The sequence below is a fragment of the Papio anubis genome, chromosome 11 (assembly GCF_008728515.1).
Source record: "Papio anubis isolate 15944 chromosome 11, Panubis1.0, whole genome shotgun sequence".
NCBI classification, from domain to species: Eukaryota; Metazoa; Chordata; class Mammalia; order Primates; family Cercopithecidae; genus Papio; species Papio anubis.
The window spans coordinates 58541510-58613598 of NC_044986.1; the positions used below are offsets into that span (position 1 = coordinate 58541510).

General features: G+C 39.8%; 1 protein-coding gene across 1 annotated transcript; it reads left to right on the top strand.

Annotated features, from left to right (window-relative positions):
- Window positions 1–26729: 26729 nt before the first annotated feature.
- On the top strand, window positions 26730–55360 carry LOC101022586 (protein ZNF365). Its single transcript, XM_003903910.5, has 5 exons — window positions 26730–27142; window positions 28863–29618; window positions 41349–41529; window positions 51656–51693; window positions 52440–55360. Exons 2-5 carry the CDS (start codon window positions 28876–28878, stop codon window positions 52699–52701), a joined length of 1224 nt encoding a protein of 407 aa, XP_003903959.1. The 5' UTR covers window positions 26730–27142; window positions 28863–28875; the 3' UTR covers window positions 52702–55360.
- Window positions 55361–72089: the final 16729 nt, after the last annotated feature.

The following is a 72089-nucleotide window of genomic DNA, read 5'->3' on the forward strand; positions in this document are numbered from 1 at the left end:
CACTTTAACTTGCCTCTCCCCAGTTTTCTTGTCATGGTCTTGAAGGCTAACAGCATTATAACTATATGATCAGCCACTGGGAGGGGCAGTACAAGTTTGGAGCTCCTCGAAGTCCCATCTCTAGAGAATTTTCACTATTTGGCTTGTAGAGCAGCTTGCTAAAAAATGCAATTTTCAGGGCTTGTCTTTCTTTGATCCCACTTGGAAAACAGCCCTACCTTCAGACATTTGTTATAAACAGTGGTATTAAAAAAAAAAAAATCTCAGCTGCCTAAGGCAGCATTACCAGCTGAAGCTAACAATAGGTTGGATAGGAGCTGAAAAGATAAAACCAGGGCATGAAATGTTCACAGGGGCCTTTGGCAATCAACTAGGAATCTAGTGAGTTATGCACATGTCAAAGGTTGTGAGCATGTCCAGGACTGTGTGCATTCTCAGAAAATATCTGAGAAGGTGCTAAGCTTTTACCTCCGGCTGATTTTGAGGCTCTGTGCTAGTAGGAAGTGACGTGTTAGGCAGAGTTGTAAACAATCTGCCAGAGCATTGAAGGCATGACTTAACATGGTGAGTGCATCAGCAAAGGCTGTAAGCCTTATTGGTTCAAGGGATTTAAGGAAATCACTGCCCAGTCATTAGCTGATCATTAAGCTAACTGCAGAGCCTTCAATGACTGCACATGGCAAAACATACAGACTTTATGTAATTGGTATGGGAAAAATCACTAAAGAAACAGTAACAACAATGATTATTATGGAAGGGAGGTATCTGACTTCAGGAATTGACACAAAATATTACTCAAAATGGCCAGTTTTTATTTTATTTATTTATTTATTTTTATTATACTTCAAGTTCTAGGGTACATGTGCACAACATACAGGTTTGTTACATATGTATACATGTGCCATGTTGGTGTGCTGCACCCATTAACTCATCATTTACATTGGTTATATCTCCTAATGCTATCCCTCCCCTCTCCCCCCGTCCCCACAATAGGCCCCAGTGTGTGATGTTTCCCTTCCTGTGTCCAAGTGATCTCATTGTTCAATTCCCACCTACAGGTGAGAACATGTGGTGTTTAGTTTTCTGTTCTGGCGATAGTTTGCTGAGAATGATGGTTTCCAGCTGCATCCATGTCCCTACAAAGGACACAAACTCATCCTTTTTTATGGCTGCATAGTATTCCATGGTGTATATGTGCTACATTTTCTTAATCCAGTCTGTCACTGATGGACATTTGGGTTGATTCCAAGTCTTTGCTATTGTGAATAGTGCTGCAATAAACATATGCATGCATATGTCTTTATAGCAGCATGATTTATAATCCCTTTGGGTATATATCCAGTAATGGGATGGCTGGGTCAAATGGTATTTCTAGCTCTAGATCCTTGAGGAATCACCACACTGTTTTCCACTACGGTTGAACTAGTTTACAGTCCCACCAACAGTGTAAAATTGTTCCTATTTCTCCACATCCTTTCCAGCACCTGTTGTTTCCTAACTTTTTAATGATTGAAAATGGCCAGTTTTTAAGAAAAAGTTATGAAAATAAACAGGAAAATTGACCCATATAGATGAAAAAATAGCCAATAGAAACTACCCTTTAGGAACTTAGATGTCAAACTTATTAGACATATATTTAAGTTATCTATTATGTATGCAAAGAAATAAATAAAATTATGTCTACAGAGTAAAGGAAAATAAGAGAATGATGCGTCACCAAATAGAAAATATTGGTAAAGGGTGAAATTTTACAAACAGAGCTAAGTAGAAATTCTGGAGTTAAAAAGTTCAATAACTGAAATGAAAACTTTACTAGAGGAACTCAAAAGCAGGTTTTAACTGGAAGAAGACAGAATCAGCTGACTTGAAGACAGGTCAGTTAAAATTCAGAAAACCAAAAGATTAAAACAGTATAGAAAACAAAGAGCCTCCAACCTCTTTGTTCTGTGGAACACCATCAAGCATACCAACACACACATAGTGGAAGTCCCAAATGTGGGGAGTGGTAGAGAGAATACTTGAAAAAATAACGGCAAAAAACTTCTCAAATTAAATTTAAAACATTAACTAGCATATAAATGATGCTCAACAAACTCCAAATAGGATAAATGCAAAAAATTCCATACCTAGACACATCATAGTCCATCTTCCAGAAGATAATGGCAAAGAGAGAACTTTAAAAGCAGCAAGAGAAAGTGAATCATCATGTAAGAACATTTTGAAAGGACCCCTCAGGGCTAAAGGGAGTGCTCAATGAAGAATGAATTTGGAATGGGAATCTAACTATAGAAGCTGGCATTCAATCCTCATTGAGGAAAATTGCCCACTGAATGGCAGAGAAGTTCACTGAGTTATCTGGATTAGAATTGGTCCACAATCCCTGGACAGAATCAAACAACGTTCCAGGATTCAGATGAGCAGAGGTTTGTGGACAGTCATGCATAGGGAGTTGGGATGCCACTTCTAGCATGAGTATTTAATTGCATTGTATACTTTGGAGGACTTCAGTGAGGTGGTCACCAGATTCAGGCCAGAGCTGCAAGGTCACTGAGGCACTATGTGCCCTCTCTTGCAGCAGGGACAGTGTGCCACGAAGATGTTTCCTCACATATGTTCAGTTGACAGAAATATACTTTGCACACATATATTTGCTGTACAAGAATAAGAAGAAACAAAACAGCAGCAAATTGGACCGGAAAGAGAAGCACCCTTTTAACTTGCAATATCCCTCCCGCATCTAGCACTGACAAAACTTAATATTACGCTCACTGTATAGGAGAAATAATTATAGAGAGTCCAATTCATTATAACAGAGCACATAGTGAAGAATAAATTTGTTTTCAAGAGGCAATAAATTGATAACTTGTAGCAATGATGAGATATTGTGGTTTGATTTTCTTTGTGTTCCTTCTCTTGGGTTTATTGTCTTCATTTAATCTGATCCAAGCTCACTCTGCAAACAGATCTTGGATCTGTGGATTTAAAATTTTTTTTGTCAAATGTGGAACAGTTTCAACCATTACTTTTTTTTCTTTTTTTGAAATGGAGTTTCACTCTTGTCTCCCAGGCTGGAGTGCAACGGCGCAATGTCGGCTCACTGCAACCTCCACCTCCTGGATTTGAGCAATTCTCCTGCCTCAGCCTCCTGAGTAGCTGGGATTACAGATGCCTGCCACCATGCCCAGCTAATTTTTGTATTTTCAGTAGAGACAGGGTTTCACCATGTTGTCCAGCCTTGTCTTGAACTTGTGACCTTAGGTAATCTACTGGCCTCGTCCTCCCAAAGTGCTGGTATTACAGGCATGAGCCACCGTGGCCACCCTCAACATTACTTTTTCAAGTGTCTCACTTCGTTTTCTCTTCTTCTTCTGGGATTCCAATTACATAAATGTTTGTCTGGTAGATACTGTTCCACAGATCACTGATACTCTGCTCATTCTTCTTCAATATTAATACTTTTCCCCCATCTATATATTTGTATATTTTCTATTGCTGTATCTTCAAGTTCACTGATCTCTTTTTTGCTGGAGTGCCTAATCAGCTAATAAGTTGAGTTTTTATTTTACATATGCATTTTTCAAGTCTAAAATTACATTTGGTTAATTTTTATAAATTCTGTTTCTCTCCTCATCAAGTTCATATTTTAAATCCTTGAGCATATACTTTTAAGGTCTTAAGTTTTTAATCTGCTAATCTTATCATCTCTTTTTTCCAAATCTGTTTCCACTGACTGAATATTCCTGTAGTTATACACATTTTTCTGTTTCTTTGTATGTCTAGAAAGTGTTAAATTACTGCTGGATATTGTGGTGTTAAATTGTCAAGTGTCTGGACTTCCTTGTCTTTCTTTAAAGTGTTGAATTTTATTTTGGCAGTTGGTTAAATTACTTGTACATCAGCTTGGTTGTTTTGATCTTTATTTAAAAATTGGTTAGAGTGGGCTGAGCAGCCTTTACTCTGGGGCTTATTTAGACCTACTACTAAGACGTGATCATTTTAGGGTCTACACTTATTTTGGTGTCTTTCCACTCTGGATAACTGGAGTGAAAATATCTTCCAGTCTCACCTGAGGCAGGAGGGTCACCTGAGTCCAGGAGTTCTTGGCTGTAGCGTTATGACAGTTGAGTTTCTGCACTAAGTTTGGCATCAGTATGGTGACCCCCCAGGAGTGGCGGACCACCTAGTTGCACAAGGTGAGATAAACCAGCCCAGGTTGGAAATGGAGTAGGTCAAAACTCCCAAGCTGATAAGTAGTGGGATGGCACCTGTGAATAGCCACTGCACTCCAGCCTGAGCAATATAGCAAGATCCCATCTCTAAAAATGAGGAAAAAAATAAAGAAGTAAATGCATAAGTTTAATAGCAATTGAAAAAACAGAATATGGGGATAGGGAACTCTAAGACAGGTCACTGGAAAATAACCACATTGAAGTAAACAGAGAAGAAAGAGTGGAGAAAATAGAGTAGACGTGAGAAATGCCCAAAAGGTCTAACACATACAAATGGAAATAGAATCTGTGATGGTGTATTAGCTATTATTGCTTCATAACATATCACTCCAAAATGTAACGGCTTAAGTTGACAACAATAATGTATTATCTCTCATGGTTTCTGTGGAAACTGCAGGAATTTAAAAGCAGCTTGATTGGGTTATGGTTCAGGCTATTTTATAGAGCTGCAGTTAGATGTTGACTGAGTCTGCAGTCATTTAACAGTCTGAATTCAGCTGGTGCTCAAAGATTCACCTCCAAGGTTCTTAAGTCACTTGGCTAGTGTACTAGTCCATTTTTATGCTGCTGATAAAGACATACCCAAGACTGGGCAATTTACAAAAGAAAGAGGTTTAATGGGATTTACAGTTCCATGTGGCTGTGGAAGCTGCCCAATCATGGCAGAAGGCAAGGAGGAGCAAGTTACATCTTACCTGGATGGTAGCAGGCAGAGAGAGGGAGCTTGTGCAGGGGAACTCCTCTTTTAAAACCCATCAGATCTGGATACTTATTCACTATCATGAGAACAGCATGGGAAAGACTTGCCCCCATGATTCAATTACCTCCCCCTGGGTCCCTCCCACAACATGTGGGAACTCAAGATGAGATTTGGGTGGGGACACAGTCAAATCATATCATTCTACCTTTGGCCCCTCCCAAATCTTACATCCTTGTCCTCACATTTCAAAACCAATCATGCCTTCCCAACAGTCCCCTAAAGTCTTAACTCATTTCAGCATTAACTCAAAAGTCCACAGTCCAAAGTCTCATCTGAGAAAAGCCAAGTCCCTTCCACCAATGAGCCTGTAAAATCAAAAGCAGGTTAGTTACTTTCTAGGTACAGTGGGCAGGGGGTGGGGGGTACAGGCATTAGCCATTCCAAATGGGAGAAATTGGGCAAAACAAAGGGGCTATGGGCCCCATGCAAGTCTGAAATCCAGCAGGGGAGTAAAATCTTAAAGTTCCAAAATGATCTCCTTTGACTCCATGTCTCACATTAGGGTCATGCTGATGCAAGAGGTGGTCTTGGGCAGCTCCGCTTCTGTGGCTTTGCAGGGTACGGCTTTCCTCCTGGCTGCTTTCACTGGCTGGTGTTGAGTGTCTGTGGCTTTTCCAGGCACATGGTGCAAGCTGTTGGTGGATCTACCATTCTGGGGTCTGGAAGGCCGTGGCCCTCTTCTCATAGCTCTACTAAGTGTGCCCGAGTAGGGACTCTGTGTGGAGGCTCCCGAGTAGGGACTCTGTGGGGAGGCTCCAACCCCACAATTCCCTTCCCTCCCTAGCAGAGGTTCTCCATGAGGGCCCTGCCCCTGCAGCACATTTCTGCCTGGGCATCCAGGCATTCCCATACATCCTCTGAAATCTAGGCAGAGGTTCCCAAACCTCAGTTCTTGACTTCTGTGCACTCACAGGCTCAACACCATGTGGAAGTTGCCAAGACTTGGGGCTTGCACCCTCTGAAGCCACAACCCAAGCTCTACATTGTTTCCTTTCAGCCATGACTGGGGTGACTGAGATGTAAGGCACCAAGTCCCTAAGCTGCACACAGGACGGGGACCCAGGGCCTGGCTCACAAAACCACATTTTCTTCCTAGTCCTCTGGGTCTGTAATGGGAAGAGCTGCTGTGAAGACTTCTGACATGTCTTGGAGACATTTTCTCCATTGTCTTGGAGATTAACATTAGGTTCCTAGTTACTTATGCACATTTCTGCAGCCAGTTGAATTTTACCTCAGAAAATGGGATTTTCTTTTCTATTGCATTGTCAGGCTGCAAATTTTCCAAACTTTTATACTCTGCTTCCCTTATAAAATTGAATGCCTTTAATAGCACCCAAGTCACCTCTTAAATGCTTTGCTGCTTAGAAATTTCTTCCACCAAATACCCTAAATCATCTCTCTCAAGTTCCAAGTTCCACAAATCTCTAGCACAGGGCCAAATACTGCCAGTCTCTTTGTTAAAATGTAACAAGAGTCACCTTAGGGGGAAAGACTTGCCTCTATGATTCAATTACCACCCACCGGGTCCCTCCCACAACACTTGGGAATTCGAGATGAGATTTGGGTGGGTACACAGCCCCCAAATCATATCAGCTAGCAAGTTAATGCTAGCTATTGGTCCCTGTCCATGTGGGTCTTGGGATAGGCTTCCTTATGTGTCCTCATGACATGGCAGCTAGCTTCCACCATAGAGAATGATCCAAGAAATTAAGAAAAATTTGCAATGCTTTTTATAATCTAAGAAGCCATACACAATCAAATCCAGTGTTCTATTGGCCGTGTGGATCAGCTTTGATTCCATGTGGGAGGGTGCTAACCAACAGCATGAATAACAAAGAGCAGTGTAGGCTGACTATGACACTCTGCTCTTTGATCCTCAATGATTCATATCCTTCCATCACACAAAATAAACTCACTCCCTCTTAAGTATCTCAAAAGACTTATCATATAATAGCATTACCCTAAGGCCCAGAGTCTCATCATCAACAGCATTACCCTGAAGCCCAGATGCAGTTGAAGCTCCTTGGTTGTTGTTCCTCAAGTGTAGCCTCTTAGAGTAGTTTCCCTTGATCTGAACAACTGTAAACAAAAGAGGCAAGTTTTATACTCCCAAATATCCAAATTACAATGGTAAGGCAGGCATAAGATAACCACTATGGACCCTTCCATTAAAAAAGGAGGAAATGAGAGGCAGACAGGACTCACTGGCACATAGAAATATTGAAATCGACCTGGGCACATGTTGCCAATTCATTTATTAAGACTCAAACCTATTACTGCCTAGAAATGATTCTCTATGGCACTTTAGGCCTACACTGTGGATTCTTAGTTCAGTTCCACCTCTAAATCATCTTTCCTATTCCACAAATGATAATACATATTTACAGCTGAGTAGTTTATCTCAGCCTTTTTCTTGACACTAGAAATTTGGGGTCTAAACACCTCTTGCCATTTTGTGCTGTCTTGATACCTTTTAGTTCATGTACTGTTCCCATTAGCACAACTTTTTAAAATTTTGTGGGTCTCCTATGGATCTTATTAGCATTTACTCCATTAGAGATGAGCCACACCCACAATGTCTTTACTGGAAGCCCGCCTGAACCTTAGGCTTCCTCTGGGGCTACTGAAGTAAACGTCTCCAAGATGCTTAGAAGCCTCAACATTTAACAAAGATCTGCAAAGAGCATCCTTCAAATTCTTATAGGACTTTTTATCTTACTAAACAGTTCCCTGAGACATCGCTTTAGGTTTCTTTACACTCTGAACAAAAGATTTTACAGTCATACCATCTGCTTCATCTTTAGATCATGTTTTTCCTGAGCGTGCCCTAGATTGATATATGCCTAAAAGTCATTTCTTAATTTTAGCATTGTTTTCCATCTGTAAATCTTGGAATAAGAAACAATTTTAATTTCAAACCCAACATGTTCTGCAATTTTAATTTCTTCACAGTTCTTCCTTTAGCTTTTCTTTCTGCTCTTCTATTTTACTATGAGCAGCAAGTAGAAGACAGGCAATACATTTAACACTCTGTGTTGATATCTTCTTAGCGAATTCTTCCAGTTCATTGAGCATATTTAAAATTTTCCATTTTACCCCACTCAACAATACAAATAAGCTTCCCATCAGTCAATAATACGTCCTCTTTTTTTCAGCTTGCAATAACATTTTCTTCACTTTTATTTAATTTCTCATCTTATATCCTCAATGAACAACATGCAGTTTCCATTAAATGTCCCAAATGACATTTAGGTTCCACTAATAACTTCCTCACAGTCTTTTCAGCTCTTCCCACCAAACTATCACCATATTTTTAGGTTTTTGTGATGTTGGCACCTCATTTTCAATTATCAAAATCTGTATTTATCTACTGTTGTGCAAAACAAAACAAAAAAGTCATCCCAAAGCATATTGGATCAAAACAACAAAAATAATTTTTTATTCTTATTGGTTTCTGTGGGTTAGGGATTCATTTTCAACATGGTTGGTATACTGTGGCTCAGGGTCTCACCTGAGATTGCAGCCAGATGTAGGCTAGAGCTACAGTCATCTGAAGACTTGACTGGGGCTGTGGATTTGGTTATAAAGGCTCTCTTACAAAGCTGGCAAGTTGGTGCTGGCTATTTTATCCTTTCTATAGTGGCCTCTGCATGAGGCTGTTTGAGTGTCCTCTCTATCTGGTGGCTCACTTCTCTCACAGTGAGAAATCCTAGAGAAAATGGGATGCTGCAACATCATTTATGATCTTCAGAAGTTAAACACCACCACTTCTGTAGAATCTATATTTACACAAGTCCACTCTAATTCAATGTGAAAGGAACTATACCAGGTTATGAGTACAAAGAGATGAGGATCAATGGGGACAATATTAGGGGATGGGAAATACAGATAAGGGTTTGTATGCAGAAATGTATTTGGACTTGTCAGCAGGGACAATACCTGTGAGGGAAAGAAGAAACCAGCATTAGGCAGAAGGAAAAGTTTAACAGTGACCCCAGCCAAACCCCTGGAGAACTCCAAAACTGCAAAAGCTTTTCAGATGTGTCCTGAATTAAGGACAAATTTTATATACCTACATCAAGCAGTCATTGAATGTGGATTCTCCCTGGAGAGTTGCCCCAACCTTGAGCAAGCCATTATATTAATCCAATGGTGGTTCTTAGGAAGGGAACAAGCTCTGGGCTATCAGAATGCAATATTCTTGGCAAGAGAAGGAGTAAGTACTGTATACTTGAAAGACAGTCTTTGTGGTATACCACAGCAACCTCTACACAATGAAAGTTAGAAGAAAATTGATGAAATCTTTGGAAACTAAAATAAAATGGTTACTAATTTCAAATTCCATATTCAGTAAAAAAATATCTTTTACCAATGACAGGAAAATATGCATATTTTCAGACAAACAAAATTAAGGGATATTTTGATATAAGGTCCTCACTAAAAGTAAATTAAATAAATATCTTCAACCAGAAAGAAAACATTCCCAAATAGAGAGACAAAAATGAAGGAAGGGAATAAAGAACACCAGAAAGAGGAACTAAATGGTAAATATAAATGATCATTAATTATATAAAACAATAGTCATATGTGATCTGAGGTTTAAATTATGTGTAGAACAATTTCACAAAAGTGGCAGATAGGTAATAGTAAAGGTAACAATTTGTAATAGTTTATTATAAGTCAAGGCTATATATTTTGTATCTAGGAGAACTGCATAAATAGTTAATGACATATGATTACAAGATAATAGAAAATGTAAATAAAATAATCATTTAAAAAGTTTTCATTCTAAAAAGGGAAAGAAAAATAGAAAAAGAAGCATAAAAACACATGATCCCAATAGAAAATGAATAGCAAAAATGTATATATAAACTTAATAATGTCCGTAATTACATTAATTGTAAATGATCTAAATACACTGAGTAAAGTCTTATGGTGGTCAGATTGGATTAAACAATAACAACTATATTGTGATCACAAGTCTTGCTTTAAATATAAAGACACAGAAAAGTAGACAATAAAAGAACGAAAAAAATGTCATGTGTGATGGTTAATTTTAGGTAATTTCCCATCAACCTTAATTACAAGCCATGGTAGTACTAAGAGATGCCCTAAGAGATCTCTTGTATTCCAGGCATACTTTCTTTACTTCTAGTGTGGAGTAATAGTCCAATTTCTCCTTGGTAGTCCGGATCAATCACTCCAGACTACCACAATTCGTAATTCCATAATTCCATAATTCCCTTCTTAGCCAGCTGACTCAGAGGCATCAGGAGCCCAAAGGGGCTGGATGACAGTCTTAACTTCCAGTTTAATGGAATCATTGTGTCTCCTTGTGGCAGCCTTCCTCCCTCTGGAACTAGGACCTGTAGACCAGCAGAGCATAAAGTTGTTGAGAACAGGAAATATGCAAAGGCGGCATATTCATCCCCATTCGACTCTCCTATTTGGCTTGTGTAAAGACAGATGAATTCTGGAGAATGACAGCGAATTATCATAAGCTTAGCCAAGCAGTGACTTCAATTGCAGTTGCTCTACCAGATGTGGTTTCATTGCTTAAGCCAATTAACACTTCTCTTGGTAACAATAGTATGCAGCTATTGATCTTGTAAATGTGTTTTTATCCATACCTGTCCATAAGGCTCATCAGAAGCAGTTTGCTTTCATTTGGCAAGGCCAGCAATACACCTTCACTGTCAGACTAAGGGGGTATATCAACTCTCTAGTCTTATGTCATAATTTAGTTGGCAAGGATCTTGGTTGCATTTCCTTTCCACAAGGTATCACACTGGTCCATTACATTGATGACACTATGCTGATTGGACCTAGTAGTGAGCATGAACTAGCAACTACTCTGGACTTACTGGTAACATATTTGTGTGTCAGACCATGGGAAATTAATTCTACTAAAATTCAGGCGCCTTTTACTTCAGTAAAATTTCTAGGGTCCAGTGGTGTGGAGCATGTCAAAATATCCCTTCTAAGGTGAAGGTTAAGTTGTTTCATCTGGCACCTCCTAAAACAAAGAAAGAAGCACAATCCTAGTCGGCTTATTTGGATTTTGGAAGCAATACATTTCTTATTTGGATGCATTATGCTGGCCTATCTATTGAGTGACTAAAAAAGCTGCAAGTTTGGAGTGGAACTCCAGGAGAAGGCTCTGCAGCCTCCTGGAGCAGCAGGAGCTCCAAGCTGCTATGCAAGCTGCTCTGCCACTTGGGCCAGATGATCCAGTAGATCCAATGGTACTTGAGGTGTCAGTGGCAGACAGGGATGCTGTCTGAAGCCTTTGGCAGACCCCTATAGGTAAACTGTAGTGGAGGCCTTTAGTCATTTTGGAGCAAGCCCCTGGCATCATCCCAGATAACTACTCTCCTGTTGAGAGACAGCTCTTGGCCTGCCACTGTACTTCAGAAGAAGCAGAATGCTTGAACATGAGTTATCAAGTTACTACATGACCAGAGCTACCTATCTGGGTGTTATCTGACCCACCAAACCATAAAGTTAGGTGTGCACAGCAGCACTCTATCATCAAATTGAAGTTGTATGTATGTGATGGGGCCTGAGCAGGTTCTGAAGGCACAAGTATGTTACATGAAGAAGTGGCCCAAAAGCTCATGGTTTCTATTCTTACTACACAGCCTTTTCTCTCCCAGTCTACGCCCATGTCCTCCTGGGAAGTACCTTGTGATCAGCTGACAGAGGAGGAGAAGACCAGGGTCTGGTTTATAGACAGTCCTGCATGATATGCAGTTACCACCCGAGAAGGGACAGCTGTAGCACTACATCCCCTCTCTGGGACATCTCTGAAGAAAAGTGGTGAAGAAAATTCTTCTCAATGGGCAGAACTTCACCTGATTGTACACTTTGTTTGAAAGCAGAAATGGCCATATATGCAATTATATATTGACACACAGGTTGTAGCCAATAGTTTTGCCAGTTGGTCAGGGACTTGAAAGGAAGGGGATTGGAAAATCGGTAAGAAGACATATAGGGCTAGATCTGAGTGGGCAAAAGATTTGGGGATATTTGTGTCCTATGTGAATGCTCACCTTCTTAGCAGAGGTCTTTAATTATCAGGTGAATAGGATGATCCATTCTGTAGATACTAGTCAATCTCTTTCCTCAGTCACTCCTGTCATAACACAGTGGACCTATGAACAAAGTGGCCATGGTGGCAGGGATGGAGGTTATGCATGTGTATTAGTCTGTTCTCATGCTGCTAATAGAGACATACCAGAAACTGGGTAATTTACAAAGAAAAGAGGTTTAGTGGACACACATTTCTACATGGCTGGGGAGGCCTCACAATCATGGCAGAAGGCAAAGGAGAAGCAAAGGCACATCTGTCCTACATGGAGGCAGGCAAGAGGGAGCATGTGCAGGGGAATTCCCCTTTATAAAGATCTTGTTAGACATCAGATCTTGTTAGACTTATTCACTATCATGAGAACAGCATGGGGAAAACTCATCCCCGTGATTCAATTACCTCCCACTGGGTCCCTCCCATGACATGTGACCATTATTACAATTCAAGGTGAGATTTGGGTGGGGACATAGAGCTAAACCATATCAGCATGGGTTCAGCAAAGTGATTTCCATTCACTAAGGCCAACTTGGCTATTGCCACCTGTGAGAGCTTAGTCTAACAGCAGAGACCAATACTGAGTCTCCAATATGGCATCATTTCCTGGGGTAATCAGTCAGCCCTCTGGTAGCAGGTTGATTACATTGAACTGCTTCCATCGTGGGGGGAAGCATTTTGTGCTTACTGGAATAGACAGTTACTCTGGACATAGATTTGCCTTCCCTGCACACAGTGCTTCTGCTGAAACTACCATCTGTGAATGCCTTATCTACTTTTATGGTATTCCACAGAGAGAGCACTGCTTCTGATGAAGGAACACTTCATAGACAAAGAAATGCAGAAAAGGCTCATACTCATAGGACTCACTGTTCTTACCATGTTCCCCATCATCCTGAAGTAGCTGGCTTCACAGAAAAGTAGGATGGTCTTTTGATGTCACAGTTACAGTGCCAGCTAGGTTATAATATTTGGCAGGGCTCAGGCAAAGTTCTCCAGAAGGGTGTGTATTCCCCAAGTCAGCATTCACTATATGGTACAGTTTCTCCCACAGCCAAGATTCATGGGCCTAAGAATCAAGGGGTGAAAATGGGAATGGCACCACTCACCATTACCCCCAGTGACCCAGTGGCAAAATATTTGCTCCCTGTTCCCATGACTTTATGCTCTGCTGGTCTACAGATCTTAGTTCCAGAGAGAGGAATGCTGACACCAGGAGACACAACACTGATTTCAGTGAACTGGAAGTTTAGACTACCACCAAGCAACCTTGACCTCCTCATGACTGAGTCAACAGGCTAAGGGAGTTACAATGTTGGCTAGAGGAATGATCCAGACTACCAAGGGTAAATTAGTAGTCCTTACCTCTAGGAAGGTAAGGAAGGGTGGGATATAGGAGATCCTTTAGGGCATCTCTTAATTACTATTATGCCCTGTGATTAAGGTGAATGGGAAATTACAGCAACCCAATACAGGCAGAACTATAAATGGTCCAGGCCCTTCAGGAACAAAGGTTTGTGTCACCTCACCACGTAAATATCCACAACCAGCTGAGGAACTTGCTGAAGGCAAAGGGAATACAGAAGGGATAGTAAAAGAAGGTAGTTATCAAAACCAGCTATGACCATGTGACAAGTTACAGGAACAAGGACTATAACTGTCATGAGTATTTTCTCCTTATTTTGCTAAGAATATCTTTGTGTATATTATACACATATTAAGCAAATACATGTTTTCATTCCTTTCTTATTCCTTTTTCATGTAACATAAGATATATTAACTTTACGTAAGTCTTTAAGTATTGTTAATTTTACATAGTAGTATTTAAGTTACATCAGGAGAAAAGTAAACATCATCCAAGGACTTTACCTCCTCTTCTGGGCAGGGATTAGTGCATTTATGGTTGTACATAGGATGATTTTATCATGTTAGGTGGAATTATTCCTTTTTATTATCCTTATTCGCAGATTAAGTATGGTTCAAGGGTATGCATATGGCTACCAAGTTAACAAATGCTGGACTTGTCATGGTTTATTTTAGATGTCAACTTGACTGTATTAGGGAATACCTAGAGAACTGGTAAATCATCACTTCTGGGTGTGTCTGTGAGGGTGTTTCCAGAGGAGACTGCCATGTGACTCCGTGGTCTGAGTAGGGAAGATCTGCCCTCAAAGTGGCTGCGTGTACGTGCACCATCCAATCAGCTGGGGGCCTGGATAGAACAAAAAAGGAAAGGACGGAATTTCCTTAATCTTTTTCCTGGAGCTGGGACACTCTCCTCCTCCTGCCCTTGGATATCAGAACTGCAGGCTCTCTGGCCTTAAGACTGCACAACTTACATCAGCTGCTTGCCAGGTTCTCAGGTCCTTTGCCTTGGCCTGAAAATTACACCATAAGCGTCCCTGGTTCTGAGACTTCTAGACTTGGATAGAGCCATGTTACTGGTATCCTGGGTCTCCAGCTTACAGACAGCCTGTCATAGAACTTCTCAGCTTCCATAATCATGTGAGCCAATTCCCCTAATAGATCCCCTTTCATATGTTTCTATGTATGCTGTGTGGCACATGATGCTTCTGCCAAAACTATCATCCATGGACTTACTGAATGCCTTATCTACTGTTATAATATTCTACATCCTGTTGCTTCTGATCAAGGAACTCACTTCACAGACAAAGAAGTACAAAAATGGGCTTATGCTCATGGAATTCACTATTCTTACCATGTCTCCTATCATCCGGAAGGAGCTGGTTTCATAGAATGGTGGGATATCTCTCTAGAGAACCTTGACTAATACACCATGCAAATACAAAAGGAAGATGGTGTGCCTATATAGACAGTTCCTGAAGATGATGGTTGAGCTTTTTTTTTTTTTTCACTTTACAATGGTGGAAAAGTTATAAACATTCAGTAGAAACTGTATTTTGAATTTTGATGTTTTCCTGGGCTAGTGATATGCAGTATGAAACCCTTGCGATGCTGGGCAGCAGCAGTGAGCTGCAGCTCCCAGTCAGCCATATGGTCACAAGAGTAGATAACCATACCCTACAGTGTTCTGTGCTGCCAGATGATTTTGCCCAACTGCAGGCTAATGTAAGTGTTCTGAACATGTTTAAGGCAGGCCTGGCTAAGCCATGAAGTTCAGTAGGTTAGATGCATTAAATGCATTTTTGATTATCAAATCAAAATATCAATTTTCAAGTTAGAATGGGTTTCTCAGTATGTCATCTCGTCATAGGTTGATGAACATCACCAAAATCAGACAAAGTAGATTTAATGCAAAAATAATTACTATGGAGATGGAGATTTCATAAACATAAAAGGGCCATTTTAGCAGGAGGCAATCACATCCCAAATCTCTATAAACTTCATAACAGAGCTTCAAATATTACTATCGTTGAAATGTTTATTTCCCCCCTAAAATTTATTTGTGGAAACCTAATCACAAATGTGATAGTTGGGGGTGAGGCCTTACAGAGGTGATTAGTTCATAAAAGCAGAGCCCTCATGAATGATGTTAGTGCCCTTGTGAAAGAGGCCCAGAGAGCCCCTTTGCCACTTCCATCATATGAGGACAGAGAAAAAAGGTGTTATTTATGAGGAAGTGGGCCCTTAGCAGACACCAAATCTGTAAGTGCCTTGATCTTGAACTTCCCATATACAGAACTATGAGAAATACATTTGTTATTAATAAGTTACACACTTTATCATATTTTGTTATGGCAGCCCAAACTAAGATAAATGTTAAGGCAAAAATTGGCTGAATTAAAAGAAGCTCATAAAATAGTCTAGAAAAAAATCTAGAAACATAAAACAACACGATTGAGCAATTTGGCTTATACAAAATACTGCATCAAACAATGAACCTTCTTCTCAAGTGCAAATAGATCTTTTGCCAAAATCTTAATAAAAGACTTAGTAAATTTGAAAAAATTAGAATCATTCACAGTGTGCTATCTTTCCAAAACAGCATCAAGGCAGAAAAAATAACAAAAAGTAACTAGAATGACGCCAACTGTTTGATAATTAAACAATAAACTTTCAAATAAACCATCGATACATAAATAAATAAAAATGGAAATTAGAAAAATTTTGACTAAATCATAATGAAGATACAACATATAAAAAATTTCGGGATTCAGCTAAAGCTGTGCATAAGCAGAAATACACTGCTTTAAATGCATGTATTAGGAAAGAAGACAGACAGAAGTTAATCATTTAACTTTCAAACTCAAGAAGCTAAAAAAAAGAGAAACAAATTAAATTTAAGGGCAGTAGAGAAAAGAAAAAATAAAGTTAAAGCAGAAATCAGTGAAAGGCAAAACAAACATATAATTAATAATATCAGCAATACCGACAGTTGAGTATTTGTAAGGATTAATAAAATGTATAAGCCCAGAGCAAGACTGCTTAAGAAAAAGGGAACATGGCACAAATTACCATTATCGGGAATAAATAAGGGACATTAGTGCAGATCCAATAGAGAAAAGAAAGATAATAAAATAATATTTTAATTTAGCACCAATTAATTTGACAATTTGGGTGACACAAATGAATTCCCAGAAAAATACAACTTACCAAAGCTGTGAGCAGTAGAAAATCTGAATAACTCAGTATCTATTAAAGATATTTAATCCACTATTTAAAAATCTCCCCTAAGGAAAACTCTAGAGTCACAATGACTTTACTGGTAAATTCTTGTGAACATTTAAAGAAGTAACAATGCAAATCTTGCATAAAATTTAAAGAAGTAATAACACAAATCTTGCATAAACCCTTCCATAAAACAGAGACAACTGTTTCTCTCATGTATCTTTTATGAGACGAGTACAAGCACAATTCCAAAACCTGACAAGTATAGTCTTTTTTTTTTTTTTTTTTTTTTTTTGAGATGGAGTCTTGCTCTGTCACCCAGGCTGGAGTGCAGTGGCCGGATCTCAGCTCACTGCAAACTCCTCCTCTCGGGTTCACGCCATTCTCCTGCCTCAGCCTCCCGAGTAGCTGGGACTACAGGCACCCGCCACTTCGCCCGGCTAGTTTTTTGTATTTTTTAGTAGAGACGGGGTTTCACCGTATTAGCCAGGATGGTCTTGATCTCCTGACCTCATGATCCGCCCGTCTCGGCCTCCCAAAGTGCTGGGATTACAGGCTTGAGCCACCGCACCCGGCCCTGACAAGTATATTCTAAGAAAGAGAATTACAGACAAATCTCACATAAACATAGTGTAAGAATCTTTATCAAAATATTAAACTACTGAATCTGGATATTTTTTTTGTGTGTGTGTGTGTGTGTGTATGTATGTATATTATATACACCAGACTTCTCTTTGGAACACAATATTGGTTTGACATTGAAAAATTAACACAATCATGGGCCGGGCGTGGTGGCTCACACCTGTAATCCCAGCACTTTGGGAGGCTGAGCTGGGTGGATCACAAGGTCAGGAGATCCAGAGCATCCTGGCTAACACAGTGAAACCCCGTCTCTACTAAAAACACAAAAATTAGCTGGGCGTGGTGGCGGGCGCCTGTAGTCCCAGCTACTCGGGAGGCTGAGCCAGGAGAATGGCGGGAACCCTGGGAGGCGGAGCTTGCAGTGAGCGGAGATGGCGCCACTGCACTCCGGCCTGGGCGACAGAGTGATACTCCATCTCAAAATAAAAATAAAAATAAAAATAAAAATAAAAATAAAATAAAATAAAATAAAATAAACTAACACAATCACTTTAAAATAAAAAAGGAGAAAAGTTATATGAACATCTTGATAGATGCAGAGAAATTAATTGACAAAATTTGCCCCTCCCTCTGCTTAATATATTTTGAAAAACTCTTGGCAAACCAGGAATAAGCGGAACTTTCTTAAACAAATAAAGAACATTATAAAAACCCAATAGCAAACATCATATACAGGGTGAAATACTGAAAATGTTACTTCTAAGATTGTGAATGAGTCAGGGATGCCAGCTATTGCTACTTACATTCAACATTTTACTGGACGTCCCAGCCATTGCAGTATTTTTTTTTTTAAATTAGGATTTGAAAGGAAGCAATAAAGTTGTCATTATTTGTAGACATAATTAGCATATGCCAAGAATATTCAAAAGAATAAACTATTTGGTCTAATAATTGAATCAACAATGTTGCTTAATACAATTTCATTATTTAAAAATCAGTTATATTTCTACATACCATCCACAAATAGAAAATTATATTTTATAACATGCTATTTATAATATCATCAAAATATAAACTATGTAGGAACAATTCTATCAAAAGATTTTCAATACCCCAACACTGAAAATTATAAAAATCCTTGAGAAAAACTAAACTTAGACATAAACTTTTAATATTTAGAAACTCAATACTGTAAAGCCATCAATTCTTCCCAAATCAATCTATAAACTCAACACTATCCCAGTCCAAACCCTATCAGGATTTTCTTTTCTTTTCTTTTTTGGCAGAAGTTGACAGACTGATTCTAAAATTTATATGGAAATTCAAAGGGCCAAGGGTATTCTAACCAACACCCTATATTAGAGAATGCACGCCTGCATGGTCACCTAATTCAAGATGAAGGCCACAATACAGTGGGTGAAAGAATCCTATTTTCAATAAACATTGCTAAATTAATGAGATATATGAGAAAAATGTATCTGGACCCCTTTCTATACCATTGCTCAAAATTCCATATGGATTACAGATATAAATATGAAAAATAAAACAATAAAGCTTTTAGAGGAGAAACAGGAAGACAACTTCATGACCTTGGAGTAGGTAAGGGTTTCTTAAACAAGATATAAAAGGCACTAACCTTAAAGGGAGGATTCCCATATGTATATCTGACAAAGGACTCCTATATAGAATACATAGAAAATGTTAATCAATAGAAATAATATAGACAACAAGAGAAAAAATAAAGGATCTGAACACTTTACTAGAGGATATGCAAACATCAAAAACACATGTGAAAAGTGGCTTCCACTTCATTAGCCATCAAGACCACATAAATTAAACCACAGTGAGATACTACTGCTCACCTATAAGAATGCTAAATTAAAGTCAGAAAGTGTCAAGAATTTTAGAGATTATGCAGCATTTGGAGTTCTTATATATTGCTGGTAGGTTTGAAAATTGGTATAATAACATTTTTGAATACTATTAGGCATCATCTACCAAAATTAAATATATGCACATTTTATGACCTAGCAATTTCACTCCTGGGTATATACACCACAGATATATGTACAAATGCTCACCAAAAGACACATATTTGTGTGGAAATAAATGAAGATCATGCAGACAAGAAGAAGCAAAGGCTCTTTATCCAGAGCTTGCTCTAGCAAGGGAGTCAGCCACCCTCACTTGCGTTTGGCTGAGACTCAAAGGCAGGTGAGGACCAGGAAAGCTTTATAATGGAAAAAAGAGAAGAATTTGACCATGACCCGACTAGAAGTTGCTCAAATGGAGAAGCTGGAGGCAGGCTAAGTATAAGTGGGGCATACTATTTGATCTTTTAGATAAGCATACTTGGCTTTCTCTGGTTGGTCCTAAGTTATAAATAGGTGGAAAAATTAGGGAAACTGATAGTTAAGGTCAACTTGTGGCCACTTTGGGGCCAATTACTATAAAAGTTGTGATTTAGCATACTGGAATGTGGGCTACCAATGTAGGTCAGTGTTCTGTTTTTATATATGGTCTGGCAGTTTTAATTTTCCTATCAATTTTCACAATAATGCTAAACTGGAAACTACCCAAATTCTCATCATTAGCATCATGTATAAATAAATGGGACACATTCACATAATGAAATACTATACAGCAATGAGAATGAACAAACTACAACTACATACAACAATATGGACGAATCTCATAAACATAATGTTGAACAAAAGTCAGACACAAAAGAATATATACAATAGGATTCCATTTATTCAAAACACACAGAGGCAAGCCTAATCTACCCTAATCTATGCTATTAGAAGTCAAGATGATGGTACTTTTAAGGGGAGGGGTAAATACTTGATAGCAATACACAGGAGTGTTCTGGGAAACAGAAACTTGCTCTGTTTTTTGATCCGGATGCTGGTTACATGAGTGTGTCCAGTTGTAAAAGTTCACTGGGACTCATGATATGAAAACTTTGTGTATGTATGTTAGTTTCCAATAAAAAGTTTAAAATAATCTAACAACTCATTGTTATATAGGAGTTAGACTAGAAGGTAGAGACTGAAGAACACCACTTATTTTCACCCAAAAATAAAAATAATCCAAAGACGCTACCTTTTAAACTCACTTAAAATCTTAGCTATGAGCTGCCTAGTAAAATACATCCCTTAGAATGAACTAGGAAACCACTCCTGTACTGATTGGGGGTGAAGGAGAAGATACTTCTTTTTTTGTAATCAGAAAAATTATTCCTATAAGCCAATAAAGGGTAAAAATTACTCCAATTAACATTCAGTTATCTGCATTTGGGTATAAATGTTAAAAAATGATTCATATTATACTGTCAAGTTAGCAGTTTCACTAGGATTTAGTGTACACCATGTGTTTTCTTTATATACAGGAGAAAAGTCTATGTATATTTTATTTGCAAGTTCAGTTTCTCTTTCCTATAGTTACAAGGGCTCTCTTTTCACTCTCTGCTGCTAAAAAAAATGTAATTCTCACCTAAAATAGTAGAATAAAAATGCCTATGTATTTTGGTCCCAGAAAACGGACCCTATTTTGACAGAGCATCAGTTTCATAATTTATTCTTCATGTAATTACATAATTCTAACTAATTATTTAGCAATCTTCATATTTTAACTGTATCTTTTTTCTGTATCTTTTATTCCATAGCAACAGGCTTTCTAGCTCTCCAACAACCACTTTGCTTAGGGAAGGCGTGCCAAAGATTTCTCTTCACATTATAAACTATCAAGAAAGGAAAGGGCTTTAAAATTTGTAAATGATAAGCACTGAAAACCTTCTGAACATCAGTCATTTATTGCATGTTCAACCATTAGTTTTTGAGGGTCCCCAAGATGCCAGGCAAGGATCTAGGCACTAAAGATACAACAGAATAATGGCAAAGCACATAGGTTCTTAATTTAGATAGGCTGGGTTCAAATCCTAGCTACATAACTTACTATCTCTTTAAAAATTACCTAATTACTTCTCTATGACTCAGTTTACTCATTTATGAAAGAGGAATACAAGTAACACCTTTCTCCTAGCTTTATTAGGAAAGTTAAATGGCATATCATGTGGAAACCATTGAGAATCATCCTTTGCACATAATAAGGACTTAATACTTGTCAGTTGTTATTATAAGAGGAGCTGACATTTGTTATGTTTTGGATACAGTTTGGCCCCAGCAAATGTTAAAATCTGATCCCTAGTGTCAGTGGTGGGGCCTACCGGGAGGTGTCTGGGTCATGGGGCAGATCTCTCATAAACCACTTGGTGCCCTCCTTCAGAAAATGAGTGAGTTCTCACTCTATGAATCTGGCACCTTCTCTGCCCCTCCAACCTGCCCATCATGTGATCTCTGCACACGTTGGTTCCTGTTCACTTCTGCCATGAGTGGAAGTAGCTCAAGTCACTCCACAGAAGCAGATGTGCTTCTTATACAGCCTGCAGAATCGTGAGCCAAATAAACCTCTTTTCTTTGTAAATTACCCATACTCAGGTATAGCAACACAAATGGACTAAGACAATACCTAACAATTTTGACCAATTACCTATTGACAAACTTCTCCACCACCACCATGACTGCCTTCCATGCCCTCTTCTCCAGCTATGCAATCCATGCTAGCAAGGAAATGACAAATGAGAATTTTTTTTTTTTTAAACAGTCTCGCTCTATCACCCAGGCTGGAGTTCAGTGGCACGATCTTGGCTCACCACAACCTCCACCTCCCAGGCTCAAGCGATTCTCATGCCTCAGCCTCCTGAGTAGTTGGGACTACAACTGTGCACCACCATGTCCCAGCTAATTTTTGTATTTTTAGTAGAGATGGAGATTCACCATGTTGACCAGGCTGGTCTCGAACTCCCGGCCTCAAGTGATCCACCTGTCCCAGAGTCCCAAAGTGCTGGGATTATAGGCATGAGCCACAGTGTCCGGCCAGAAATGATGAATGCATTAACTGGACTAACAACTAGGATTGTGGTACTGGAAAGTCCTTAGTTCATTCCAGCTCCTGCTTTTTACAGATGAAGACATGAAGCCCAGAGATGTTGCCCAGCTTGAATAAAAATTCACACAACTAATTAGGGTATTAGATCTTGGATCTGCACATTCTTAGTTCAGGCACTGGGCTGGAGAAACCTGTAAAGTAGAAAATTAGCCCATCCTCTCATTTGGTTCATGTTTGACCCCACCAAGGGAACAAGTAACACTGCTCTTCCTAGGTGGGGGGTTTACCTTGCTGTAAGTTTTCTATTTTTAGCCCCTATAGAAGCCCTACTCCCTGCAGATTCACTCCGGCTAACAGACTGCTGTGGGATTTAAGGCACTCTCCATGGTGTTGCTTGGTGGTTGCCATGACAACGAAATTTAATAGAAATAGAGTTTTCTAGTTGAGTATTCTGGTGAAGGCTTTAAAGCCAGATTACAGCTCTGACTCTGAAGCTTAAATGATGCAAGTTATTTGTACTGGCACATAGTAGGCATACCATAATACTTGTTGAAAGTCAGAATGAATACATATATGCAATTAGTTGCATGAGGGAGCTGGAAAACCTAACAGCTGAGAACTGAGCTGTTACTTAAAGTCGGTACTTAAAAGTTAGTGTGGAGCAAGTTTATCATATCCTTCTTGGGAAGTGGTGTAGCTCTGGATTTTCATAATTACCTGACACTCTGTGTGAGAAATGATTTGTCTGATTCCAAAGGACTGTGTCTGATGTTTAGGCCACTTATTAGCTCTGCAACCCAGGGGGTTCCTTCTGCACACAGATGTTTGCTGCAGACATGGAAAAAGTAGCAGGAATCTGACTCTGGGTTCCCCTTGCAGACCTTTTATCTGGAGCACTTATTCAAATCTTAGAGGGTCTGTGTTCAGTCCCCATAAGGCTGTTTTTTTGGCAAATGTAATCAACATATTTAATAAATGGATCAAAACATTTAAACAGCCTATTTGGTTCAAACCTTTCAAACCTGTGTTTGAAAGGCAGCCCTTCTGGCCACAATGGGTGAATGTTATTTAATAAATGGAGAGGAAAGACAGCTCAAAAATCTCCATTCAATTCCTAGGTCTTTCAGCAGGGATTCTCCAACCACCCCAGCCTGACGGGCTGTTTCCCATCTCAAGGAAATCTGTATTCTATATTAATCATTTGGCCTTCCTCCCCACCTTCTTCGCTTCCTTTCTGCCTCTTCCTCTGTCTCTTTTCCTACCTATTCTTCCTTTCTGCCCATCTCTTTTCCTCTCCACCACCCTTCCTTTCACAGTCATGACGGAAAGAGCTCAGGCTTTTGGAGTCAGAATTAGCTTCAAATTCTTACTACCTCTCATGCTTCTTAGTGGCATGACCTTTAGCTCTATTCATCACATCTCCAGCAGCATTCTGTCTTGTGCATAAAGGGCTGCCAATGTCTGCCTCGTTGGTTAATGTAACAACGGAGTGTTTCTCAAACTTCAGTGGTCATGAGAGTCTCCTGGAGAGACAGGTGAAAATGCAGATCTTCAAGATCCACACCTGCAGATTCCACGCCTGGTCAAGGTTCCAGACATCTGCATTTTGACCAGCTCCATAGGTCCCACTTTGAGAAACTCTGGATATGTGCATAAACGTTTAGTATAGTAAGATCCATTGTAATTACTCTACAGGTGAGAGATATGATCATTAATAATTCAGCAAACATTTATTGAACATTTACTATGTGCCAGGCATGATGTCAGGCCCTACAGACACTTCCCATTTAATTCCTTTAACCATATATATGTATGTTTATATATATGCCATATATATGTTTATATATAAGTTTATATATATATGCCTTGTTCCCATCCCACTAGTTGTAAGTGCCTGGAGGGCAGAGTAAAACAGCATAATGTGCCATAGAAAAACATCAGTGTTAGAAGACATGAACTCTAATCCTGATTTTATTATTTATTACTTATATGACTTTAGGCAAGTCACTTTACTTCCTAGAACTTTATTTTCTTCATCAAAAACTGGAAAGCCAATGAGTACAGTAGTTAAAAGCCCAGGGTTTGCCATCCTGGCTCTAATGCTTTCTACGTTTGTGATCTTGAGAAAGTTACTTAACTTCTTTGGGCCTGTTTCCTCCTATGTAGAAAGGGGATTTATTTGTTCATTATTCATTCTTTTAACAAATATTTTTTGAGCACTTTGATCAGCACTGTGCTAAGTCCTGGGAATATATTGGAGAGTAAGACAGACAGGGTCCCTGACTCACATCGCTAACAATTTAACAGTGGACATAAATATTAGAGAGACAACTACACCCATAACCCAGCACACAGAATTACTGTGACAAATCCTGTCGTGATAAATTTTCCTAGTATGCACTAACCTTGTCCAGGAGTGTCAGGGAAGACCTCCTCAGAGAGGGCATACTTAGGATGAGCTCTGAGGGATGAGTAGGCATTACCTGATAAAGAGGTCCCAGAGACGGGAAGAAGCAGGGCTGTTAGGTAAAGGGATGCCAAGATGGCTGGAACTGAGTGCACAAGGTCCGCCCTACCTCACAGGTGTCCAAAGATTAAATGAGGTAATTGGTGGTATACACAAGTGACACTTTGAGAACCACTTACGGTCCTAAATGCCTGTTGACCAAAGTTGAATTTCCCACAATACTCAGCTTTAGGCCCTGCATAGAATAACCTCTCCACAATTATTTGATAATATTTTATGATATTTTTAAGGTGAGAAAAGGACTTTGAAAATCTCCATTCTCTCATTTAAAAGGGGAGGAACTTAGGACAAAAAAAGGAGTAGCAGCTGTCTAAGAAATGGGAGGAGCTGGCCAGGCGCGGTAGCTCACACCTGTGATCCCAGCACTTTGGGAGGCTGAGGCCAGTAGATCACATGAGGTTAGGAGTTCAAGACCAGCCTGGCCAACAAGGCAAAACCCCATCTCTACTGAAAATACAAAAATTGGCCGGGTGGTGGCAGGCACCTGTAATCCCAGCTACTAAGGAGGTTGAGGCAGGATAATCACTTGAACCCGAGAGGCAGCAGTTGCAGTGAGCTGAGATCGCGCCACTGCACTCCAGCCTGGGCAACAGAGCAAGACTCTGTCTCAAAAAAAAAAAAAAAAAGGAAGGGAGGAGTCTGAACCGTAAACCTTTTCCTCTCCAGAGCACGCTTTAGCTGTGTTTTGCCATGAAGGCAGTGGGTGTGAGAGCTTGACCTGCAGGCGCCTCCCATGATGACTGAGATAACTTGCCACTCCAATGTGTGTACCTTTCAGACTTTAAGTTTTTACTAAATGAATTGATTCTTGGAATAGTCTTGAGAGCGAGTCAAAAAGTAACTTCAATGAAATATAATATTTTCAAAGCAAACACACCCCAGAACACTAGCCTATCTCCATTTATGTGGAAGTTAGTACATATTAATTCCTCTTCTCCTTCCTGCTTTTTAAAGGTGTGCAGGCCCCTTTCTTATGGAAATAATAATTATTATAAATGAAGTAGCAACAACGGTAACAGCTGACTATCAGCGTGTGTCCCGGTCAGGTAGCGTTTTTACAAAACTCCATCATCATCAGCGCATTCGATCCACCGCTATATTAAGAGGCAGGTCCTGATTATCTTCATTTCGTAGACGAGGAATCGAAGGAACAGAAAAGTCTAGTTACTCGACCCAAACCCTAGAGCCAGGATTTGAATCAAGTCTGATGCTAGAGCTTGGGATCTTCATTGCATTTGATGTGATAATTCATTTGTGAAAAACAAAGCAATTCATTTGTTTTCATTTGTCAGAAACAAAACAAAATCTCAACTAAGATAACTGTTGCGCTCTTAACAGTTAAAATAAAATCAGGTGTTGAAATGAGTAACAGTAAGCCTTGAGAAGACACCCCGAGGAGTCAAGAGGATGCATTAACTGTCTACAGATGAACAGAATATCTTCTTTGAACAAGGAAACCCAAAAGTAACTTTTATCTTGGTTTCACATTTCAGGAGTTACAGTAGGGGCAAACCAAAACAGATTAAAAAAGAGAGAGAGAGAGAGACAGAGAGAGAAAAGCGAAAACTCAGCAAGCTGAGGCATCAGAGTCCTTCAGAAGAAATATTTGCCGTCTTCTCTTCAGGACATCCTCTCTTTAGGAGGACGAATCTTTTCTCCAGGGAAAGGGGGCATCCTCCTCAGAGATGGGGGTGTAGGTGAGGGGATCTTGTTGCTTTGTTTGTTCATAATCCCTGCACTTTACTAGATTTAGTTTTGCCCGTTAACGTAGCCTCAGGACACTTGCCTAGGAAGGCTGGAGTGTACTCTCTGGGTTAGTTAGTTATTTTGGGACATTCTCGCCCCGCTGCTAGGGATGAAGAGGTCCTAATTAAATACCCAGGCCTTCCAACTGGCAGATTTTCAAAGAAGATGCCCAGCTATGCTGTATCCTCATCCACACTCTCCCGCTCCCCCTAAACTAAGTGCAAAAAAGCTTGCCAGGGCCTGCAGAAAGCGCCGCGACTGCTAGGCTGACACGCGTCTTCCCTTCCCTCCCCCGGGGAATGATCCCAGCATCTCTCGCAGTGATGTCAGTGTAATCCTGAGTCGGATCGGGCTCCCGGCTGGGTGGCGGGCGGGCAGATGATGCTCCCGCCAGCTGGGCAGAGCAAGGGTGTTCCCCGCGGAGGTGGCAGCCCTGGGCCGCGGCGTTCCGGAACCCTCGCACCCCCGGCGCGGTGCCCCCGGTGCCCGCGAGCGCCGCCCCCGCTGGCTAGCCGCGCCTCGCTCCGCCCTGGACGCCGCCGGTCCCGGCGCGGAGGTGCGGCGTGGGGTGGGAGCCGGCCCGGCTCAGTCTGATTTACGGCTCTGCTGAAAACCGCTTCGCTCCCGCAGCATCAGCACCGGCGGCGGCGGCTGCAGCAGCAGCAACAAGTCGGGTAAGAGGCGGCCGCCGGCTATCTGCGCCCGCGGCTCGGCGGAGGGGACCGACCGGGGTGGCCAGGGCTGGGGAGGGGGTCCCCGAGCCCGCAGCATGGCGGGGAGTTGGGAGAGCCGGCTTCCCGGCCCCGACCAGCAGGAACTCGTGTGCACACGAATCCACTCTGGCACCCGTGGGCTGGCACGCAGCGGAGCGGGGGCGGGGAGAGCTGGGACCCCGGGGCAGGGTCATTGCCAGCCTGCCCTTCTCTGGCAGAGTCACTTAGGGCTGTTCCATGAGCCCCGTGGACTGGGGTTTCCCCTGGGCCCATAAAAGCCTGCGTGCTCTGAAGTGTGTGATTACCCATTTTCCCATCCAAAATGCCACCCTTTTCCCATTGCCCCCCTAGAATCCTGACTTCCCCTTTCTTTACCTCTTGCCAGCGTCTTTGGCCCTGTGCTAAGCCAGGGTTTGCATCTCATTCCCAGAAAACCAGTGGTTAAACACCCCGGTGTACCCGTCACAGGGAGAGGTTACCCTCTCTGGGGGTCAGAGGCTTCACCTAGAAGCCTTGCCCGCCTCGCTACCTGGGGACTATTTGCACCTCTGCTTTTGAAGAGGTTGAGGACTCTTTTCACCCAAAGACCCCAGCTGGGCTCCCTCATTTTGGGTCCAATGCTTGTTACATTTAAGTAGAAACCATTCATGGAAGAATAGAAGATATGCACTGCTTGCAGAATTGGGTTGCCAACAGTCATCTGTTGCTAGGGTGAAGATAATAAATTCCTACAAGGAAACCAGAACTTCCTGTTATTAAGAGAGTATGCTGATACCTAGCTGGTTCACACATTGACCATCCCTAGAGGTTGTCATATAAAATAGCATCTGAGACAAGACAAATCCATCCAGAACCCTCTATGATAATAAAAATCTTGGCCATGGCCCCACTTATGTCAAATGGTATTTGACACATTGGGTCCCCAGGTTTCAGGAAAACTCACATATGGGGTCTATTATTGTTATGATAAGCACTTTGGTTTATGTCGTCACAGCAATACTTGAAGGAAAAAAAGGCAAAAATTTCAGGGTGAAAAATGTTCAGCTGATTGTAGGCTTAATGCCACTGTGCATGGCTTGAGTAATCTTTCCCGTACTTGAGGATAGGTCCCGAGCTTGCTGTCTTAGGACCCATTTTGACAATTCACGTGAGTTTTCATATATTCTTGTGTTCACGCGTCTCGGATTGTATCCTTAAAATGGGGCACGGTTTTGCATTTAGTGTGCCAAATTCAGGAGGGCAGGAAACTTGAATTCCACTTCTGGATCTACCACTTTCCATCTGACCTTGGATTAATGGCTTTACTTCCTTGCTCCAGTGTTCTCATCTGTGAAGAGGGGATGTTACTCACCTTTTTGATTCTAGGTAGGAGATGGCAAACTTTTTCTGTAAACGTAGTAAATATTTTAGCTTTTAGGAGCATAGAGTCTCTGTCTCAGTTACCACTGCCATTTTGGTTTACAGTAAATAATACAGAAATTGATACAGCAGCAGTAAATAATGCAGAAATTGATGTGGATGGATTTGGCCCATGGGCTGTAGGTTTTAATTGCAACATGAAATGCTCTATGCAAAAGTCACTTGAAACCAAAAAACCTCTGCTGTCATGGAGATAAGCAGCAATCATTTTAGTAGTGTGCCTTTCAGCAGACATGTAAACTACCTATTTTCCCCTTCCCAGGACTTTTAGAGTAATGCAACAGAAGGCTTTTGAGGAAAGCAGATATCCCTGGCAGGAGTCCTTTGAGAATGTTGCTGTGTGCCTGCCATTCCGCTGCCCGAGGTGTGGAGACCATACCAGATTTAGAAGCTTGTCATCCTTGAGGGCCCATCTGGAGTTCAGTCACAGCTACGAAGAAAGAACCCTCTTGACAAAATGCAGTGTCTTTCCATCCCTCAAAGACACAGACCTAGTCACTTCCTCAGAACTCCTGAAACCGGGAAAACTGCAGAGCAGTGGCAACGTGGTAAAGCAGAAACCCAGCTATGTTAACTTGTACAGCATTTCACATGAACATTCCAAGGACAGGAAGCCATTTGAGGTGGTGGCAGAGAGGCCTGTGTCCTATGTGCAGACCTACACTGCCATGGACCTCCGTGCAGACTCGCTGGATGGGCCACGGTCCGGTCCCGGACTGCCCACCTCAGACACCAAAGCTTCTTTCGAGGCACATGTCAGAGAAAAATTCAATCGAATGGTTGAGGCTGTGGATAGGACCATTGAGAAGAGAATTGATAAACTCACCAAAGAGTTGGCCCAGAAAACTGCGGAACTATTGGAAGTTCGGGCAGCTTTTGTGCAACTGACTCAGAAAAAGCAGGAAGTTCAGAGACGAGAGCGGGCCCTGAACAGACAGGTGGACGTGGCCGTGGAAATGATAGCTGCACTGAGGCAACGCCTGACAGAATCAGAGGAGGAGCTTCTTAGGAAAGAAGAGTAAGTGTTGCTGACGGGATGCTAACCCCATTGCTTTGAGCAGCACCCCAATCCCCTTACAAACAAATGCTAAGCAAGGTTGATTTTTGCTATTTGCAGGTGCCTTGATTGCATTTCTTATTGATATAGTTGAACCAGGAGGCGCAGGGCTTTGATATCATTTACCCTCTGTGTGCATGGTCTGCAACCCAGCAACAAAGTCAAATATCTAATTCCTTCTCAGCTGGGAATTTGTAAACTACAGATAATGTTTTTAGAGAGAAGACTAGCACAGCCTAGCCATGGGGGGATCCATTCCTAGCACCAAATGGCGTGCAAGGGTGAGTTGAATGGGAAGGCAAAAAGAGTGAGCTGAGTGAGCTCATCTTCTTGACAGTTTCTGTATTATAAAGTCAGTAGGGCAAGATGCTGTCTTAAGTTCAAAAACGTTTCTCCAGTATAAATAAGTTTGGTTTATTTGCCATGTTGTATTATCTGCCCAGATTAATTAAATGTTAGTAGCTGAGAATCCATTTAATTTAATTTATATTTGAGAGAAGCAGACATTAGGAAACCTAGAGGAAAGACTTTCTGATATTGTTGTACTTCTATGATTTAAGTTTGAGACTTGACTTTTTGGAAAATGATGTGTATCAGATTAAGTTTTGCCCACTTGCAAAGAGTTGAGATTGGTTTTCACAAGTTGTAGATCATAGAAGCTATTGCTTAAGAAATCATCATACTTAGAGAAGCATTTCCTTATCAGTAAGTATAAATTTAACCCAAACTAGAAAAGTACACATAACAAGTCAGTGTATTTCTCAAATGCAGAATGTCAGATTTCGTTTTAAATAGAGGCTTAGAAATTCATGGAATCAAAGGACATTAAAATTGATGGAGTAAAACATCCTAGAAGGTAGGTTTCCAAATAATTTGAGTTCTATTATAGAGATTGATTTAATGTCATCCTTTCTTTGCCCTCTGGTACTCTTCTATTTTGTGTTGTCTCTTAAAATGTAATAATTAAAACTTCCTGAGACACTCCATAGATTAAAGAGATCTTACTTGCTATCACATAAATGCTTACATTCTACCTTGAAGGGAAGCCTAGACATTTTTTGTTCAGGCGAGACATTTTTTAAATTACGTAGTTAGGATGGATTTGAATCAGCCTCTGACTTGCTTTGCTCCTAGGGAAATAATCTCTAATGAAAAATGTTTCCCTTTCGGTTTCTGGTGTTTCCTGGTGGGAAGTTAGTGTCTAGACCCGTTAATGGCCACCAGGGTGACCTGCACCATGCTGTTGGAAAAAGGGCAGATGTGGTTACTCTATGCGTTAAGAGAGACCTAGAATTAAATTTGAAAATTTTTGCTTTATTCAAGAGCAGTGAGTTTAAAAGGCAACCAAATTAATTTTTTGAACTTATTTATTTGTTGTATTTTACTTACTAATTATACTAGTAATAATGAACATGAGATCTGGAGTAGTAGTTGCCCGGAGTGATGGGTTCAAAAATGCTTCATTGTTAAAAATATCTGACTAAATAAAAGTGGGCTATGCATGGGTCAGTTACATGTTATGGTTAATCCAAGGCTGCCACCTGAGCACCAGCTGAAAAACTAATACATGGAAAAACTTGAATAGGACAGAATTATATGTGTAAAAATAGCTTCTGCAATCCAAGCACATCCTATCCTATCCTTCAGAGACAGCCACTGTTAAGTTCCGTAAATGCCCTTCCAGACCTTTCCTGTGTGCCTACAATTGTACACACACAGATTCCATTTTTTCTAAATGAAATTGTGACACATACTGTTCTGCCACTTGCACATTGAATTGTTTTCATTTTTAATATAATAGATTTCAGGCATCTTTTGTTTACTAAATACAGAACTATACTACTCTTTTTGACTGTTGTGTAGTATTCCATGGTATGGATGCATCATGATCCATTTAACCAGTTTGCTATTGATGAATACATAGTTTTATTCCATTTTCCCTGTATTAAAAATAGTGCCTTGGTTATTACCCCTGTACATGTTTGTTCACATTTTTGTGAGTATACCTGAGGATAAATTACGAGTTGATTTTTTTTTTGAGACAGAGTCTCACTCTGTCACCCAGGCTGGAGTACATGGTATGATCTTGGCTCACCGCAACCTCTGCCTCCCAGGTTCAAGCAATTCTGCCTCAGCCTCCCAAGTAGCTGGGGTTACAGGCGCCCACCACTGCACCCAGCTATTTTTTTGTATTTTTAGTAGAGTCGGGGTTTTGCCATGTTGGCCAGGCTGGTCTTGAACTCCTGATCTCAGGTGATCTACTGAAGATTACAGTCATAAGCCACTGAAGTGCTGAGATTACAGTCATAAGCCACCGTGCCCAGCCACAAGGTGATTTTTATATGTTATTTTTGGACTAACAGAAAAAAGCAATGATATTTAAAAAAGAAAAGAAAAAGTATTTTAAATAAAAGTGCAGGGAAATTGCCTTAAACTTTTAAACATAAACCAAGTCTTCATTTTTTTAAAACATTCATTTGGGCCAGTCCCATCAGTTTCTGTATTCACGTCTAAAATAGTCACTCTTTCTGTACATAAAATGGGACTGAAAGAGTCTTGTTTCCAGGGAGGACACTGGAGCTCTTGGTCTAAGAATGGGACTATGGACAGCGCCCTCAGTGTCTGCAGCGTCTAGCCTCCCCACCCCCACGCCCCTGCCCTCTGAATGGGGATGCAGAAGGAGCTGCCCACCTGTCACACTGTTAATACTGGGTTGATTTGACTGCATCTGCCTAGCTGGGCGGTAGGTGCCTCTTCCATCCTAACCACTACCTCAGAGAGCTGTGCCTTCCACCAAAGAGTTGGCCTTTCAGATAAGGGAAGACCCTATTTTGCCAAGGACCATACCAGGAGTTGTGCGCCCCTGCCAAACACTTCCATATGAGCTTCCTAGGCCCATTTGTGAGAGAAAGTAGGTTGTTAACAGTCTCATTCACAATTGACTTACACTCCAGGGACCCTGTGAAACACAGATAGTAGATATGGTTTCAAAAAAAGTAAACATCTATTATTTAAAATTCACATAAGCTTCTTTTGCTTATGGATTTTTTCCTTCAACTTTTAAAATCCTTTCTTTCAAGTTAAAATAAAAGGCCCAAAGGCTGCTTCTGCCCTGAGGCCATCTATAGGCTAAATCAGCCAGATTGCAGAAGTTGTACATATATACTCATAGCAGAGGAGGTTGTCTGAATGGAGAATACACTTGACCCTTGAACGACTCAGGTTTGAACTGTGCAGTTCCACTTAAGTGCAGAGGTTTTATTGTCTGTGCCACCATTGAGACAGCAAGACCAACCTTTCTCTTTCTCCTCCTCTTTTACAATGATCCATTTCCATTTAATGAGTAGTAAATATATTTTCCTTATGAGTATCTTAATAACATTTTCTTTTCTCTAGCTTACTTTGAGAATGCAGGTATGTAACACATGTAACATACAAAATCTGTGTTAATCATTTGTTTATGTTTTCAGTAAGGCTTCTGGTCAGCAGTAGACTATTAGGAGTTAAATGTTTGGAGAGTCAAAAATTATACTTGGATTTTCAACTGCATAGGAGATTGGTTCACCTAATTCCCTGCATTGTTCAAGGGTCAACTATTTTGCACTTTTATACTGGTCGGTCTCATTGTATCCCCGTAGAAGGTATCTGCAGGTTTTGGAGTGCAAACCCAGGAGAGAAGTTGCTCATTGTCTTGACAAAGTCAGTGTAACTTTAAAAGTTCTAGTGAAACAGGTATTTACTTATTGAAGAGTATTCAGAGCTGTTGGGTAGTGCTGCCTGTAATCAGGTAAATCAATCCTGGAAACGTTGCGGTAAGGCATCCCTAACAAGAAAGGATGGAATTAGTAGCTAGGTTGCTGGCTGAGTTGGTCCCATGGGGTTTGGAAAATTTGAGTGTAATAAAAGTAATACAGAATTTACATATATACTTTTCTGCAATATGGTTGAAAAGTCCTGATTGAACATCAGTAATGTGCCCAATGCTGTGCGAGGTGTGTGAGGGGGAACATAAAATGCTTGCTGTCTTTCCCTAAAGTGTCTGTGCTCTGTATAGGAAGAATAAGGGATACCCACGAACATGCAAGGGGAGTTTTGAGAAGTGCCTCAATATAAGCCACAGTTTCAAGTTGGTAATACATTAGAGAACAGATTTTTCTGTGTGGAGAGGCCACACTGAGGAAATGAGGAGGAAAGGCTGAATTTGCACTGATGGCCAGAAGAGAGTGACCTTGAAGGGGCATCAGGGAGGGCTGCTAGAGATGGCCCCTGGGTAGACCATGTGATTTCTGATTTGAGAACCAGAAGGTTGCCCCTGTTTCCTGTAGGATAACACACTCATTTTATACATGCTGAAAATAAGGCCCAGAGCAGGGGAATGACTTGCCCAAGGATAGAGATTTAGTAGCAAAGCTGAACCTGGAATCCAATTTCTCTGTCTCTCTGCTGAGTGCTTTTTCCATTAGTTCACTGTGTCCCAGCCAGACTCCTGAAAATGTGATTTTTTTTTCCCCAAAGCGTCAAGACTTATGTAATACTGAATGTGGCCCATTTTGGATGGGCTTGCTTCTTTGCTATTTTGAGAGGGCTGCCATGGTGACATCATTTATTTTTCTGATGTGATTAAAGAAAATGTCAGCTGGCATCTGAGGTGTAGGGAGCCAGGGGAAGGGTGGCATCATCAGTGTGGTCATGATATTAAGCTTCCAGAACACCCAGTCCAGGGCTTTTCACTTGACTCTCAGATGTCTTTGTTTAATCGGGGTAGGGCTTTTGCCACTGCTAGGCTTTGATCTCAATGAGAGGCCTCTTTGTGATTCCATCTCTAATTTCCATCCTACTCCCTTGCAGGCAGTGACACATAGAATCTGTTTCCCTTTCTCCTTCATCATTTGCCTCATTCCAGCCTAAAGCCATGCAGAAGACAAATCTTTATGAGTGTTTGCTGAGCAGCAGATACTGATCTAGGTTCCGACCATGGGATGGTAAACCAAATGCGTCCAGTTCCTGCCTTCATGGACCTTATAAACCAGAAGGGAAAACTGATGTTAAACAAGTCATTAGGGGGTGTGACAAAAGAGACATAGAGGGGTTGGCCTGAGCTAGGTAATGCCCAGTTAGGTTTTTATCCAGAACTGACCTTGGAATGCTGGCCTTTAAAAGGCAAATCTGATTTGGTAACTTGCTTTGCACGACTAAATCCTCTTGCCATTTAATTCATTCCCATTTTTTGATCATCTAAAGCAGTGACTAGGCAATGTAGTGTCCAGACTGATTCATAGCTAGGAAGCAGGCCAAGAAAAACATCACATTGGATATAGAGGTCAGTGGTGTGGTGAAGGGTCTGTTTGCTCCACATTGCATATAAATGGGGTCCCCTCTTTTCAGCCTGTGTTTCTTGCAGACTTACAAACTCATACAGAATAAACGAGGTGTCAAGCATACCCTCTCAGGGTTGGCACATGGTAAAATTCGGAAACCCAGGAAGTTTTCGATTTCTGTCTCTGCATATTCTCTTTTCTCCACTCCCCTGCCTCCTACCACATCCCCACTCTATGCCCTTGGGACTCAGAATATAGTATTGGTCAACTTACAACCAATGAGAATAGTTTGATTTTCTCATTAGAGGTAAGGGCCAAGAAGAGTAGAGATGGGCCATGCCTCCAGACATGCAGTTGTTGCAGATTCAGGCCTGTGGTGCCCCAAAGAGAGGGCAGGAGCCGACTCCGTGCTATGGGTTTGCAGCCAAGCTCCCTGTGCTCAGAGGTGGTCGACTCCTGCTTTGGGATTTGCCTTGTGGTTGACATTATGGTCTGTCTGAGGTGCTCTGTGATCAATAGCTAGACTATTTTTAGCCAGAGGTATTTTTACCATTTCATATTCCTCTGAAGAGGTTCATAAATCAGTCATGTAAAATGAAATTTAAATAACTTGGTGGAGCTTTGCCTTTGGGAGGAGAAGCTGATGTTAAAGTGTTTAAGAATAGAAGAGAGGCATCAGTTTTAGATCCCACCCCCTATTCCTGTAGGAGGTACCCATAGGTTACTCATTGGTTTGATGCTCCAGTACTTGTCTGGAAAAGGAAAATAGAAACTTAAGGATATCTGTGTTGGTTAACGATTTTCAAGTAGAGATATAGTTGCACATTTCATGCATTCAGCAGAAATGCATTAATCCTGTATTGTGTGCTGGGCTCAGGTTAGGTGCAGGGGGTACCTGCAGACAGTGAAGGAGCACACAAGGTCCCGAACTCACTGATTTTATGGTCAAATGGGGAAATGGCACACTGGTTCATTGTGATGTGCATGGTGATAGCGTACAAACTTCTGTGGAAAACACAGTAGGCCATGTCATGTACACCTGGGCGTGTGTCTGAGAATACTCCCTGGCAAGAGAGTCTGAGGTTAGAGGAATAGTTAATTGATAATTAATTGTGGGGGCTTTGGAAGAGGAGGAGGAATGACCCTGGCAGAGAGAACAGCATATCCAAAAGTAAGCATGGCTCAGTGCAAAAATGAAGGAAGTTAAAATAGACGTAAGAAATGGTTTGTGGATAGTAGATTATAATAGATGATAGGATCAGCGTGTTGTCACTCATTAAAATGTATAGTTCAATGCCTATGCAAAATTGCAGTGAGCACCACAGTGTGCGAACACATATTTCCATTAATCTCTGCACGTGCTTCTAGGGTGTCTTGGTCACATGATAGCATGTCTTTGATTTTTCTGAATTAACCTGTCTTTAACCCATCTCAGAAGAAGTAACAGAGGATTCCATCTGTAAAAAATGAAATAATATTATCTATTTTTCAGACCATATGGTCCTCCCGTAAATGAATGAATGCATGTGTGAATGGATATATTTTCTAACTGAAGGTTTGGCTCTCTGGAAAGGACTTTTTCACTCATTGCTCCTCTTCTACTGTGTTGGTTTCTGGATACCTGTCAGTCTGACAGATTTCCAGATCTGGAAATCATTCTGCATCATAATGAGCTTCAAGGTCAGTTTCTTATGTTGTACTGGTATTTTTTTTTTTAGTGTCAAATATTGCTTTAAATTAGCGTGTTTTCTATTGAAGACTAAAACCTCAGATTTAATAATATTTGGCCTTTTTTTTTTTTTTTTAATGAAGAAGAAGTCAAAGATGGGGCCGGAAGTGGCTTAGAATCAGTTAAATTTCCCCAGCACTGGTCGGCACCCACACCCTGATTGAGTTTCACTCAGGTTGGCCCTTATCTTCTCATCTGGCCTTCCCGCTTTCACACTGTATTCTGAGTCACAGGGTTGAGAACCAGAAATAAAACCACACAAGTCTTCTACTGTTCTGTCCGATAGCATCATATTACTCTTCTTCTTAGTCACATTTAACTAGCTTTGCAATTACGTGTTTATTTCAGTATTTCCTTCTTTCATTGTTTGACTCTCTCACTACATGTATCCATTATATGCTAACGTAAATAACATATTTTTATGAAAAATAACTGTTTTCCCAAAAATAATTTAGTGAAAAGAGCGGTATTGTTTTAAAAGTTTATGTGTGGCTTCATAGAAGGCAGCTGGACTTTGATAGTTCCACATTCAGTCTGTTGCAAATTTGTTGATTTGGTTGAAACAGATGAAGAAAATCTAGTCTCCCACAGATACGTAGTAGGAAAATGGAGGGGTATTTTAATAGCCTTCTCAGATAATCGTGGATATTTTGCTTTGATGCTGTGCCAAATGTGACAGTTGGTAGTTTCTTAAAGAGTCATTGCAATGTGGGATCTGAAACTGTATCAGTGAACATTTTGTACTTTCTTACCTTGAAATCTGTTGGTCTGTCTTGTACTTTGAATGGATATTTAATTGTTTGAAGTGTAATTTTGAAAGAGGTTACAAATGCAATGTGTTTAACCCCTTTTCTTTTCCATTCAGAAAAACCCCAAGATTCTATGGGGAAATAAGAGGTGGTTCTGGATATTCATCCAGACTAAACAGGAGGTAAATGAAAGGTGGATCTGAGATGTACATACATGATATTCCACAATTAGTCACTTGGTTTTGATACCTTTTTCATCTAACAAAGATACCCTATACAATCTCAGTATGATGAACTCCAGTCTTTGTCTTGTGTTTAACCTGTCTTTTAAAACAAAATCATAGTATACCATCAAGCTTGTTTTAACTGTTTTTTTTTTTTTCCACCTTAGTTAATGTAATGCATCTACAAACTGAAATTAGGTTAGCAGTTTGTGCCAGGTGGTTGAAAAATACAGAGGGTATTAACTTCTCAGCTTCAGGGCACAAGATAATTGGTTGAGAGAAGTTAGAAAAAAGATCCTTCTTTTCTATAACATAGCATAACATTCCGGGAGCGTATTAAAATTAATATTAAAAATTAATATTATCAGCATTAATATTAATTTTTAAAAGTTTCATATGGAACCACTGGCAAAATATTATGTGATTTAAAAATACAGCCACAATCATAAAAGGTGTTGCATTCAAATTTGTTCTCTTGCCTTTGTGATGCTAATCCCCTGAGATTAAGCCATCAAATGTTGCCATCTTTGCATATGCTAGACTGCATAGCATGAGAGTCCTGGAATAGCAAATGTGCACAGAGATAAAAGACAGGAAAAAATATACTGGGTATTGACAGTAGTTACTTCTAAGTGGTAGGATTTTGGGTCATTTTTAGTTTCTTCCTTGTCCTTTATAAACATTAATTACAACAAATACTTATTCAATATTGTGTGTCAAACACAAGTGCGTTGAGTGCCGGACTTAGAACAGAGAACAAAAGCTGATTCTGTCCCTGCCCAGTTGAGTCTTCCAAAAGGTCAATTTTTATATTTTCCTTAATATATGTGAACGATTTCCATAATAAGATATAGGAAATATCGACCAAAATGAATTTTTTAAAATGGTACTTTTTAAAAAAACTTTTGATTGTTTGCCCTATAAGTACAGTTTGGAGTGATATTTAGTTATCCTAAATATCACCCAGGAAACCTCTACAACAGGCTTGTAGAAATTTGGATTCTCAGACACCAAATGAATTGAAGCCTTAATGTTGGAAATAAGAAGTATTTTCCTGTGGTGCATTTCCAGAATACTCCATCCCAAAGGACCTAAATCATAAGCAAGAACCACGAAAGGGCTGGGAATGCATTCACATGGGCCTGCCACTCCTTTGCTGCTAGTTAAGGTTTGTGGCTCAGGTAGGACAGATCAAAGTGAATGACGGTAGGGCTTAAAAATTGGCTTGTGTTCATGGCCTGAATAATGAAGACCTTGAAAAGTACACATCTTCTATGGAGGGCTAATATGGAAACATCTGGAAATAAACTTGAAACTTGATGATTGAAAAAATTCTTTTCCAGAGGGACTCTTATTTCTTCTGTGTGGATATTTCTTAGCTACTGAAAGATGATGAAATTATTATGGAGTTAGGGTTTATGTTTGATCCTGGATAGGAAACTAGAAAAAACGGGGACTGGTATCACTAGCATTTCTTTGAGTGAATCATTATTAGAGCCAACCTGTTATCTGTTTTTATAAATATGTAATTCCCAAAGTTTCATAGAGATGTGTGATTCTATAGGAAGTGTCAGAATAAGTTTCAGTATGGCCAAGTGTGGCGTAATATATTTGTGAGAGAAAAATCATGACTAATTGTAAAAGTGGCACACTGACTGGTAGTACAGAAGAAAAGAGCTGGAAGTCACTGCCAGCTGTTTTGCAAAGATCTTATGTAAAACTCTGACTTCCTGAACCAGACTTCCCTGAAGTTCTACTCTCAAGAGAATTATAGAGCTCAGTGGAAAATAAAGATCAAGTGGAGGTTGAGAAGATGCAGAGAAGCCAATGAATTTAATTGACTGTCTAGAACAACTGAATGAGGTTAGATAAACAAAAATTAGCATTCACGAATCAAAATTGAAAGAGCTGAAAGGACAGAAAGTAGAGTCTTTAGAATCTTGGGTAAGTTAAACATGGCAAAAACAATGAGAGGACGTTCCTTGAAGATTGAGAGAGATTTTGGAGACGCCTAAAGGAAAGACTACCCAACAGATAGTAAAATTATGGAACTCATTAGCTCCAGGGGGACTGGCAGAACATACAAGGGTGATGACTAAAAGGATATTCATGGCTTCTTATTAAGTGAAGACAATATGGTGGAGAGAACTCTGGCAATATACACCTATTCATAGTGGTGATTACTGGGTCCTCGGCCTGGGAAAGAGGGTGTGGAGAGAGGGGAATTGAGAGTTGAGGGCAAGGTAGGAAAAGAAGGAAAACTGTGAATGTGTGTATGTGTGCTTGGGTGGGTGTGTTTGGGGATGAGTGTGATACTCATGAGGATGGCTAACAAGATAATGGTGGTGGTCTCACGATAATGGAGTTTCAGGTGATCTTTCCTTTTTTATATTTCTAATGGGTTATTTGAATTTTTTAAATAAAGAGCTTATTTATAAATCAGAAAAAAATACTATTTTCATATTTCCATTAAAAATGAAAGCAAAGGCCGGGCGCGGTGGCTCAAGCCTGTAATCCCAGCACTTTGGGAGGCCGAGACGGGCGGATCACGAGGTCAGGAGATCGAGACCATCCTGGCTAACACGGTGAAACCCCATCTCTACTAAAAAATACAAAAAACTAGCCGGGCGCGGTGGCGGGCGCCTGTAGTCCCAGCTATCAGGGGGCTGAGGCAGGAGAATGGCGTGAACCCGGGAGGCGGAGCTTGCAGTGAGCTGAGATCCGGCCACTGCACTCCAGCCTGGGCGGCAGAGCGAGACTCCGTCTCAACAGAAAAAAAAAAAAAAAAAAAAAGAAAGCAAAATATAAGATGGTAAGAAAGTTATTAGAATTTTTCTGGATTTGTAATCTATTTGTGAATTATGTAGTTGAAGTATTTTGCTCAGCTTCTTACGGGAGGGCAACCCATGCATTGCTTCTCTTATGTCAGCATTAGAATAGTTTTCCTGGTGGTCTTTGGGTTGACCTCATGGTAGCTGTATGGGCTGTTTTGTTCTTAGCTGAAAAATGTACTTTTGGACAAGATGACTCATTTGCTGTGCTGTTTTGGTGCTTAGCTTGGTCTCTTGCTCCTATACTTTCTCTCTCTGTAGAGTTTTCTCTCTCAATCGCCTTTAAAAATCCAAGTCAGAGCTTGTCTTAAAAACAATGCATCCAATGGTTTCCTATCTCATTTGTAATAAAACCGAAAGTCTCACAGTGACCTGTGAGGCCCTACCTGGCTCCCTCCTCCATATAACCCCTTACTGTACCTCATACCCATCTGCATGTCCCTGATTTGCTCTTCCTAAACACCTGCCTGGCTTCTTCCTCAGGTCTCCGTTCAAATGTCACCCCATTCAAAAGGTCGTTTCTAACTTTGCTTTTTAAAATATTATTCACTCCTTTCCTTCCTCTGTCACTGTCCCCTTGCACCCAGTTTCAATTTTCTTAGCACTTATGACCATCTGACATATATTTATTTGTATGTTTTATAGTGACTATCTTCTTCTACTAAAATACAGTCTCTAAATGTAATCACCAAGAGGTGATTACCTCTTTCGTCATTGCCATGGAGTACTACTGCCTAGGGTGGTAACTGACAAATAGTAGGCACTCAATAAATATGTGTTGAATGAGTGAATTCCTTGCCTCATATTTCCATTTTGTGTTCTGACATTTTTGCCTTACAGAGAAGTTGTCACATTCAACCATTTCCTGGAAGCGGCAGCTGAGAAGGAGGTTCAAGGGAAAGCCCGGCTCCAGGACTTTATTGAGAATCTGTTACAGCGGGTAGAACTGGCAGAGAAGCAGCTCGAGTACTATCAGAGCCAGCAGGCCTCTGGCTTTGGCCGTGACCTCAGCGGGCACGTGGTGAGTCACCCTGGACCGGCCACCAAGTGTAAGGTCCCTGTGCTTGGTGAGAATGGGCTGAGGACAGAGAAAAGGGAGCTGGGTGACTTGCAGGGACTCTCTACACATCATTTGAGAGTATTGCCTGGGCCATGCCTATATTGTGGAAATGTTACCTGGGAGTCCAGGACGCCTGGAAATAAGGTAAATGCTGCATGTGCCGTTTCCAGTCCCTCTTCACCCTCCCACTCCACACCATGCTGAGTTGGTAGAAATATATATATATTTTTAAATTTGTAAAATAGATGAAGTATCCAAAGAAATCATTCATTTCAATTTTGATGTTCAAGTAGCTCAGAAGTTATTATCATGTTTTGGAGCTCTTCAAGAGAATCTTATGAATTCAGTAAAGTAAAATCAAACCACATACACATTTTTTTTTTCTTAATAGGGAGGCAAACACTGTTCAACAGTCTCTACAGGTTAAAATTCTTCATATAGATTTTCAAAAAGACTGAAAGATTCACAGGTGATAGTTCTAGGTTAGATTTCTGCATACAGTTTTGCATATAGTTTCAGGAGTTTAAGAAATGCCTAGAGCCCAGATGAGATCCCTGGATGTGGATAAAGATCCTGGTTCTCATAAGTGGCTTGATCAGGATTCCCTTGGTCTCGTTGGAGGGCAGAGGGAGGTACAAATAACCATACTCTAGCGGGGGCAGGTGGTCATATCTGCCCTCTCTACAGTTCCCTACAACAAAGCCAAGGAAAGATTTTTGGATGCCCCAAAGCAGTTTATTTATAACATTTCCATTACTTATTGAACTTTATTTATGCTTCCTTCCTTCCTAGAAGATTTTTAAATGATTTTTTTTCTTACTGCTTCCACCCCCGCAGCAAATGGGCTCTATTATAAGGAAAAGAAAAATAGGCAACAACATTTATGCTAATCAAAAGATTAGCAAGGTTGCTACTGGTTGATTAAAAAGTTTACTTAGAGCTTTCTGGAAGCCAGGGTGAAAAGGCAACATGATTAAATAATAAAACTCATTGTCCAGAAGAAGGAATGAGATGAAAGGCAGGTGGATAAAAGAAGGAACAGCAGAGAGGAAGGACGGAAAGAAATGAATAAATCCTACATGGTGCTTGCTGTAATCATATACACTTGGCCTTAGCGCAGCTCAGTGATATAAGCCCCAGAACTTTCCAGAACAAAAAGAGACTGGAAGGAAGTGTGTTACATTTGTGAGGTTTGAGGCACTATATTCAAAGCAGTCTCATCCATGTATCATATTTATTATTTTCTGGGTGGATGTCTGTGGTCTTCTACGTGAAACGCTTCTAAGGGGGAAGTCACGTCACACCTTGATCCCTCTCCGTCGCCTCCTTGGGAAACCATGAGAGTGTCCAGCCTTGATTAGCTGTGGCTGGAGGGACTATCTGAGCTTCTTTCTGCCATCTTCTTTCATCCTGCCCTCTCAAGAGAGGGTTGGGGCATGAGGTTATAGTACCCAGATGTGAGGTGAAAAGGCCTAAAAATACCTGGCTTCTGGTTGATTCTTACCCTGCTTCTGACTGGGCAAGATAGTTGGTCTTCGTGGGCCTGTAGTTCTGTAAAATGAAGGGGTTGGATTCAGTGCTTTCCAAGTTGTTTTGGCCTCTTAACTTATCTGAGCATCACCTGACTTTGATGGTTAGGAATTCTAAAATTAAAATGTTAGCATTGACACTTTCATATTTAGAATTATAAGTCATCCAGAGCTAAGAAATGTATGAAATCTTCCGATACTCAGTCAAGAGGAATCTCAAAGAGAGGAAACAATGGAGGGCAAGGAGGAAGAAAGGAAGCCCATTCATTCTCTCTTTTAAAATTGTTTTTGCTCACCTCTTTTGCTTAGTTTATTTTTTTAGCTTGAAAGTTGAACATTTTTTAAAGAGACATAGCCAGTCATTATTTCTCATCAAGCCAAATAATGTAATCAAAAGTTGGGTAGCATTTTGGCTCTTCTAGTTAGATATGTACATGCAAGATTATATCCAGTTGTGTCGCTTGACAATGTGACACGTTCTAAAAAATGTGTGGTTGGGCAATTTTGTCATTGTGTGAACATCATAGAGTATATTTACACAAACCTGCATGGTATAACCTACTGCGTGCCTAGGCTATATGGTTTGGCCTATTACTCCCAGGTTATAAACCTACACAGCATGTTACTGTATTGAATACTGTAGGTGATTGGAACACAATGATAAGTATTTATGTATCTAAACAGAGAAGAAGAGAAGGCGCAGTAAAAATATGATATTATAAAAAGTAAGAAATGGTATAGCTGTATAGGGCGTTTACCATGAATGGAGCTTGCAGGATTGGAATTTGCTCTGGGTGAGACAGTGAGTGTCTGGTGAGTGAATGTGAATGCCTAGGACATTACTGTACACTACTGTAGACTTTATGAACACTGTACACTTAGGCTACACTAAATTTGTTTAAAACTTTTCTCTCAATAATAAATTAACCTTAGCTTACTATAAAATTTTTACCTTATAGACTTTTAAATTGTTTTTTAATTTTTTGACTCTTTTGTAATAACAGCTTAAAACACAAACATGATATAGAAGTACAACAATATTTTCTTTTTAAAATTTTTTTTATTTTTTAATTTTTGATTTCTATTGGTTTTGGGGGGACAGGTGGTGTATGGTTACATGAATAAATTATTTAGTGGTGATTACTGAGATTTTGGTGCACCCATCACCCGAGCAGTGTACACTGTACCCAATTTGTAGTCTTTTATCTCTCACACCCCTCCCACCCTTTCCTCCTCCACCCCTTCCCCAAGTCCTCAAAGTCCATTGTATCATTCTTATGCCTTTGCATTCTCATAGCTTAGCTCCTACTTATGAGTGAGAACATACGATGTTTGGTTTTCCATTCCTGAGTTACTTCACTTAGAATAATGGTCTCCAATTCCATCCAGGTTGCTGAGAATGTCATTATTTCTTTCCTTTTTGTGGCTGAGTGGTAGTCCACAGTACATATAAACCACAATTTCTTTATCCACTAGTTGATTAATAGGCATGGGCATTTGGGCTGGTTCAATATTTTTTCATTTGCAAATTGTCCTGCTATAAATGTATATGCAATTATCTTTTTCATATAATGACTTCTTTTCCTCTGGGTAGATACCCAGTAGTAGGATTCTGGATCAAATGGTAGTTCTACTTTAGTTCTTTAAGAAATCTCCACACTGTTTTCCATAGTGGTTGTACTAGTTTACATTCCCACCAGCAGTATAAAAGTGTTCCCTTTCTACTGTATCTCTGCCAACATCTATTTTTAAACTTTTTTTTGTTATGGCCATTCTTGCAGGAGTAAGGTGGTATCACTTTGTGGTTTTGATTTGCATTTCCCTGATCATTAGTAATGTTGAGCATTTCTTCATATGTTTGTTGGCCGTTTGTATATCTTCTTTTGAGAATTGTCTATTCATGTCCTTAGTCTACTTCTGATGGGGTTTTTTTTTCTTGATAATTTGTTTGAGTTCCTTGTAGATTCTGGATATTAGTCCTTTATCAGATGCATAGATTGCGAAGATTTTCTCACACTCTGTGGGTTGTCTGTATACTCTGCTAATTGTTTCTTTTGCTGTGCAGAAGCTTTTCAGTTTAAGTCTTATCTATTTATCTTTGTTTTTGTTGCATTTGCTTTTGGGTTCTTGGTCATGAAGTCTTTGCCTAAGCCATTGTTTAGAAGGGCTTTTCTGATGTTGTCTTCTAGAATTTTTATGGTTTCAGGTCTTAGATTTAAGACCTTGATCCATCTTGAGTTGATTTTTGTATAAGGTGAGAGGTGAAGATCCAGTTTCATTCTTCTACATGTGGTTTGCCAATTATGCCAGTACCATTTGTTGAAAAGGGTGGCCTTTCCCCACTTTATATTTCTGTTTGCCTTGTTGGCTGTAAGTATTTGGCTTTATTTCTGTGTTCTCTATTCTGGTCTATTCTGTTCCATTGGTCTATGTGCTTTTTCTTAATTATTTTTTAGACAGAGTCTTGCTCTGTTGTCAGGCTACAGTGCAGTGGCGTGATCTCGGCTCATTGCAACCTCCACCTTTTGGGTTCAAGCGATTCTCCTGCCTCAGCCTCCTGAGTAGCTGGGATTATAGGTGCCCGCCACCATGCCCAGCTAATTTTTTATATTTTTAGTAGAGATGGAGTTTCACCATGTTGACCAGGCTGGTCTTGAACTTCTGACCTCAGGTGATCCGCCCACCTCGGCCTCCCAAAGTGCTGGAATTACAGGCGTGAGCCACCGTGCCCGGCCCTATGTGCTTATTTTTATACCAGAGAAGTACAATAATATTTTCTTTATGTCCTTATTCAATAAGTTTTTTTTCTGTTTTTACATTTTAAAATTTTTCTTTTAAGCTTTTTTTTTTTTTTTTTAGTTAAAATCTAGGACACAAATGCACACAGAGCCAGGATTATCAATATTCCTGTTCACATCTTGTCCCACTGGAAGGTCTTCAGAGGCTGTAACGTGTACTGAGCTGTCATCTCCTATGGTCACAACGCCTTCTTTTGGAATACTTCCTGAAGGACCTGCCTGAGGCTGTTTTACAGATAACATTTTATTTTTGTAGAACAGCTACACTCTAAAATAGAAAGATAAAAAGTATAGTGTAGTCAATACACAAACCAGTAGCATAGTCATTTATTGTCATTATCAAGTATTATGCTCTGTACATAATTGTATATGCTATGCTTCTATGTGACTGGCAGCACAGTAGATTTGTTTACACCAGCATCACCACAAACAAGTAATTCATTGTGCTACGACCTTATAACAGCTGTGGTGTCACTTGGTGATAGGAATTTTCCAGCTTTATTATAATATTATGGGACCACCCTCATATATGCAGTCTGTCATTGACTAAAACATAGTTTTGTAGTACATGACTGTGTATATGTGTGCACCACAAACAAATGTACCTATACATGTACATGCATGCATATACACACATAAGTACATGCACAAAAATGTACGCATACATATATACATACACAAATGGGAAATTAATAAATATTTATGTTTGTACCTTCTGTATTCCAAATATGATATGATCTACCTTCACGGACTTGCTGTACCGAAGGAAAAATGGACTAATTCAAATAAAATACAGTGCAGTTAGAATATAGCAAGAAATTTAGAGATGAGAGCTGTGTATGAGTGGGGCATGGTCAGGCTGTGGTGAGGGAACTGTGTGAGGGTTGGAAGGAGGATACGTTGCCCAAGGAAGACTAAGAATGAGGTATGTGATTTCTGAAAGGATTAGGCAGATATGGTTTCCCCTTGTTTCCTTGTATAGTACTCTAAACTCTGCTTTGAACCATAGTCAGCCACATTAGGAGACAGTGTGCACACCCTGTAGACCATTTTTTCTTATAACAGTCTGTTTCATTGTCATACAGGTTGAATATACCTTATCTGAAATGCTTGGGACCAGAAATGTTTCAGATTTTAGATTTTTTTAGAGTTTGAAATACTTGCATGCAGCTTACTGGTTCAGCATTCCTAATCCAAAATCAGAAATTCAAAATGCTCCAGTGTGAGTATTTCCTTGGAGGGTCATGTTGGCTCTCAAAGAGTTTCACATTTTGGAGCTTTTGGGTTTTGGGTGTTTGGGTTAGGGATATTCAGCCTGAGGTAGTTAGCACTATGTAAAATTATATTCATTTATTTATTTGGTAATTGTGTCCCCCTCCTCACTGACAGCAGTTTCCTCAGTACCAGTAAGTTCTGCACCCCAGCAAATATGTGTTAAATGAATTACTGCTAGTCCTGATTTAGCAACCTGCAGGACATAAATGCAACACTTAAAATAAGATTATCCAAGCTGTTTCATGACCTTCCATTTGAACAGTTGTGTGAGTGATTTTGACAGATGGGATAGTAGGTCACTTTGTGTCTAATTCGACACCATTTTTCAGAGCATAAAGATACAATATCTGAGTAAGCATATTATATTTTTAGAAATCAGCCAGGTGAACAAGAACATAAATGCTCAAGGGAATTGAAGGAAAGATACAGATGCCAAAACATTATTTCAGCAAAGGCACTAAATGTGAGGGAAAGGAAATTTTTCCATAGCAAAGAAGATTCTTAATGCTGTAAGTCACCTTAGAAAGAAGAAACTTACATACTAATCTAGGAATTTCACTGCTCTCTAGAGGTGGTAATGAGAAAAAGAGGGAAGAGAAGAGAGGGAGGGAACTAAGGTGGTGTAAGAAGGGAAATGAGGATCTACGCTGTTTTTGTAGTGCAGCCTTAGTGGAGAGAGTGAGATCTGGGCTGGGGATGGTATTTCTCATTGTTCTAAAGGAGGAAACTCAGGTGTGCAAGCAAGAAGGGGAGAGTGGGGAGTAGAGTCAGAATCTTCTGCTTGTTCTGTGGTGCACTGGGGTGAGAAGCTGTCCTTGGTACGGCTGAGGCTTCAGAAGCCTGGGTTTCTGGGCTCTCTGTACCTTCACTAAGCTGGGCCAAAGATATTATTCAAAACTTTCTTTGTTAAAAGCATCTGAGTTATTCTTTGTCTCTATAGCCACAGATATCCTGGGCAGATTTGGCACTTTGATGATATCCTGGGCACAGATTTGGCAGTTTGATGATATCAAAGACATGGTTTCTTATTGTATAGGTGAATGTATATTACAGGCTGAACATCCCTATTCCAAAAATCTGACCTTTTTTTTTTTTTTTTTTCTTTGAGGCGGAATTTTGCTCTTGTTGCACAGGCCGGAGTGCAATGCCGTGATCACAGTTCACTGCAACCTCTGCCTCCCCGCTTCAAGTGATTCTCCTGCCTCAGCCTCCTGAGTGGCTGGGATTACAGGTGCCTGCCACCATGCCCAGCTAATTTTTTTTTTTTTTTTTTTTGTCTTTTTAGTAGAGACGGGGGGGTTTCACCATGTTGGCCAGGCTGGTTCGAACTCCTGACCTCAGGTGATCTGCCCACCTCAGCCTCCCTAAGTACTGGGATTGCAGGCATGAGCCACTGCACCCGGCCAAATCTGACATTCTAAATGCTCCAAAATCCAAAACATTTTGAGTGCTCTCCAGGGTCATGCTCAAAGGAAATGCTCGTTGGAGCATTTCGGTTCTCATATTTCTGCATTAGGGTTGCTGAACCGGTAAGTAGAATGCAAATATTCTGAAATTCTAAATCTAAAGCACCTCTAGTCCCAAGCATTTTGGATAAGATTTAGTCAAACCTGTACTTAGGTTGGCTTTTAGTACAAGGCTATTTGTGTTTTTCCAACCTGGGACCTTGATCAAAGGCTCTTTTGATCTTCATCTTAACATCCTCCTCTCCCTAATCAAAAAGAAAACAAAAATGTTGTACTAGGAGAAAATGGAAGTAGGTAGATGGGCTAAGTGAGAAAAGGTTTTCCATCTGCCTGAGGCCAAAAGGGCCAGGAGGAACAGTAGCCTCTTGTGTTCACGGGGGGAGCAGAGGAAATTCTGTGGTGGCTGTGATGATAAACCCCAGCCTCCACCCCAAACCTCATCGTTTATAGGATCTTTGGAGGAATTCTAGTCCAGCCATTTATTCCACTTAATTTATTGTGTACATACTACTTTGTTCTTATATTTAGGTACATGAACACATAGTTTTTAAGAAGACAGTACAGAGTGAAGGCTTGCTCAGACTTAGAGTCTGCTAACTTGGATTTGAAGGCCAGCCTGAACACTGGTAAAGCACTGAGGCTTCAAGTCAGTTACTTAACTCTGCTGCCTTAGCGTCCATATCTGTAAAATTGGAATGATGGTACTTACCTCCTAAGGGCTGTTATGAGGGTTAATTCTGCCTGTTATGTGGTCAGTATTTGATCTGGTATGTGACATTTACACATGCACAATTTATAGTACCTTTATATGTGTGAGCTTCATGACCTATCTTTACTCATCTTTATCATGCATTTCCCTCTCGGTAAGACACAGTAAAGTCCTTTCATTTCTTGAGGTCCCAGGAGGGCCCATTAGTGACATTCATAGTCACTAAGGTTGGAGTTCTAAAAACATTTTTGAAGTCAGAGATCACTTTGAACATGTGATAACACTGTTAGCCTTTTTCTCAGGGAAAGAAGCATACATACACATGTATTTGTTCTCTCTCTCTCTCTCTGTCTCTCAAGTTTGCATAAAATTCCAAAGAGCAGTATATATACAAACGTATGTAACAAATCATTCAGCTACCACTTACATACATACAAACAGTAAAGTGAACATATTTTGTTACTCTCCAATAATTAAAAAAAAAAATAAGGAGGAAAGATTTAAAGGAAGAAACACCCTGTTTATTTTTACAGTTTACACATTGACTGAAGTTCACTGAAGGAGCCCAGCTGAGAAATACTTTTTGGTGATGGTGGGGTAGAGAAAGTTGATGCCAGTGCCTTCGGGTCCCCAGAAGCTACCAGCCTGGCGCTTTCCAGAGCCATCTGTCCCACCTTCTTTGTATGTTGCATAATCTTTGGGACCTCATGTGAGAATGGTGCCTTTTTCTGTTACAATTTACTAATCTCAAGCCAAACCCAGCCTGCATGAACAGGGTCAAATATTGCTGAGTTCTGATTGTGTCAAAAGACAGAACACAAGAATCTTATCTTGTCTCTTCATGACATGAGCCTCTTTTTTTTTTTTCTTTTTTAAGGAACCTCCTTTGTGGCTTGCTGCAGTCAGAAGAATGCAAGCGATGATCCTGTTAGGCTGAGCTTGGGTTTTCAGATTATTTTAGTACAGCAGGGACACATGTCTTGGCCACACTGGCCCAATACCAAGGTGGCCTTTTCTCCATATTTTATTTGTCGTTTCTCTTCTTGTGTTGGTCTGCCTGCTAATGTGACACCACTTATTCTAGTGAAAGCTACATGAGGAAGATCAGGAACAGAAGAATGGAAATACACTGCCTATACACTGGATGGTGACATCTCTATCACAAAATGATAATTACCAATTTATTCTGCAAATGATAATATTCCAAGCCCAGCCACAAAAGTGCATGCAGATATTTTATTGCATGAGTTATTAGGAGTGGGAAATCATCTCCATGAGAGACAGCCTCAGGGACAACTGTGGGGTTGTTCTTCATATTCTCTCATTTTAGAAATGATGTATTATAGGCAAGAAACCTTTTATGTCAATGTTCTCCTTAGTTGATACATTGTGACTGGCCACAGCTATAGATTAGCTGCAAATACAGCCTGCATCAATCAAGAAATCATGGCAGATCATTTCAGGTTTTCAAATTTTATGTATTTATTTTATTTCAATAGTTTTGGGGGAATAGGTGGTTTTTGGTTACATGAATAAATTCTTTAGTGGTGATTTCTGAGATTTTGGTGCACCCATCACGTGAGCAGTGTACATTATACCCATATGTTGTCTTTTATCTGTCACCCCACTCCTTAAAGAACTAAAAGTAGAACTACTGTTCGATCCAGCAGTCCCACTACTGGGTATCTACCCAAAGGAAAAGAAGTAAATTATATGAGAAAGACACATGCACACACATGTTTATAGCAGCACAATTTGCAACTGCAAAAATATGAAATCAACCTAAGTGCCCATCAACCAATGAGTGGATAAAGAAAATGTGGTATATATAAACTGTGGAATACTACTCAGCCATAAAATGGAATGAAATAATGGTCTTTGCAGCAAGAGGCCATTATTCTAAGTGAAGTAACTCAGGAATGGAAAACCAAGTATCTTATGTTCTCACTTACAAGTTGGGAGCTAAGCTATGAGGATGCAAAGACATTCTAGTATTTGAAAACATATTTCTTCAGATGTTGCTCTGCCGGGAGGCTCTTTTGAGTGTTTGAGATTTTTGAGATCTGTTGACATAGACTTCTCAGAAATCTCAGAACAAGTGCCCACAGAGGCTCCTGGAGTAAGCAAGCAAAGATGAGATGAGATGTTCTTGTTCACCAGTGCGATGGATGGTGCTGCAGGTCATGCTACCAGTAACACTTACCGACTCCCTTAATGGGAATGCAAGTTTTAGAAAATAAAAGAAATATTTTAAAAACCAAATCCAGCCCTCAAATGCAGTAACATTTTTTCTTATTTGTCTTCCTTCAGCTTACAGACATCTCCTCAAATAGGAAACCCAAATGCCTGTATGTATGTCTTTTTATACTTGGGCCATTTGATAATGTTTGTATTGTATGTTTTCCTGTTGCATTTTGTATGAGATCATATCTATTTTATATGATATCTATATTATAAATGGATTTGAGAGGCTTAAGTGAAAACTGACCTGCATGTGTACCTAACTTTGTGAAAAGTTGATGTGACCTTTCGATATCCTACTAGTCTATTAGTATGTGCCACTATGATTGTACCGGAGGAGTATTTTTAGAGTATTATATTGTATAACTTTCACTCATTGAGGTATAGTGTGGCCGTAATAACTCTATATACTGTTAATGTAGTTCATGTACTACATTGTTTATGTAAATTCATACTGGGAGTTATATGCTTTCCAACGTCTATGCAGTGAATTTGTCTGAGTCTGCTAGTCGTCACTTAACGACTCAAGAGACATGAGTTCTGGTCCCATCTTCTCCATAGACCAACTGTCTGTATTATTCTGGGTAGTAATTAACATTTTGTGTACCTCAGTCTTATCACTGTAAATAGGACTAGTAATATGTCCCTGGGAATTTAGTACCATGTGATCATTTCATGGAGACCACAGGAATTTTTGGAAGAAAAATACCCATATTATGATTTGTCTTTGTGGTAGCATTATTACCACTGTAGCATGTAGGAGAGATTGTGCCATGAGTAGTTATTCTTTTAAGGTTTTAAAGAAATCTTTCTTTCTGCTCATCTCTTCTCCACTCCCCCCAACCCTCTGTAGAAGCCGAGGGCACCCGCATTCGGTGTGTAACCATCCTGATCTCAAGGCCCATTTCCACCCAAAGGGAAGGAACTGCCTGAAAAAGGCCAAGGATGACAGAGCCAGCATGCAACCTGCCAAGGCCATTCACGAACAGGCCGAGTCCTCAAGAGACCTCTGCAGACCTCAGAAGAAAGGGGAGCTCCTGGGGTTTGGCCGCAAAGGCAACATCAGGCCCAAAATGGCTAAAAAAAAGCCAACAGCCATTGTGAACATCATCTAAAAGGGTGGGTGGTGCTGGACCAATCATCGCTAGGCTTTGGGGAACGTTATTCCAGGGGCCAACAGTAATGTCCTTCTGGAAACATTCCATGGTAAGACACATCAGAAAAGCCAAGGGCATAACACAGGCAAGCACCTCGATTAACCAGAGATTAGCAAATGGGAATCTTAGTGAACCAGAATTTTATTATAACCGCCTTTTAGAAGCTTGCAAGTTACAGAAAGAATAAAAAAATTAAATCAATCCTAAAGCTCTAACTTCTAAAGTAACTGGCCCAGTCTCCAGTAATCTTGGCATCTGGGCTTCTATGCAGTGGTCATTAATTTTCAGGCCCAAGGCCACACAAAATGTCAGGCCTAGGGAGAAAATTCATCTGTGCCTACTGCTCTCCAAAGTGCGAGGCAAGGAATGGGAGTGTAAAGTTGTTAATAGCAGTGAAATGAAAATATTTGTGTTTGTGTATAACCTTCGCCTCAGCTAATTTGAAAGCCTCCAAAATAAGGATTCCCATTCCCCGAGTATTCTGGTTAATCAAGATTTCAATTTCTGGGTTGCTCAAGGGACTCATTCAGTCAGACTTCAGTTCTCATTTCGACAGAGTGTCTTTCAGTTCGTTTGTTTGATTGAGGTTTTTTGGTGGCCTAGATGCATGTTTATTCAGATTTTGGTACACCTCTGCCGTCTTGTTTGGCTGAGTATTCCGCACCCACAGACCACGCTGCCAGCCTCTATCTTAATAGCTGCTTCTGTGGATCTGGGTGGGGAATGCAGTAAAACCCTCTTTTGATTAGCACCCAGCATGGGCTCAGTGTCTAGGTGGTTGGAATGACAGTGGACTGCACGCTTGGTACATCGTGACCATCCTGGAAGCACTGCGGGTGTCGCCAAGCCCTTTCCTAAGACCTGCTTCCTGGACAGTGTCACTGGCCCTCTCTCTTTCTGCTATGGGCATGACTTTCTCTTCGCTGGCTTAACTATTCCACTGGGTGGTTCACTTCGCCTCCTGCTGCTTCTGTGCCCTGTTAAGGCTTCAGGTATCTTTCAACCAAATATCTGGAGTGTTCACTGTATGTTGCATTCTCAAGTAATTTCTGAACTAAACAATGCATGTAGGAGCCAGAATCTGACACTGTCTTCCCCTCTTTGCTTCCCTAAAATGGCTTTTGTTTCCACAAAGAGCTGTTAAGAATTTCCTGCTGTATGATTTTCCTCAAGAATGAATTTCCATGTTATTTTTTCCTTAAATTTAGCAATATCATCAGGTCTCATGCAGAGTTTACAAGTGCTGACATTCTTCTGAAAACAGGAATAATTTTGTCCACAAATATATACATATATACATATATATAACACATGCAAAATATATATGTTAAGTATATTAATAATTTATTTTTAAATACTCATGGAGAAAGTGTGTGTTTGTGGTGGGTGGTTTTTAAACTATATATGTTTGTTCATGTAAACTGAATTCTCTTATTTAAAAAATCAAAACTGTAACCTAATTAACATTGGCAGAATTATGATTGTTATTGCAATAAGCATCAAATTAGCAGTGCATTAAAAATAGGTAATAAAGCAGTTGCTTAAATGCCAGTCAATTAAAAAGTGTAACTTATCATTATACAAACGTTTTGAACCACCATAATGAAAATGTCCATTTTTGAATCTTCACTTTGACTTTTGGTTTATGGGGGGTGGATATTCATGTGATATATAAGCAGCTATCAAGTGGGGAAAAACATTGTTGTGAATATCACTGTTTTAGGCTAACATTGTAAAAATTGTAATGTTATAATTATTTGTGATTTGAAGAATTAACTTCCCCCTCTAAAGTTATTTATTATTGATGCTTATACCATGATTGCACTTTAGCCTTTTACATACTAAAAACATGACTTGTTAGTTGTATTGCATGCTCTTTGTCCCGTACTGTGTGTGCAATGACAACTTGTTTCTGTTTTATTTAAAGTAACTGACATTTTGGATTTTCATCTAGCATACCTAGAGGGCATGGCAGCTCTCTCTGACAGTGGTACCCCATGATCTTCAGGAAGTATCATAATGTCATCCTACTCTACATTTCACAAGACAGATTATTTTGAGATTTATTATATTAAAAATCTTTTTAAGTTCCCAGTAAATTTTGACCCCCATATAAAGAAATGTGTTATGTATGTTGTGCCTCCTTAGAGACATAAATTTAGTGTCAAAACATGGGAGATGGCTTACTCAGAAGCGTACTCCACTTAACACACCATGACCCGAGCTAAGTGCCATGTCCCGTTTGTGTCTTATTTTTAAATATTTCCTTTGTCCACATGGGCAGTTGACCTTAGAGTTAAGGCGGTTGCTTTTTTGAAGAAATCACCAAAGTGTCTGGGAAACTATGTTCAAGGTTAAACTGGAGAGTAGATTTAATTTCATTTGTCTTGTAGGGAAGAAATCTTCCTTTGAACTGTTTTTCTTGCTTTTTGCCTTTTTCCCAAACTAGGTTACAGATCCTTATCTGCAAGGTTCAAATTGCTTAGACACTGTTTTCCAGTATTCTGCAGGGCAGTCAGTTGTACAGAAGTTGGAATATTCTGTTCCCAGAATTAAAGAAGTTTTTAGATTATGAAATATTATGATAATAAAGCTATATTTCTGACTAATGTGTTGATATGTTTTGTCTAGCTGGAGTGTTTTTTGGGGGAGCCAAGTATGTTGGTCCACTAACAGGAAACAAAATGGTCCTTCATGAATAAGCTGTTCATCATACATATAATCACCAGGATCTTGTGTACCTATAGGTTTTCTTGAAAACTTAGCTAGATCATTTTTGTTCATCATAATGCCTATATCTAAAAGTTATTTTTGCATATGTTCACACTGAGACAGCTTCATTAAAAGCCCATTTGGCACTTTTCCCCATCTTCCTCCACAACCATGAGTAATTTTCCTACACTGTATTTTTAAACTTGTCGGCTCTTAGCAATTCATAAACCAATTTCACAGTATATATCCCAGCCTATATATGCTCTACATGCAAGACATTGCAAAGCCCAGAGAGTGATCAGGATAGATAACAGAGAGAAGTATATGACTGGTGGAATTACTCAGCCATTGTTCTTTTAAGAACCATGAAATCAGGAAAATTTAGGGGACTCCACTTGTTTAGTAGCTGTGAGAGTTATTCGGGAGGTGACCTTAGTCTGCCCTTATAGTTGACCTTTGAAGAGTGCAAGGGTTAGGGACACCGATTCCTGTGTAAGTTAATATCTATGAGTAACTTTTGACTGCTCAAAAACTTAACTACTGATAGCCTACTGTTGACCAGAAGCCATACTGATAACATAGTTAACACATATTTTGTATGTTAAATTTATTATCTACCATATTCTTACAATCAAACCAGAGAAAAGAACATGTTAGTAGGAAAGTCATAAGGAAGAGAAGATGTAGTTACATTCATTAAGTGGAAGTGGATCATCGTAGAGGTCTTCATCCTCATTGTCTTCACATTGGGTGGGCTGAGGAGGAAAAGGAGGAGGAAGGGTTTGTTTTGCTACCTTTGGTGGCAGAAGAAATCAGGATAAAACTGGACCCACTCAGTTCAAATCTATATCGCTCAAGAGTCAACTGTATTTATGTCAGGGTTAATGGGTTCCCCAGGTTATAGTGTTTTTGAGAAATAGCTGTGACATTCCTGATTATCTCAGTTTGTTAGAAAACATAAATCCCAGTATCTTGATCCTGCGCAATCTGGATCCTTCAGAAGTGAGTTCCAGGGGTGGCATGCCTGCTCAATCCCAAACAAGCCCTGGAGCAATTTCCAAATGTTTAAATGATGGAGAGCTTTAGAAATTGAATGCCTTTTTGTGGAATTAAGTACATTTTATCTTTTGTGTTCCTTTTGTTGTTGTTGTTCATGTTCTGGGTCAGAACACATCTGAAATTTTCATTTAAGAAAGGAGTATTCAAACTGTAGCCCTGGGTTAAATTTGCTCTGGATTTTCAGCTATTATTCCAGGATGGAAAAGAGTTTTTCCAGTAGAGGCACCTCACACATAGGCAGGCTAGATTCTCCTTCCCACCCTGCAATGGGGACACTGATACATGTTGCATATGTGGAGGTAGATGCCTAGGTTGGTAAGTGAGAACTTTGGTACCAATGTCTTGTGAGAAGAGGAGAGACGATTGCTGCCCTTAAGTATCTGAGGTGTTATCACATAAAAAAATACATATTTTGTGTGGCTGCAAAAGATATTACTGAAAGCTGTGAGAGAAAGTTCTGAGGAAGGAGATATCAAATCACTAAATGAAAAATTTCTAAGCACAATGGAATAGGTCACCTAGTTAAAAAGTGAGCTCCCTGTCTCTGAGCTACTCTTTCCTTTATGTTAGACTGGGATTCTACACTGGGTTGGGAATTGGGCTGGGTTCTTCCAAAAATACTTGTAGCCTTGGGATTCTATTGTTATATATATACTGATGTTATATTAATGTAAATGTTGGCCACATAAAACTTAGTGTTGACATGGTAACTTGATTTTGGAGATTTTATTTCACTGACTTGGGCTTTGCAAAGTTTGTAAACTTTGTAAAGTCACAAAGATAACATGCACCCATATTTATTCGTACAGAATCCTTTTGAAGCAAGTAGGGCTGAGGAGGTACAAGTTTCTACTCTTAGCAGGTGGAGAAACAGCAGTTGGGGAAACGGGAGATGTACATCTGTTACTATTACCTCAGCATGATGTGCTTCTTGGAACGGAAGCATCTCACCTCCCTGAATGTGATTTTAGTGTTTAAAGAGAAGGTACATTTTTTGTTACAACATGACTCCTGAATGCAAGCCAGGAACCTCATCTGGTGTTCAGTTAAATCAACAGCAGTTCTTTCTAGCCCTGGAAGATAAATTAGCAATGTTGGACTTAGAGATGGTGTGTGTGACGTCAGGCTCCAGCATCACGCCTTCTTCAGGCATTTTCCAGGTAGTTTTGATTATTCTTCAGCTTTTGCCTTTCTTATTAATATACTTAAGCAGGTGACATCATCACATTTTGCAATAAGAGTGGGGCTTATGATGGCTTGAAAGGGTTTCCAGGGCCCAGGAACGCCTCTGTGACAGAGCTTCAGTGAGAAAAAGAAATTGTCCTTCTACATCTCAGCCAATGCTCCTTCACCATGTTCTGCCTCCTCATTGACAAAAGTCCAGAAAATGGTCCTATATGCATTTGTTGATTACATAAAGGTTCTCAGTGTCCTGCAATTCTGTTTTTAACAGTTATGATCAGTTATTGCACCTATGGAAGCCACTGTGGGGGTTATAGACATTGCCACTCTGCAAGCTCCAGACCTCTGCCACCCCTTAGAGCTGAGGACCCCAACTTGCCAAGGAGTTTCAAAGTCTCAGATTGAAGTCTGTCAGATATTAGTGCATATGTTTGTGGACATTCCACATTGGTTGTTTGCTGACTGACAAGTGGCGTTGTTCACTTTGGTTGAGTATATCATAGAGAAACAGAAAGATAGTTTTATATCTCAACCTCTCCTCTTTCCAAGCCCTAATTCTTTGTTCAAGGGTGAGACCCCACTTCCCCATTCTCAGGAATGTACTGTATTTTTATCTTTAAGTGTGCCTGTAGCTTGAAATCATAGCTAACACTTCTCATGTAGTCCTAAACACAGAGGTCTGGTAGAGGGAACCAAGATTCTTAAAGGGTAAGCGATCCTGGAGGAGCTTCGAGTGAGTAAGGGCAAGTAGAGTGGACACACAGTTAGTTATTGGGATGAAGATCAAAGCTTTGAATTTGCCCTGCATGCCCTGGCTCTGGCCTGCCTCTCCACTCCAGCCAGCACCAGACCTCTTGCTCCTTTCCAGCCACTGCCTTCCTTTCAGAGCATTGGCGATACCGTGCTCTCTCCACGCACTGCTTCCCTGACATGTTGTGTCTTCTGCCTGGAATGGCCTTCTCTTTCTTTTTCATCTAGTTAATTTCTGTTCAGCCTTCAGATTTGAGATCAATTGTCACTTCCCCAAGGCAGCTTCATAACTCTCAGAATACCATGTGCCTATTCCTTGTAGGACTGATTCCAGGTGCCCCTTTATAATATTTAATGGTGTGATGACTTGACGCATATCTGCCTTCCTCACTGTTCTGTTGTTTCCATAACAAGGGGCCAAGTCTGTACCTTTTATCCCTGGTATGTCCCGAGTGCCAGATGCAGCACCCAGCATAGAGTGGGTCCTCAATAAGGTATTTGTGGAGTATGGGAACATCAGTGGCCTCAGATATGCTAAAAAACAAAAGTACAATGAGAAAATGGACTTTCTTCCAGCTGGGGAGGATCAAAGAGGAAGTAGTGTTTGCAGAATGAACAGGATTGGAGTTAGCAAAACAGAACAGAGCATTTTAGGCAGTCTGAGTGTGGTCATGGAGGTAGAAAGCATAGGACAAGTGAGCCCTGGGAAGTAACATAATTTTTCCTTGTATATCTATTTGTTGGCCAGTCTGTCTCCCTGTTTTAAGGGTAAGCCCATCAGGTCTGCAGCTATCCTGTAGTGTTGTATCCCATTGTGGAGAACTGTATCTACCCTGATGCTCTAGCACCTAGCTGGACCTGCCGCTGTGCAGGGATTCAGGAGATCCAGTGAGACAGCATCATTCCTGGAACCTGGGCAGGGGCTCAGCTTGCCAGAGGGACAAGTAGCTCCAGCTCTAGGAATAGAAAAACTACAACGGTATGGAATCAGGCAGAGTGTTGGAGCGCTCTGCTTCTGCTTCTAAGGGTCCTTCCAGCAAGGGCTGGAGCCCACAAACTGGCTGCCACTCCTCTTATTGAAGCCATTCCTACAAATTTTATAAAATTAATCAGAGAAGCATGGAGGGGAGAAACAAAAATAAACCAAGCTGGCAGCACAGTCAATGTTTGTCATGAGGTCAGCTTGCTCTCTGACCTGCTTCCCCATACTGGTTTGTGGCCTATTGTCCCAGAATCATGCAGACTCCGCTGTAAGACTATAGCTCCCCTGAACTGCTGTATAGATAACAACTCAAACACTACAAAACATTAAGCTTTTCCTCTGAGATATTCCTTCAGGTCCTGTGTGCCAGTGAAACTACTGACACCTGCTTGCCTGAGGGACCCCACAAGATGCTGACTCACTAAAGAATGCGGTTCCCATATCCCCTTTACCCTTCTTAGGAAAACTTTTGACTTTTGACCCTCATTGTCCCTGATCTCCTTAAAAACGCCAGCCCAGGAAAAATCAGGGAGATGGATTTGAGGGTCGCCTCTCATCTCCTGACTCAGTGCCCTGTGATCGTTAAACTCTTTTTCTGCTGCAAACCCTTCTGCCTCAGCGTATTGAACTATTACTGTGTAGGAGGCATATGAACCTGTTGGTCCTACAGCCTTATCAGTAGGTATTTTAATACTCTCCTTCTTTAACCTGCATCTATGGTAAGATAGAAAATACATGGTATTTCCTTCTGAATCCATGGTAGACGTTGCTAACTGACCAGGATTATCTTTCCTGATGAACACAGACATAGCCTTATAATCCTTCTTAACACAGCCTTAACCAGCTGTAGTAGGCAGAACGTCTACCCACCCAAACTTTTAACTTTGGAAGAATCCTTTAGATAATAACTATGTGTTGTTTAAGCCACTAAATTTGTGATAATTTGTTACAGCAGCCATAGAAAATGAGTATACCAGTTAGTCAGCACACAAATCACAATCTATTTGCCCTTCCTCAACAATGGTGCCGTTGTAAGGGCACTGGTGTTGGCATCCTGCTTTACAAATTACATCTGCTTTGACTGTGGGTCCAGTTTCCTCATCTGGAAAATAGAGAGAATGATGTCTTGCCTTGGACATGTGGAAAGCACATGGGAACAACCATAAAGTCTTCTCTCTCCCCTAATAACTTTCTAACCAAGAACTTTGACATAGAAAAACAAGATTCTTCCCTGTGTACTAAAACGAAAGGCAACGTTTAATGAACTAGAGCAGAAAATCATAAAGTTACATTAAACGGTCTGAATGGTGGTGAAGAACTGACTATAACCTGTTTGAAGATATTAACCTATCTAATAGAAACAGATAGGTATTAACATATCTAAAGACAGACATCAGGCTCTGCCACTTACTAGTTTTATTATCTTGAGCAACTTACTTAATCTATTAGAGCTTCATTGTCTTTCTTTGTATTCAGGATTATGGTGCAGATTCAATAAGATATCCATATAAAGTTTTTAGCATAATACCTGGCACAGAGTCAGTACTTAATATATTTGTTTATTTGAGACTATTGGCTAAATATGGAGACTTAGAAAAGAGAGTGTCAGAAAACAAATACCAACAGCATCTTTTGGGGGATATATGGGCCAGTAAATAAAATTCCCCTCTCAAGTTATGAATTAACCAATACTTATTAACATACAAGCCCAATGCCTAGAGACCAAAATATCAGAGCTACTGGCAAGACTAGATTGTAGAACACTCTACTCATATATTGATGCATTGATTTTGCACCTTCATGCAATTGCTTTGCTTTGCTTCTTAGTGCCCTATGTTTTTATTCCCCAGCAGAGTCAAGATAGTGTCTCTGGTCTTCTTTTCTCGGATCTGCTTTCTCTACTCCAGCTGTAGTTGACATCTGCCCTTCTTTTTGGCTGTTCGGAATTCAAACCCCCTTCTTGTATCTGCAGGGGATTCCTTCCCTGATGGGGTAGGGCCATCTCCTACTTAGAAGCTGAAAATGCCACATGCTCACCTTCCTAGCTTTTCCGGAAACTCTGCGACTTAGACTCTGCCTATCAGATATGTCCACCCCAAGCTTTGGTCCAAAGGAATTAACTTAAAGAGGTGGGGTGTGTCTAAAATCCTGTCTGGTGATGGAAGAGAATGGAGGCAGCAGCTCCATCCAGTTGCCTAAGGCATTGGCAATGACAGTTCTGACAGCAGAATCTTAGTGTTTTCAGTAGACCAGTTCAATGGTATAATTTTGGCATTGTTTCTGGCTGGCTAGCACCTCCACATCTGGTTCTCTGTCCTCCCCAGAGATAATGTGATGTAAGAATGCCATTTTAATAAACTCTTTTCTAACAGATCGCTAGAATCCATCCCTGTTGCCTGCAACTAAGCACCCTGATGAATAGACCACACCCGCTTCAAGTACTTGGGGAAGTGAGGAACCATTTCCCTTGAAGGGTCTGTAGTGCATTCCAGTTGGGCTGTAATGAAGTGGTCATTGACTCTGTGGCACAAAAGGTTTTTTTTTTTTTGTATTCTTACTCAGCCCATTTCCTTCTTGTGCTTCAGGGTCAGGTACAGAGTACTGCATATGCCTAATAGGAGGGAGCTGTTCATCAAACTGAACAATCAGTTTGGCTCAATAGCTTAAACAAGTCCTGGTTTAAGTCCTCACCAGATGGATCTTGTCAGAATCACTAGAGTTAACTAGATATTCATCCACCCAACCAACCAACCATTCACCAATATTTATTTGGGGTCCTGTATAAGCCAGTCATGCAATTGTGGGTACAGGAGATACAGGCTGCCTCATGACCAAAAATATATGGGGCTAGCTGGTGAAGTTTTCTGAAGCATCAGGGCCAATCCCATCTGAACTCTCAGGGTCAATTTCCTCTCTGTGATGGTGTCCACATTACTCTGACTGGCCCTAGTGCATTTATAGCCATTTAGGACCACAGGATCTCAACAGAATCCCTGACTTAGTCATTCTCTGTCCCATGGCACCATGTATTTTCTCAACAGCACTGACTACTATCTGAAATTATCTTATTTATTGGTTTACCTGTTTATTGTCTTTCCCTTCCTTTTACCTCATGGGACTGCTTTGTTGATTTTGTTCACTGACTGCTACTAAAATCCTGATTGACGAAGCCTTGTTCAAAGAACCAATAAATTGGTTCTAGAGAGAAAACTCTCTTGAGCTGTGATTTGGAGCAGGGCTACGGGATAGCTACTGTTGACTAGGAGATTACAATGAAAAGACTTTGAGGAATTCCTGCAGTATGTAGAATGTATAGAGGAATCTCTCTCTTTTTTTTTTCCTTCAACTTTTATTTTAAGTTCCAGGGTACATGTACGGGATTTGTTACATAGGTAAACATGTGCCATGGCGGTTTGCTGCACAGATCAACCCATCACCTTGGTATTATGCCCAGCATCCATTAGCTATTCTTCCTGATGCTCTCCCTCCCAACCCATAGGCACCTGTGTATGTAGTTCCCCTCCCTATGTCTATGTGTTCGTATTATTCAGCTCCAACTTGTAAGTGAGAACATGTGGTGTTTGGTTTTCTGTTCCTGCATTAGTTTGATGAGGATAATGGCTTTCAGTTCCATCCATGTCCCTGTAAAGGACATGATCTCATTCCTTTTTATGGCTGTATAGTATTCCATGGTATATATGTACCACATTTTCTTTATCCAGTCTATCACTGATGGGCATTTGGGTTTATTCCATGTCTGTGGTATTTTCATGTCAAACAGTATTTCTGCTTCTAGGTCTTTGAGGAATCATCACACTGTCTTCCACAATAGTTGAAATAATTTACACTCCCACCAACAGTGTAAAAGTGTTCCATTTTCTCTACAACCTTGCCAGCATCTATTGCTTCTGGACTTTTTAATACTTGCCATTCTGACTAGTGTGAGATGGTATATCGTTGTGGTTTTGATTTGCATTTCTCTAATGATCAGTGATGTTAAACTTTTTTTCATATGTTTGTCAGTTGCATAAATGTCTTCTTTTGAGAAGTGTCTGTTCATGCCCTTTGTCCACTTTTTAGTGGGATTTTTTTTTTCAATTGTAAATTTGTTTAAGTTCCTTGTGGACTCTGGATGTTAGACCTTTGTCAGAGGGATAGATTGCAAAAATTTTCTCCCGTTGTAAGTTGTCTGTTCACTCTGATGATAGTTTATTTTGCTGTGCAGAAGCTCTTTAGTTTAATCAGATCACACATGTCAATTTTTGCTTTTGTTGCAAAACTGCTTTTGGTGTTTTCATCATGAAATCTGTGTTATGTCTATGTCCTAAATGGTATTGCCTAGATTTTCTTCTAGGGTTTTTATAGTTTTAGGTTTTGTTATACCCAGACCGTTTGTTCCCCAAAGAAGACCACCAGAGTCCAGAGTCAAAGCCAAGCGGCAAGGATCTTTTACTGCAAGTTCGAACTTGGTCCCTCCATTCTACAAGAGGGCACCGAACAATGCGAGTGCTTGCTTTTTATAGCCCGATGTAAACAGGATATGTAAAGTTACAGGGGAACAAGGGAATTCTTTTGGTTACAACATTACAATTGGTTAACATTATACATTTAGCATTTTTTATTGGTTCCCGCTGTGCCCTTATCGGAGATTTCCCAGGTGGTGTTTTTCTAAAGTTGAGAGAGATATGGAGGAATGTGTTTGTGCTGGGCTCAGGAAGTTGAGAGTGATATATGGTGGGTTGTGTTTGTGCTGGGCTCAGGAAGTTGGGAGATATATGGAGGAATGTGCCTGGTTTCTTTTCAGTTTTACATTTAAGTCTTTAATCCATCTTGAGTTAATTTTTGTATAAGGTGCAAGGAAGGAATCCAGTTCCAATTTTCTGCATGTGGCTAGCCAGTTCTCCCAGCACTATTTATTAAATAGGGACTCCTTTCCTCATTGCTTGTTTTTGTCAGGTTTGTTGAAGATTCGATTGTTGTAGCTGAGCAGTCTTGTTTCTGAGTTCTCTATTCTGTTCCATTGGTTTATGTGTCTGTTTTTGTGCCAGTACCATGCTGTTTTCATTACCATAGCCATGTAGTACAGTTTAAAGTTGGGTAGCATGGTGACTCCAGCTTTGTTCTTTTTGCTTAGGATTGTCTTGGCTATTCAGGCTCTTTTTTGGTTTCATATGAATTTTAAAACTAATGAGAACAAAGAGACAATGTACCAGAATCTCTGGGACGCAACTAAAGTAATGTCAAGAGGTAAATTTATGGCATTAAATGCCCACATCAAAAAGCTGGAAAGATCTCAAATTGATAACCTAACACCAAGAACCAAAACCAAACAAACCCCAAAACTAGCAGAAGACAAGAAAAAAAGAAAACTTCAAGCCAATATCCCTGATGAACATTAATGCAAAAATCCTCAATAAAATACTGGCAAACCGAATCCAGCAGTACATCAAAAAGTTTATCCATCACTATCAAATTGGCTTCTTCCCCAGGATGCAAGGTTGGCTCAATATATGCAAATGCAATAAATGTAATTCATTACATAGGCAAAACTAAAGACAAATACCACATGATTATCTCAATAGATGCAGAAAAGGCCTTCAATAAAATTTGACATCCCTTCATATTAGAAACTCTAAATAAACTAGATATTGAAGGAACATACCTCAAAATAAGGAGAGCCATATATAACAAACCCACAGCCAATATCATACTGAATGGGCAAAAGCTGGAAGCATTCCCTTTGAAAATCAGCACAAGACAAGGCTGCCCTTTCTTACCACTCTTATTCAACATCATATTGGAAGTTCTGGCCAGGGCAATCAGGCAAGAGAAGGAAATAAACAGTATTCAAATAGGGAGAGAGGAAGTCAAATTATTTATGTTTGCAGTTGACATGATCTAGAAAATCCCATTGTCTCAGCCCAAAAGCTTCTTAAGCTAAAAAGCAACTTCAGCAAAGTCTCAGGATACAAAATCAATGTGCAAAAATTGTTAGCATTCCAATACACCAACAACAGGCAAGCAGAGAGCCAAATCATGAATTAACTCCCATTCACAATTGCTAGAAAAAGAATAAAATACCTAGGAATACAGCTAACAAGAGATGTGAAGGACCTCTTCAAGGAGAACTACAAACCACTGCTAAAGGAAATAAGAGAGGACAGAAACAAATGGAAAAACATTCCATGCTCATGGATAGGAAGAATCAGTATCATGAAAATGGTCATACTACCAAAAGTAATTTACAGATTCAATGCTATTCCCATTAAACTACCATTGAGCCCCATCTGATCTGAATGCTCTTCCTTAAATGAAGGCAGTTCAAAGCTGATGCTGGTCCTCCCAGAGATAGCACGGACTTTGGCAGAGCAAGTTGGAAAGAGAGAAGCTTGGCTAACAGGCAACTCTCCATCCTCAAGTAGTAACAAAAACTCCTCTGAGATTACTCTATAGCAATGTTTCTCAAACCCTGAGGGGTATCACAGTTACCTCTGGAATTTAGTAAAACTACAAAGGCATCTGATGTTTTCTATTAGCTCTCCAACTAATTCTGATATACACCAAAGTTGTAAACTACTGCTCAATGATGTGGTGATATTTCTCAAAGTGTGTTCCATGGATCGCTAGTTCCTCTGACTCATACCAGTTAAATAAAGGAATTTTCAGGCTAAACATATTTCCCTACTGTAGACGGTTCAGCATTACAACAATGAAAATGTGCATTGTGAATCTTTTAGAGGAGAAAAAATGATACAAATGCTCCCTACACTTATTTGACCATGGAACTGTTTCTTCCAAGGGAACATGCATTAACATCTTCTGCAAACACAGTAGTTACCATTCAGAATATATTATAGTAAACACTTCAAAAGTACAATCACTGAGCACCACTCTGTTTTCTTAGGAAAACTTTTGACGCTCTCTGTCTTAAGGCAATTCACAACTGTCAGCCAGAGTGGTCAAATTTAAGTGATTTAGGGTGTACCTAAAACCTCATTTTAAAAAGTGGTCTGTAGTCCATCAGAATCCAGTATCACTTGGAAGTTTGTTAGAAATGAGGAATCCCAGGTCCCACCCTAGATCCATTGAATTGGAATCTGCATCTTAATAGGATTTTTAGATGGTTCCTTTGCATTCACTAAGAGAAGCAAAGGTTTTTAACCAGAAATTTGAGGAGGAGCCATCCAATATGCAAATATTGGCCCTCTCTTCACGATCCTCTATCAAAACTTCTGAATCATTCTTGTAAACAACGTGAAACAGAAATATGCCTGTAGATGACTCTGATGCACTCACTATATCTTCCTTTCTTTGGTTCAGTTTTTCAAAGGCTGGGCTCCTGACTGAGAGAGTCACAGATAGCAGTCCTCATAAATTCAGGATTATCAGCGAGAAGCAAACACTTCCTAAAACTTACAGTGTTTCTCAGCCAATAAATTATATATATTAGTTTATTGGATATAATAAAGAAGAAATGCTTTGTGACTCTAATTAGTGCAAAAATTACTTAGGATTTTAATCATTATTTTTAGGCTTCTTAGCACAAGTGAACTATAAATGAAGCTCAAAATTATCCTATCTAGCTCTTTTTTTTTTTTTTTTTTTTTTCTGAGACAGAATCTCTGTCACCCAGGCTGGAATGCAGTGGTGCAATCAGAGCTCACCTCCTGGGCTCACAAGATCCACCCACCTCAGCCTCCCATGTAGCTAGGACCACAGGCATACCACCATATCTGACTAATTTGTTTTTTTTTTTTAATTTTGCTTTGATTTTTATAGAGACACTATGTTGCCCAGACTGGTCTCAAATTCTTACGCTTTAGCAATTTTCCCACATTGGCTTCCCAAAGTGCCGGCAAATGTGAGCCACTGTGTCTGGCTATCTATCTGGAGCTTTATCCTTACAAGTTTTCAGCTCCATTTCTGAAATACTCTGCCAATTGTACTACCCAGTGGATCATCCAGGTAATGCATCTTCTTTTTTTCTGTGCATATGGCATTTCCCTAGTTTCTAACCTTTTGCTTCACACTCAGATTCTCTTCCTTGTCTTGCCTTTGGTTTTCAGCAGTTTTATTATGATGTGTTTAAGTGTGATTTTATTTGTATTCATGTTGCTTATGGTTGCTTCTTGAATGTGTGGCTACTATATTTTCAAATATTTCTTCTGCTTCATTCTTTTCTATCCTTTTGGGATAGAGACTATATGTATGCTACGCCTTTTCACTGTGTTCCACATGTTTCCTGTGCTTTTTCTTATTTTCCATCCTTATTCTCTCTGTGCTTCAGTTTGAATATTTTCCATTGACCATTCTTCTGGTTCATTAATCCTGTCTTGTGTATCTAGTCCCAGGCAAACTCATAATTTCAGGTGTTACATTTTTAAAATCTAAAATTTTCATCTGATTTGTTTTTAGAGGTTACAGTTCTCTGAGAAATTCCTCATTTTAAAAAGTACTTTCTTATTTTTTTGAACATATTAATTACAGTAAAAGTCTTTGCTAATTCTAATATCTAGGTTACCTGTGGCTCTATTTCTATTGCATTTTTTTTTTTTTTTTTTTTTTTTTGAGACGGAGTTTCGCTCTGTCGCCCGGCTGGAGTGCAGTGGCCAGATCTCAGCTCACTACAAGCTCCGCCTCCCGGGTTCACGCCATTCTCCTGCCTCAGCCTCCCAAGTAGCTGGGACTACAGGCGCCCGCCACCTTGCCCGGCTAGTTTTTTTGTACTTTTTAGTAGAGACGAGGTTTCACCATATTAACCAGGATGGTCTCGATCTCCTGACCTCGTGATCCGCCCGTCTCGGCCTCCCAAAGTGCTGGGATTACAGGCTTGAGCCACCGCGCCCGGCCATCTATTGCATTTTTTTCTCTTGGTTTTCAGTAACAAAGTCCTGACTTTCAGCATGTCTAGAATTTTTTTAAATCAAATGCTGATCACTGCATATAAGAATTATATAGGCTCCACATGACTTTTTCTTTCTCCCCAGTGTGTTCACCCTTTCCACTACTGGGCAAACGAAATTAAGACTGATTATTTAAAGTAATGAGGGTTTGAACTGAGTTGAGGCTGATATTCAGTTTTGATAAGACTCAGTCTACCTCCGATTTGGTCCTGCTATTAAGATATTGTTTCTTAGGGTTTTCAGCTGAAGGCTTGCTATGTTCACTGGGCTCTCTCTCTCCCTGGCAGAATCTAATCTTGATCTCATTAGCATTATCAAACATTAAAAAACTCTTCTGATATTCAGGTTTTGGGCTTAGCTTGCAAGTTTTAAAATTTACTCTTATTTCTCTAGTATCATAAGTACAGGAAGAGCATGCTACCTTGTGTTTCATATATTTTCTGTTTAACTTTTCAATCTCCTGCCCTCACATTTTCTGAAATTGGCAAAAGTGTTGAGGGATTGTGTGTTTGAGGTTCCTCATCTTCAATTCTCTACAGACCCTCAAGACCACTAAAATCTTTGCTGGTATTTATTTCTAACAGCAGTCTAGGAAAACCTTAAATTGCCAGTTTCTTAAAATTTGCAAATGCCCCCAGGGAAAAGTGACTGCCTGGTACCAACTCACCTTTCTGAGGTTCTTTCCTGTTTAGAAAATTAGCCATTCTCGTCCTCTTTGGTTCAACAGCTATCTGATGTTTTTGAGAGTTAATCTGTATTTTATTCAGTGTTTATAGTGTTCTTGAAGGAAGCATTGGTCAGCCACAAATTATTCCCCTTCTACTCAGAACTGGATGTTCCTATCTTTATTCTTGGATTGACACTTCAATCACATAATTTCCCTGGTTTTTCGTTTAGATTTCACCTTTGCATTCTATTTCTTAGCTTGCCCTCTGCTCTGAGCTGTGCAAATCTCTTGATTCCTCCCTCAGCACAGGTCCTTACACAGGTCAAGTGTCTTAGGCTTCTACCTGGTCAGATAAAATATTACCAGAAAAAAACAACTATGAAACTAAAACTCAGCATAAGCTGAACGCAAAGAAAGCTAAATGCAAGAAACAACTTGGTAAAAGAGTGATTTGTACCCAAGTTAATGTCCTCCTAACAAAAGAAAGAGAAGTACTTTCTCTAGGTATTCATTCTCTGAAGAATGCTTTTCATATGAAATGTTCCCATGTTTTCCTAATACTGAATCCCAAAACCAAATGTCTGATGTCTCGAATGGATAGCCTATTATTTCGAATGTCTTGAGGAGAGAAAATGAGAAAAAAAATGGATGGATTAAAGATGTTTGAAAAGTCATGGATCCTTTGCAGCTCAAAATAAACTTTTTCTATTTATGTTGAACCTTATTGGGGTGGAGATATATAATTGTAGAACATGAAGTTACAGGTTGAGCCTCCTTTTTCGGAAATGCTTGAGACTAGAAGTGTTTTGCATTTTTTTTTTTTTTTTACATTTTAGAATATTTGCATTATACTTAGTAGTTGGGCATCCCCAATCAGAAAGCTTGAAATCCAAAATACTCCAGTGAACATTTCATTTGAGTGTCATGTTGGCACTCAAGAAGTTTTAGATTTTTGAGTATTGCAGATTTTGGTATTTTGGATTTGGGATGCTTAACCATTATTACTATAATTTAATGTACTTCTCCAAACCAATTAAAGAGCCCTTGAAGGCATGTTTCTCAGTAATTCAATAACCCAGAGAATTTCAGATTACTTGAGGTCAAATAGACCTATTTTGTTAGCGTAAGACTTACTGGAAATAATATTAAAATATGTATTTCTTTTCAAGAGAAATAACCTCAGAAAGTGTACTTACTTTGTTTACCAATGACCACTTGTGTTGTTTCCTAAAAATTTCCAACATTGGTCCTCAACGACTTGAATGTACTTGAACTAAACATGTGATTGTTTCTCCTTCCTTTGCGTCATTATAATGTTTGCTCCTGCATCAGCCGAATGCTGATTATTAGTGTGCATCTTGTCTGAAGTGTTTGGAGTAGACTACTTTAGTACTTTGTGCCGTAGTAGTCATTTTTTTTAAAATACCGGTAATGATCCCAGTGAATAAAACATTTAATAGTCTTTCGTAAATAGAACCTGCTATAAAAATGAACAAAATGTCCATTCTCATCAATTTGCTAATGCCATCTTTGGTTCAACTACAGTTCATGCCTGCAGGCTTTACCGCTAAAGGGTTGGCATAGAAAATGAGAAGAAATGAAAATCAACTCATCTAAATAAAAACACTGGGACATTTGCTAATATTCCTCAGATCTCTTTCTCCAACTCAAGCTAGATGTGATTCAACATCCACAACTCAAATTTTGTTGTTTTATTTTTGCCTTAGAAATGAACAGAACTTAGAGATCTTTCATCTCCTGTCTTTTGTTTTAATACTTGGAGAAACTAAACCATGTTTAATAGAATGACATTCCAGGAATCACCTAGAGAGTGGCACGGAATACAGACCGAGTCTCTTAATTTTCTCAAACTTCAAGCTCCTTGACAGCAAGTAACAAATTTACTTTTCTTAAAAAGACTGACTTTTTGCGTGAAAGGGAAAGGGATATATATGAAAAAGAAAATATGTATGTATTTACAAAAGGAAGCAATGAAGTGATAAACTAAAACCTAATAAAAATAGTTAATTCTAAAGGGAGTGAGAGAACAGGAAGGAGGGGACAGGAATGGAACTAAGACCTCGAATTACCTTGTTTTATGATTTTCATTTTGGACATAATAAACAATTTAAATGTAGAAAAATTGAAAAGGTAGAAAAATAATGACAAAAATGTACAAACAACTAAAGGAATAAAAAATAGAATCTAATGTATTCACTATCAGTATAATTTTAAGTGGTCTATCTTATAGTATTGATATTTGAACATCAAAATGAAAGTCTCAACTCTGGTCAGTATTTCTTTTTTTGACAGAAAAAAGCACATACATTTTGTCAATATTTGTATGGTTTGGGGCTCACAAAAAAGTAGGCTGGTTAGAATTGAATAAGTTAGACTCAGGGGCTTATTTACCCTTCTAATGGAGAAAAAGAGTTTGGAGTTGTTAAACAAAGTTTATGGGAGGCCATTGTGTGAAATGACCAAACCAGAATGGAGTTTCTGGAGCTAGGTGCCACATACTCTATCTTTAAAATGACACAGTTTTCCAAAAAAGAAGTGATGTATAACAACCAATCAGAAGGGGTGCCTGAGACAGCATAAGGATATCTCCTCTCTGTTATAGCTTTAGGGAAATTAACTTTGAAGTGATTCTAGAAAAGGTCAATTAGATGTTTATAATAAATTTTTTTGTAATAAAAAAATCAGGCTTCAAGTGATTAGGAAGTATGAAAATACGTGGGTGAAGTAATGGAAGATAAGGGCTATTTTTATTAAAGTCTGTTTAAGCATATTCATCTTGGTATTGGCTCTGTCTTCGATAAGAATAAGAATAGTAGCTCTTCTCTCCCTAGTATAAAAGGGGCACCTTCCTCAAAGGGCAATCCATACCTTGCTTTTATGCAGATAAAGCCTAGAAGAGTAGAGAGCTATTCCTGCATCTATTGAGTCTCAATTGCCTTTAGCTCAAAATGATCCTTATGCCAGTGTGGTATAATTTTGGAATGATTTATTCTGAACTCTTTTAGCACAAGCTCAGATAGGCAATAGAAACAAAGAACTTTAAGCAAATAGCCAACAATCTTACTAATAT

What these genes read in the sequence shown, in the direction of transcription:
- LOC101022586 (XM_003903910.5), top strand. Translation starts at nt 28,876, where the DNA reads ATGCAACAGAAGGCTTTTGAGGAAAGCAGATATCCCTGGCAGGAGTCC. An exon ending in GAGCTTCTTAGGAAAGAAGA is followed by an intron (nt 29,619 to 41,348) that starts GTAAGTGTTGCT and finishes TTTGCCTTACAG; the next exon opens with AGAAGTTGTCACATTCAACC. An exon ending in GTGACCTCAGCGGGCACGTG is followed by an intron (nt 41,530 to 51,655) that starts GTGAGTCACCCT and finishes GTCTTCCTTCAG; the next exon opens with CTTACAGACATCTCCTCAAA.